At 40.8% G+C, this 72,089-nt stretch overlaps 3 protein-coding genes across 4 annotated transcripts in view; all 3 read left to right on the top strand.

The window, feature by feature from the left end:
* The window catches only part of LOC117331292, a 34,141-nt gene extending 22,937 nt beyond the window's left edge, over positions 1-11,204 (top strand). The window contains exons 5-8 of the mRNA XM_033889908.1: positions 2,338-2,446; positions 6,853-7,137; positions 8,464-8,547; positions 9,976-11,204. Of these exons, the coding sequence (XP_033745799.1) occupies positions 2,338-2,446; positions 6,853-7,137; positions 8,464-8,547; positions 9,976-10,817 (1,320 nt within the window). The 3' untranslated portion in view covers positions 10,818-11,204. The remainder of the gene's footprint in view (positions 1-2,337; positions 2,447-6,852; positions 7,138-8,463; positions 8,548-9,975) is intronic.
* Positions 11,205-11,267: 63 nt separating this feature from the next.
* LOC117331005 (mucin-2-like) lies at positions 11,268-18,245 on the top strand. Its single transcript, XM_033889598.1, has one exon. It carries the CDS (start codon positions 11,268-11,270, stop codon positions 18,243-18,245), a length of 6,978 nt encoding a protein of 2,325 aa, XP_033745489.1.
* A 4,251-nt stretch (positions 18,246-22,496) lies between these two features.
* Positions 22,497-52,349, top strand: LOC117331291. 2 transcript variants are annotated; one of them, XM_033889906.1, is made up of 12 exons: positions 22,497-22,841; positions 36,095-36,134; positions 38,024-38,194; positions 38,565-38,689; positions 39,526-39,667; positions 40,425-40,615; positions 44,885-44,932; positions 45,115-45,286; positions 48,133-48,147; positions 50,419-50,520; positions 50,845-50,961; positions 51,191-52,349. In XM_033889906.1, the coding sequence occupies exons 1-12, from the start codon at positions 22,749-22,751 to the stop codon at positions 52,321-52,323; spliced, it is 2,349 nt and encodes a 782-aa protein (XP_033745797.1). In that variant the 5' UTR covers positions 22,497-22,748; the 3' UTR covers positions 52,324-52,349. The 2 variants fall into 2 exon arrangements, with proteins under 2 accessions (XP_033745797.1, XP_033745798.1); XM_033889907.1 differs by lacking the exon at positions 48,133-48,147.
* Positions 52,350-72,089: the final 19,740 nt, after the last annotated feature.

Below are 72,089 nucleotides of genomic sequence, written 5' to 3'. Positions count from 1 at the left end.
GATAAGGGTTATCGGATAGTAGTAAATGGTCTGATGTGATTTTGTTTCGCATTTTCAATCATTTAAAACAGTAAAATATCTACGTTGTTGTACTATAGCTGTCTTATGCAAATTTGGTTTATGAAAATGGTATGCAAATTTATTAATAAGGAATGAAATGAGATGAATTCAAAGTTCGTGTAAAATAGAGGTAAAGATCATGTAATGTCGGAGAATACAGATAAGATACAGGTAATTTTGGAGAACTTTGGAGAACACAGGTAAAATCCAGGTAAGGTATAGGTGAAGACTATAATGATTGTCACAATATACCTGCCCGTAACTTATTTGTAAGAAGTGGGAGAAAGGAGACCCCCCCCCCCCCCCCCCCCCCCCCCCCCCCCCGCCGCGGTAATCCAGACGATTTTTCTTACCTTGTGGGTCAGTCACCCGTGTCGACAGATTCACAGCTCTAGCTCGTTTGTCACACCAAGTCGTCATAGCAACCGCTGCGAGGCCTTAGCCCCAGGCATTTACCCGTTCAACTCAGTTTTTGTAACGGTATTTTGCTTTCCTATACAGCGAATTAATTAATGATTATAGACTGGTCTTGCTTTTGTTTCAAACTTAAAGCAGATGATAACTATGATATCAACAAATTTTATTCCGTAGTTATTACGTGAGAACCCATAAACCAACATACATAATGTACGTAACCAAAATATGATTATTATTGATCAGATCATAAGTAATATACGGAAAGAATATCTGTAATATAGTTCACACTTAATGAAATTTAGATATATATATTTTTTAAATAGAAGGTGCTTCACACAGACATGGGCTCGTAAAGATGACGCATTAAAAGAATTTATCATATAACACAGTATCAACTGATATAAGCACATCGTTTACTTTGCGTTTTAACTTCTGTAACATAAAATACATTAATACAATGGTGTACACGCAAATTACATAAAAGATATTTACTAGTGTTAATCTGAGATTATTAGATTATTTACAATTAAAATTATTATGTTATATACGGCCCGTTACTAAAGGAAATTAGTGAGATGTTACATGTTGTATACGGCCCGTTATAATAGAGCATTATTGAAATATTACATGTTATATACGACCAGTTACTAAAGAAAATTATTGAGATGTTACATGTTGTATACGGCCCGTTATAATAGAGCATTATTGAAATATTACATGTTATATACGGCCCGTTACTAAAGAAAATTAATGAGATGTTACATGTTGTATACGGCCCGTTATAATAGAGCATTATTCAAATATTACATGTTATATACGGCCCGTTACTAAAGAAAATTAATGAGATGTTACATGTTGTATACGGCCCGTTATAATAGAGCATTATTCAAATATTACATGTGTTATACGGCCCTTTACTAAAGAAAATTAATGAGATGTTACATGTTGTATACGGCCCGTTATAATAGAGCATTATTCGAATATTACATGTTATATACGGCCCGTTACTAATGAAAATTAATGTGATGTTACATGTTGTATACGGCCCGTTATAATAGAGCATTATTCAAATATTACATGTTATATACGGCCCTTTACTAAAGAAAATTAATGAGATGTTACATGTTGTATACGGCCCGTTATAATAGAGCATTATTCGAATATTACATGTTATATACGGCCCGTTACTAAAGAAAATTAATGAGATGTTACATGTTGTATACGGCCCGTTATAATAGAGCATTATTCAAATATTACATGTTATATACGGCCCGTTACTAAAGAAAATTAATGAGATGTTACATGTTGTATACGGCCCGTTATAATAGAGCATTATTCAAATATTACATGCTATATACGGCCCGTTACTAAAGAAAATTAATGAGATGTTACATGTTGTATACGGCCTGTTATAATAGAGCATTATTCAAATATTACATTACCAGTGAAACGGAAGGGAAGTAACTCTTATATATCGGGAGGACATCCTGCCTTCGGCCGTGATTAGGAGACGCGGTAAAGTAAGCATAACTTCAAAACATAAGCTAGCCACGCTATCTAGCGTTCCACGACGGATCGCGCTGTTCCGTGGACATACACGCCTTCCGGCGGGCCACGATATCCAGTGTTCCTCGACGGGCCGCGCTGTTGCGTGGACACCCACGGTATCTGCCGATCCATCACGAATCGCGGAATAACGTGGACACTTTGCCCACGCATGTCCACTAGTGGACATTGCGTGGGCAGTCCACCGTGGGCGCGTGGAAACCGCAAAGTCCACGTAAGCTGTAGTGTAATGTGTCTAGCTATAAACAGGAAAGTTTTCCTTGTCGAAATCTGATAAACATCATCTTACTTCAGATGTCTCCGATAGATCCCAGCCATGACTATCCCGACTACGAGGACAATTGTGACTGTTTCGGATACAATTTCCAAAGCGACAAATTTTTTGTTAATTCCAATATCACAGGTAAGCCACTTTTGTGTAACTTTGTGAGTAAGGCCATACTTAAATACCTTAACGGGCATTTAGTAAAATTTGAATGCATTCTGAAATCTTAGTTTTCCTACACAATCACAGTCACATCAACATGAACATTATGAAATATGACATGCTTCTTCCACACTCTTCAATAATTAAACGACGAAGCCGCCGTTCTTTTCCGTTTCAAGCACACACAACTAGATTGTTGAACGATTGGAACAAAACCGAACTAGCAAATCTTGCAACTCCGGAAAGTCGTACGATAGCTTTAAAGTAGTTATTCATGTTAAAAGTAGTAGGATAAAACATCAATAGTTTTTTTAATCAACATTTATTTCAATAATTCATCTTTTACGTCTTTAAAAGGATTTTTGGCAAGGTTAGAAGTGGTGTAAGTCCTAATTGCGGCATAGTAGCTAGAAATAAAATCTGCAAGATTGGTGTTGTTCTGAGTAAGATATATACATATATAGTCCAGTCAGTTGTCTTCTCACGTGTTGTTGTGAGTAAGATATATACATGTATAGTCCAGTCAGTTGTCTTCCCACGTGTTGTTGTGAGTAAGATATATATATGTATAGTCCAGTCAGTTGTCTTCCCACGTGTTGTTCTGAGTAAGATATATAGTCCAGTCAGTTGTCTTCCCACGTGTTGTTGTGAGTAAGATATATACATATATAGTCCAGTCAATTGTCTTCCCACGTGTTGTTCTGAGTAAGATATATAGTCCAGCCAGTTGTCTTCCCACGTGTTGTTGTGAGTAAGATATATACATATATAGTCCAGTCAATTGTCTTCCCACGTGTTGTTGTGAGTAAGATATATACATATATAGTCCAGCCAGTTGTCTTCCCACGTGTTGTTCTGAGTAAGATATATACATGTATAGTCCAGTCACTTGTCTTCCCACGTGTTGTTCTGAGTAAGATATATAGTCCAGTCAGTTGTCATCTCGCGTGTTGTTCTGAGTAAGATATATAGTCCAGTCAGTTGTCTTCCCACGTGTTGTTCTGAGTAAGATATATAGTCCAGTCAGTTGTCTTCCCACGTGTTGTTCTGAGTAAGATATATAGTCCAGTCAGTTGTCTTCCCACATGTTGTTCTGAGTAAGATATATAGTCCAGTCAGTTGTCTTCCCACGTGTTGTTCTGAGTAAGATATATAGTCCAGTCAGTTGTCTTCCCACGTGTTGTTCTGAGTAAGATATATACATGTATAGTCCAGTCAGTTGTCATCTCGCGTGTTGTTCTGAGTAAGATATATACATGTATAGTCCAGTCAGTTGTCTTCTCACGTGTTGTTCTGAGTAAGATATATACATGTATAGTCCAGTCAGTTGTCTTCCCACGTGTTGTTCTGAGTAAGATATATAGTCCAGTCAGTTGTCGTCTCACATGTTGTTCTGAGTAAGATATATACATGTAGAGTCCAGTCAGTTGTCTTCTCACGTGTTGTTCTGAGTAAGATATATAGTCCAGTCAGTTGTCTTCCCACGTGTTGTTCTGAGTAAGATATATACAGGTATAGTCCAGTCAGTTGTCTTCCCGCGTGTTGTTGTGAGTAAGATATATAGTCCAGTCAGTTGTCTTCCCACGTGTTGTTCTGAGTAAGATATATACATGTATAGTCCAGTCAGTTGTCTTCCCACGTGTTGTTCTGAGTAAGATATATAGTCCAGTCAGTTGTCTTCCCACGTGTTGTTGTGAGTAAGATATATACATGTATAGTCCAGTCAGTTGTCTTCCCACGTGTTGTTCTGAGTAAGATATATACATGTATAGTCCAGTCAGTTGTCTTCCCACGTGTTGTTCTGAGTAAGATATATACATGTATAGTCCAGCCAGTTGTCTTCCCACGTGTTGTTCTGAGTAAGATATATACATGTATAGTCCAGTCAGTTGTCTTCCCACGTGTTGTTCTGAGTAAGATATATAGTCCAGTCAGTTGTCTTCCCACGTGTTGTTCTGAGTAAGATATATAGTCCAGTCAGTTGTCTTCCCACGTGTTGTTCTGAGTAAGATATATAGTCCAGTCAGTTGTCTTCCCACATGTTGTTCTGAGTAAGATATAAAGTCCAGTCAGTTGTCTTCCCACGTGTTGTTCTGAGTAAGATATATAGTCCAGTCAGTTGTCTTCCCACGTGTTGTTCTGAGTAAGATATATACATGTATAGTCCAGTCAGTTGTCATCTCGCGTGTTGTTCTGAGTAAGATATATACATGTATAGTCCAGTCAGTTGTCTTCTCACGTGTTGTTCTGAGTAAGATATATACATGTATAGTCCAGTCAGTTGTCTTCCCACGTGTTGTTCTGGGTAAGATATATAGTCCAGTCAGTTGTCGTCTCACATGTTGTTCTGAGTAAGATATATACATGTAGAGTCCAGTCAGTTGTCTTCTCACGTGTTGTTCTGAGTAAGATATATAGTCCAGTCAGTTGTCTTCCCACGTGTTGTTCTGAGTAAGATATATACAGGTATAGTCCAGTCAGTTGTCTTCCCGCGTGTTGTTGTGAGTAAGATATATAGTCCAGTCAGTTGTCTTCCCACGTGTTGTTCTGAGTAAGATATATACATGTATAGTCCAGTCAGTTGTCTTCCCACGTGTTGTTCTGAGTAAGATATATAGTCCAGTCAGTTGTCTTCCCACGTGTTGTTGTGAGTAAGATATATACATGTATAGTCCAGTCAGTTGTCTTCCCACGTGTTGTTCTGAGTAAGATATATACATGTATAGTCCAGTCAGTTGTCTTCCCACGTGTTGTTCTGAGTAAGATATATACATGTATAGTCCAGCCAGTTGTCTTCCCACGTGTTGTTCTGAGTAAGATATATACATGTATAGTCCAGTCAGTTGTCTTCCCACGTGTTGTTCTGAGTAAGATATATAGTCCAGTCAGTTGTCTTCACATGTGTTGTTCTGAGTAAGATATATACATATATAGTCCAGTCAATTGTCTTCCCACGTGTTGTTGTGAGTAAGATATATACATATATAGTCCAGCCAGTTGTCTTCCCACGTGTTGTTCTGAGTAAGATATATACATGTATAGTCCAGTCAGTTGTCTTCCCACGTGTTGTTCTGAGTAAGATATATAGTCCAGTCAGTTGTCTTCCCACGTGTTGTTGTGAGTAAGATATACACATATATAGTCCAGTCAGTTGTCTTCCCACGTGTTGTTCTGAGTAAGATATATAGTCCAGTCAGTTGTCTTCCCACGTGTTGTTCTGAGTAAGATATATAGTCCAATCAGTTGTCATCTCGCGTGTTGTTCTGAGTAAGATATATACATATATAGTCCAGTCAGTTGTCATCCCACGTGTTGTTGTGAGTAAGATATATACATGTATAGTCCAGTCAGTTGTCTTCCCACGTGTTCTGAGTAAGATATATACATATATAGTCCAGTCAGTTGTCATCCCACGTGTTGTTGTGAGTAAGATATATACATGTATAGTCCAGTCAGTTGTCATCCCACGTGTTGTTGTGAGTAAGATATATACATGTATAGTCCAGTCAGTTGTCATCCCACGTGTTGTTCTGAGTAAGATATATACATATATAGTCCAGTCAGTTGTCATCCCACGTGTTGTTGTGAGTAAGATATATACATGTATAGTCCAGTCAGTTGTCATCCCACGTGTTGTTCTGAGTAAGATATATACATATATAGTCCAGTCAGTTGTCTTCCCACGTGTTGTTCTGAGTAAGATATATACATGTTTAGTCCAGTCAGTTGTCTTCCCACGTGTTGTTTTGAGTAAGATATATACAAGTATACATTGTAGTCCAGTCAGTTGTCTTCTCACGTGTTGTTCTGAGTAAGATATATACATGTTAAGTCCAGTCCGTTGTCATCCCACGTGTTGTTTTGAGTAAGATATATATATGTTTAGTCCAGTCAGTTGTCTTCCCACGTGTTGTTTTGAGTAAGATATATACAAGTATACATTGTAGTCCAGTCAGTTGTCATTTCACGTGTTGTTCTGAGTAAGATATATACATGTATAGTCCAGTCAGTTGTCTTCCCACGTGTTGTTCTGAGTAAGATATATAGTCCAGTCAGTTGTCTTCCCACGTGTTGTTGTGAGTAAGATATATACATATATAGTCCAGCCAGTTGTCTTCCCACGTGTTGTTCTGAGTAAGATATATACATGTACAGTCCAGTCAGTTGTCTTCCCACGTGTTGTTCTGAGTAAGATATATACATGTATAGTCCAGTCAGTTGTCTTCCCACGTGTTGTTCTGAGTAAGATATATAGTCCAGTCAGTTGTCTTCCCACGTGTTGTTCTGAGTAAGATATATACATTGTAGTCCAGTCAGTTGTCTTATCGCGTGTTGTTCTGAGTAAGATATCTACATGTATAGTTCTGATTTCTTATAAACAGAAATTATCACTACTGGTCCGAAAACCACTACCGCTGTCAGAACCAGCAGCTACGTCGTGACCACAACTGGATCTACAGATGCATTATGGAACATCAATGAGTCAACTTCCGGTGGAACGGACCCGAATGTGGGTGTTGTACCACTGTCACTTCCCAGTGGTAAACAAGAGAGCCATACGGGAGGTGATGGACTGATAAAAACTAATGTAATCATTGTCATAACGGCATCATCGACCTGTTTACTGCTAATCTCCCTAACCATTCTGGCGAGCCTCAGAAAGAGATGTAAGTTTAACCATATGCATACATGGATTTATGTATAACTTATGAAGGTATGTTAATAGGAGAGGGAAAATGCAAGGCCAGACTGGGCGGGATACTCTACCAATCAAGCTTACTAGTCGCCTGCGTTCATCCCAGTCCAGTCCCGCTACATTCCTCCCTCCTTAAAGTCTTCGACCCCGAAGACACACAAGAGACCCCCTACTTCCTCCGTGGATATTTAGTGCGGCGCCATATGTAATAGGAGAGGAAAATGAACGACCAAACCGGACCTCCGGACACTAGCCGGATTCTTCCAATGAGCTGCAAGAGGCATGTTCAGGACGGCACGCGCTCACGTGACAATTAATCCGCGATACTGAACGGTAGTTTGCGCTCGCGTGTGCATTTAAAATGACGGCTTCCATTATATGTGTAACCCTGGTAAATACTAGCCGCAATATACCGCTCGGCTAGGGAGATCTTCTCTTTAGCTCGATCGGTTGAGCGTAAGACTAGTAAACCAGAGGTCCCGGGTTCGATCCCTAGCGGAGGCAGTGATTTAAATTAAATTAATCATGCGCTCTGTTACATTGGCGCCCATGTAGGGACTCGGGAATGATACTCATCGCTGCTTGCAAAAGCATCGCTGTTACCCCTGGAAAACTCGAGGACGAGTTCTTTCCTGGAGGGGGAGTATGTAACCCTGGTAAATACTAGCCGCAATATACCGCTCGGCTAGGGAGATCTTCTCTTTAGCTCGATCGGTTGAGCGTAAGACTAGTAAACCAGAGGTCCCGGGTTCGACCCCTAGCGGAGGCAGTGATTTAAATTCAATTTATCATGCGCTCTGTTACATATGGAAACAGTGTAAAGTAAATGGTGAGGTGTTTGCGTTATTTTTTTCAGTGAAAAATCATTTATCGTGCATAATTGTCGTCCTTTTCTACCAGTAAATCCTTCTTACCGGAATGACAGCGGCCACTGATTTCGTCGGTCACACAAAACGCGTATGATAAGCTCCCGTCATCGCTTATTAAAGTCAATTTCTCCGTGTTCAATACATTGGACGCCATCTTTTTTCTGGAGAATAGTTCTATGGTTTGGTACCGTGCGCTCTCGAACTGTACATGTTTGTTCTGAAGCGAACGCTCGCCATCCTGAACACGCCTCTATCCGCCGGCGTTCATCCCCGTCCAGTTCTGCTATATTTACTTACTTAAAGTGATAATTGATATGATAATTGTTTAGCTTTCTTTTGAATGAAAACAAGTTTACAAATGTGTCGGATTGAAAATAATATTCGGGTAATGTTACAAACCATTAACACGGACTAATCGATCATTGTAGGTAATCTCTGCCGCACATACCACACGAAGGCCGTGATCAACCATGACTCGGCGGAAGTGAAGAAGAGCGAAGAACATCAGAAAGGTATGACGTACACAACCACACATAACACCTTAAGGTAGGATTGTAATTTGATAATCGGTAGGTCAAGCAGAATAATGACAAAATCACACATAACACCTTAAGGAATGAGTGTAATTTGATGTTCGGTAGGTCAAGCAGAATACAGACGAAACCACACATAACACCTTAAGGAATGAGTGTAATTTGATGTTCGGTAGGTCAAGCAGAATACAGACGAAACCACACATAACACCTTAAGGAATGAGTGTAATTTGATGTTCGGTAGGTCAAGCAGAATACAGACGAAACCACACATAACACCTTAAGGAATGAGGTTAATTTGATGTTCGGTAGGTCAAGCAGAATACAGACGAAACCACACATAACACCTTAAGGAATGAGTGTAATTTGATGTTCGGTAGGCCAAGCAGAATACAGACGAAACCACACATAACACCTTAAGGAATGAGTGTAATTTGATGTTCGGTAGGCCAAGCAGAATACAGACGAAACCACACATAACACCTTAAGGAATGAGTGTAATTTGATGTTCGGTAGGTCAAGCAGAATACAGACGAAACCACACATAACACCTTAAGGAATGAGTGTAATTTGATGTTCGGTAGGTCAAGCAGAATACAGACGAAACCACACATAACACCTTAAGGAATGAGTGTAATTTGATGTTCGGTAGGTCAAGCAGAATACAGACGAAACCACACATAACACCTTAAGGAATGAGTGTAATTTGATGTTCGGTAGGTCAAGCAGAATACAGACGAAACCACACATAACACCTTAATGAATGAGTGTAATTTGATGTTCGGTAGGTCAAGCAGAATACAGACGAAACCACACATAACACCTTAAGGAATGAGTGTAATTTGATGTTCGGTAGGCCAAGCAGAATACAGACGAAACCACACATAACACCTTAAGGAATGAGTGTAATGTGATGTTCGGTAGGTCAAGCAGAATACAGACGAAACCACACATAACACCTTACAGAATGAGTGTAATTTGATGTTCGGTAGGTCAAGCAGAATACAGACGAAACCACACATAACACCTTAAGGAATGAGTGTAATTTGATGTTCGGTAGGTCAAGCAGAATACAGACGAAACCACACATAACACCTTAAGGAATGAGTGTAATTTGATGTTCGGTAGGTCAAGCAGAATACAGACGAAACCACACATAACACCTTAAGGAATGAGTGTAATTTGATGTTCGGTAGGTCAAGCAGAATACAGACGAAACCACACATAACACCTTCAGTGTAATATGGCCCACTTTTAGTTGCCTTGTACCTAAACATGCAGTCGGATACAACGGACCTTACTCTCGAGTGAAGCTGTATCTAATATCACACAGTAAGTCATTTGTACAGCCTACATTAAGTTAAATCAATGATTTATTAATGACAGTATATATAACTTTCTATACAGGAAAAGAGAGTGACACGACAGACAAGCTCGATTCTGGTATACATGACTGGGAATCTGCTGAAGGATTTCTGAATTCTGATGTTGCAACTTTACGAGAGAGGTGTGGCCCTACATCGTCGGTGATTGACATGTATGGATGTACTAGTTTACAGAACGACAATCATGATCGAGATCCGTCCATCTATCCAGCTCTCACTATCCTGGGCGGGACGCTAGAAAAGACTAACTTTGTCCATCCGCTTTTCTATGGAGATTCCAGTCAGTATGTCAGTCCTTGGATTCCATGTTCCAACTGTTCCGTAAATCTTCATCAATTACAAAACCACCATACCAATCAACGAGACGAACAGGCTTTATCAGACACACAAAACCACCATACCAATCAACGAGACGAACAGGCTTTATCAGACACACAAAACCACCATACCAATCGACGAGACGAACAGGCTTTATCAGACACACAGCATCTCGAACAAAGACTAGTAAGACACGAGGGTACTCCGAACGGAGTTATAGCGCAAGGTTGTCGGCAATGTGATACGAGGAGTCAGAAACACGTTGACACGGTTCAAAATGTTAATGAAAATTCGTTTGAGTTTGTCCCCCCTGACCCCATACTAAGTGAGTGTAATGATATCACTAGTCGGATTATCGAACAGGGGATGTTAGAGATCAATAGACACTATTGTCGGACTGTTCCTTCCTTGGCTGAAAATATTGTAAATGGTCCTTATATCACCGGAGCACGGGATCCTGAGACAGATAGGACTAGATGCGATAAGCTTTATATAAAAGAAGACACACTCTCGAGTGATGTCAGTATCAGTGGAATCAGTTTATAAAACTTGGTTTTGTATTGCGTAGATATTTTCTCCGTGTTTATTTTTAACTAAACATATTTTAATTAAATTTCGATCAGATCCCTTACTACAAACAGTTATGTATATATGGTATCACCACCACCAGTGTATACTATGGTGTTCCATGTTCCGTACAGGTTTAACCCTTTACGTGCACCAAGCCAAGTTCAATATGGAAGTGATGAGAATAATATAAATACTGGGAAATTATCTACTGGAGATAATGACATTAACAAACTCACGTGCTGACAGACGATATGTGGTATCCTCCAGTTGGGCGCCACTGATAATGAGATCCAACAGACGGCATAAGAGGAGCCGTTTCATGGATGGTTGTAAAACAGTTAATAAATAAGGTGATAGCAAACATTTTGAATGTATCTCGAATGTGATTTTCAGAGGTGATTCAAATGTTTCACATACAACAGCCAGATGCTAAAAGATCAATACTCAAGAACAAAAATAATAACTAAACCCCCGCACCATCACCCCTACACCATCACCCCTACACTATCACCCCCACACCATCACCCCCACACCATCACCCCTACACCATCACCCCCTACACCATCACCCCCACACCATCACCCCACACCATCACCCACACACCATCACCCCTACACCATCACCCCCACACCATCACCCCCACACCATCACCCCCACACCATCACCCCCACACCATCACCCCCACACCATCACCCCCACACCATCACCCACACACCATCACCCCACACCATCACCCACACACCATCACCCCATCAAAATCACCCCCACACCATCACCCCAAAACAATCACCACTACACCATCACCCCAAACAACACAAAGACAACAGCACCCCAAACAAGCACCACGACACAGCACCCGACACCAGACGCACAGCAGCACCCCCACACCAGCACCCCCACCAAACACCCAGCAAAAGCACCCAACACCAGCAAACCCACAACCAGCACCCCACACCAGCAACCCAAACCAGCACCCCCCACACCAGCACCCACAACCAGCACCCCAGCAAAAAGCACCCCCACACCAGGCACCCACAAAACCAGAAACCCCCACACCCAGCACCCACACACCAGCACCCACACACCAGCAACCCCCCACAAACCCGCAACCCACACCCCCAAACACCCACACACCCGCACCCACACACCAGCACCCCGACACCAGCACCCCCAAAACCAGCACCCCCACACCAGCAACCACAAAACCAGCACCCCACCCACCACCACCCCCACACAAGCCCCTACACCATCACCCCCACACCATCACCCACACACCATCACCCACACACCATCACCCCACACCATCACCCACAAACCATCACCCCCACACCATCACCCCCACACCATCACCCCCACACCAGCACCCCAGAAAAGCAACCCCAACCCCACACACCACACACCAGCACCCCAGACCAGCACCGGAGACAGCCGCCCACACCAGCACCCCAACCAGCACCCGACACCAGCACCCACAGACCCGCACCCGACACCAGCACCCCAGACCGCACCCCACCCCCAGCACGCCCAGACCAGCACCACCACACCAGCACCCCACACCAGCACCCGACCCCCAGCACCCCAACACCAGCAGCCCCACACCAGCACAAGCACACCAGCACTACCCGACAAGCAGGACCCCCGACAACAGCACCCCCCAGACCAGCACCCCACACCAGGACCCCGACACCAGCCACCCCCACACCAGCACCCCCCACACCCAGCACCCCCCACACCAGCACCCCCCACACCAGGACCCCCGACACCAGCACCCCACACCAGCACCCCGACCACCAGCACCCCCACACCAGCACCCACACCCCAGGGCCCCGCACCAGCACCCCCACGCCAGCACCCCGACACCAGCACCACCACACCAGCACCCCGACACCGGCAGCCGACACCAGCAGCCCGACACCAGCACCCAGACACCAGCAACCCCCACACCAGCACCACCACACCACACCACCACACAGCACCCCCACACCAGGCACCCCCACACCAGAACCCCGACTACTGAGCACCCCCACACCAGCACCCCGACACAAGCACCCCGTACACCAGCACCCCCACCCCAGCAACCCGTACACAAGGACCCCAGACACCAGCACCCCGGACACCAGCACGCCACACCCGGACCCCACACCAGCACCCGACACCCCGCCCCCAACACCAGCCCCCGACACCCGCACCCACACCGCACCCCCACACCAGGGAACCCAACACACCACCCCCAACCAGCCCCACAACCAGCACCCCAACACCAGCACCCCAACCAGCACCCGACACCAGCAGCCACAAAGGCCCGACACCCGCACCACGACAACAGCACCCGACACCACACGGGAGACACGAGACCCCGACACCCAACCCACACAAGCACCCGACACAGCACCCCACAGAGCACCCGACACCAGCACCCCACAACACCCACACACCACACCCCAACACCAAACCCCACACCCACCCAACACACCAGCACCCCACCCCCAGCTACCCCGACACCACACCACCACACCAGCACCCCGACACAGCACCCCCGACACCAGCCCCCCACACCAGCACCCCGACACCAGCACCCCCACCCATCACCACACACCAGCACCCCGGGCCACCAGCACGCCGACACCAGGACCCGACACCAGCACCCCGAACACCAGCACCCGACACAGCACCCCCACACCCCACCCGAACACCACACCCCGACAGAGCACCCGACACCACACCCCACACAGCAACCCAAACACCAACCCAAACACCAGCACCCAAAACAAACCCGACCCCGACACCAGCACCCGACAAACCCGCACCACCACACCACACCCCACACCAGCAAACCCGAACGAGCACCCCCACACCACACCCACACAAAGCACCCCGACACCACACCCCAAACCACCCCCACACCAACACCCCCACACCAACACACCCACAGATCAACACCACACCCCCACACCATCACCCGACACCAGCACCCCACACCAGCACCCCACACAAACACGAGACACCAGCACCCCCAAACACCCCACACCAGACCCGACACAGCACCCCACAACAGACCCAACACCAGCAAAAAGAAACCACACCCGACACCAGCACCCCAACACAAGCACCCCAAAACCAGCACCACAACACACAACCCGACACATTCACCCTACACCAACCCACACCACAACCCCCACACCAGCACCCACGACACCACACCCCCACACCACGCCCCGACACCATCACCCCCACACCACACCCCACACCCGCAGGAGACACCAGCACGCCCACACCAGCACCCCACACCCGGGACGAGACAATCACCCCCACACCATCACCCCCACACCATCACCCACACACCATCACCCCACACCAACACACCACACACCATCACCCCTACACCATCACCCCCACACCATCACCCCCACACCATCACCCCCACACACAAGCACCCCACGAACACCAGCACGCACACACCAGCAACCAGACACCAGACCCCCCACACCACACCCACACACCAGCAACCCACACACCAGCACGCTTTCACCGACCGACACCACACCCGACACCAGCACCCGACACCAGCACGCCCACCAGCACCCCCAAGACCCACAGGGACCCGACACCATCACCCCCACACCAGCACGCACACACCAGCACCCACACCCACACCACACAAACACACACCAGCACCCCGACACCAGCACCCCACACCCCACAACGGCCCGACACCACGCACCCCCAACCAGCACCCCCCCACACCATCACCCCACACCATCACCCCAACACCATCACCCCCACACCAACACCCCCACAAACCCGCACCCCACACCAACGCATCACCCATCACCCCAAAACCAGCCACCCACACCAGCACCCCCACACCAGCACCCCACACAGCACGAGGACACAGCCCCAACCAGCACCCCCACCAGCACCCGACAGCCAGGCACCCCCACACCATCACCCCACCCCACCCCCCCACCCCCACCCCCCAACCCCACACCATCACCCCACACCATCACCCCCACACCAACACCCACACACCATCACCCCCAAAACCATCACCCCACACCATCACCCCCACACCATCACCCACACACCATCACCCCCACACCATCACCCCCACACCATCACCCCACACCAACCACCCCACACCAGCACCCCGAACCCGAACGAAACACACCCACAACCCGCACCCCCCAACACAAAACACCCGCACCCCACACACACCCACACACCAGCACCAGACAACCCACCCCCCAACCATGCACCCCCACACCAGCAACCCCAAACCCCACCCAAAACCCCCCACCCCACAGCACACCACACCCAACACCCAACCACACACCAGCACCCCACACCGAACACCAGCACCACAACACCCGAAACCGAGCACACACCACACAAAAACACCCCGACACCACACCCCAAAACCAGCACCCCACACCATCACCCCTACACCATCACCACCACACCAACACCCACACCAGAAACCCCAAACCAGCACCCAACACCCAAGCACCCAAACCAGCACCCAAACCCAAAACCAGCAACCCCACCCGACAACAGACCCCACACCAGGCAACACCACACCCCGCCGCACAAACCAGCACCCCAAATAAGCACCCCAAACAGCACCCCAACAAGACCCCCAACAAAACCAGCACCCCAACAAAGCCAAAACAAAACCCGCAACACCAAAACCCAAAGCCCCCACCAACCAAAACCCCACACCAGGCACCACACAGAACCACCAGCACCCCACACCAGACCCCACCACACCCCACCGCACCCCCCCCCGCACCACAAACCCGCAAACCAGAAACCCGCCCCCCCACACCTAAACACCCACACACAGCACCCCCACACCAGTCCCCCACAGACCAGCACCCCAGACACCAGCACCCCACACCAGCACCCCCACACCAGCACCCCAACCAGGCATCCACACCAGCACCCCCACACCAGCACCCCCACACCAGCACACCCAACCAGCACCCCACACCAGCACCCCACAACCCACACACCCCGACAAGCCCCACCGCAGACCCGACACCAGCACCCCCACAACCCCGCACCAGACACCCAACACCCCACACCAGCACCCGACCCCAGACCACCAGCACCCCCCACCAGCACCCCACACCAGAAACCCCCAACCAGCACCCCAACACCAGCACCCCACACCAGCACCCCCAAACCAGCACCCCACACCAGGACCCCGAACCAGCACCCCCACCCAGCACCCCGACACCAGCACCCCAACCAGCACCCCCAAACCAGGGACCCGACACCAAGCAGCCACCCAGCCCCACCACCAGAACAACCCCCAAAAAAGACCCCCAACCCCACCACAAAAGCACCCCAAACAGACCCACACAGCACCCCGAACCACAAACCCCGAAAAGCAAACCAACACCAGGCACCCCAAAGAACCCACCAAGCACCCGACACCAGCCCACACCAGCACCACACCAGCACGAAACCAGCACCACCAACCACCCGAACAGCACCCCACACCAGCACCCCCACCACACAGCACCCCCACACCCACCACCCCCCACACCACACCCACACCACACCCAACCAGCAACCCCAGCACCAGCCACCAGAAACCACAGCCCCCACAAACCCGACCCCGACCCCACACCCCACACCAGGACCCCGAAACCCCCCAGAACAGCCCACACCAGCCCCCCACACCAGCACCCCGACACCCAGGGAAAACCCCACACCAGCACCCCCACACCAGCACCCCACACCATCACCCCCACACCATCACCCAAAACCAGCACCCCCGACACCAGCACCCCCACCCAGCACCCCGGAAAAACCAGCACCCACACACCAGCACCCCCACACCAGCACCCGACACCGAGACCAACCCGAGACACCAGCACCCAACACCAGACCACCCCGACCCCCACAGCACCCCCACCACCAGCACCCCACACCAGACCCGACAACACCCCGACACCAGCACCCCGACACCCAAGCACCCACCAGCAAACCCGCAAACCCACAAAACCAGCACCCACACCCGCACCCCAACAAGGACCCCCCCCGACACCAAGCACCACACACACCGCACCCCACACCAAACACCCGACACAGCCCCCCACACACCAGCAACCCCGGGCCCAGAACCCCAACCAGCACCCCCACACCAGCACCCACAAACCCGCAACCCCAACCACACACCCCCACACCAGCACCCCACACCAGCACCCCACACCAGGAAACCCCACACCGCACCCCGACACCAGCACCCCGACACCAGCACAACCCCACACCAGCACCCAACACCAGAACACCCACCGACACAGCACCCGACACCAGCACCCCCACACCAGCACCCACACACCAGCACCAAACACCAGCACCCACACCAGCACCCCAAACCAGCACCCGACACCAGCACCCCGACACCCACAACCACAACCAGGCAACCCGACACAGCAACACACCCCAACACCCTCCCCCACACCAGAAACCCCACACCCGCACCCCACACCAGCACGACACAGCCCGACACCAGCACCCCCACACCAGCACCCCACACCAGCACCCGACACCAGCACCCCCACACCAGCAACCGACACCAGGCACCCCCACACCACACCCCACACCAGCAGCGAACACCAACAACCCCCACACCACACCCCCAGCAGCGGGCACCAGCACCCCCCACCCCCCACCACCATCACGCCGACACCCGCACGCCCACACCCAGCACCCCACACCAGCCCGACACCACACCCCCAACCACGACACCCCCCACCACCCCCCCACACACCAGCACCCCCAAAAACCACACCCCAAAAACCGACACCCCAGCACCCCTACACCCAGACCCCACACCACACCCCCACACCACACCCCCACACCATCACCCACACCAGCACCCCACACCACACCCCACACCAGACAACCCAGCACCCCCACACCAGCACCCCCACACCAGAACCACCACACCCCACCCACACCAGCACCCAAAACCAGCACCCGACACCAGGCACCCCACCCCATCACCCGACCCCAGCACCCAAAACCAAACACCCCACACCACCCCCCCCACACCACCACCCACACACACCACCCACACCACCACCACACCCACACACACCCCACCCACACCATCACCCCCACACCATCACCCACACACCATCACCCCACACCATCACCCTACACCAGCAACACCCCACAAACACCCACACACCAGCACCACACACCAGCACCCCAACCAAACCCCAAAAAACCCACACCAGCACCCCACCAACCCGCACCACAAAACAAAACAGCGACCTAAAACCCCTCCGGAAAAAAAAGAAACAATCCACAAAAAAAAAGCACCACCAAAAACACGAAACACAACGGACAAATAAACCAAAAAAAAGAAAAAAACGCACAAAACAATGAAACCAGACAAACCACAACCCCAAAAAAGCACCAAAATCAAAAAACCCCAAATAACACCACAACAAACAAACCAAACCACACGAGAACCACACCCAAACATGACCCTAAAAGACACCAAAAAGACCAACACAACCCAAACCAAACACCCCCCCCCCCAACACCAAAAAGAGAAAATCCCACCACAAAAGCAAAAACCAGACCCAAAAAACAAGACCCAACAAGACCCCACAAGCAAAACCCCAAACACCCCCCAACAGACCAAAAACCAAAAACCCAACAAAAGCACCCCAAAACCCACAAAAACAACACACAAGCCCACAAACACACAACACAGCACCCATCAAAGAAACCCGACACCAGCCCCCAAACCAGGCACCCCCAACACATCAACCAACACAACCCACCCCAAAAAACCCCAACAACAACCCAAAACCCAGCACCCCACACACCCCACACCAACCCCACCAACCACAACACCACACCCGGACAACCAAACACCCCCAACCATACCCCACAAAGGGGCCCCACAACCCCCACACCCAACAGTAAGACACAACACAAAACACACCACACATAAAATCACCCCCAATCAAAAAGACCCCAACTACAAAAAAATACCCCACAATACCCTAAATCACCTAAACCCACACAAACCAAAATAAGATCCAATACTTTAGTTGGAATGTGGAGTTTTGTAAAGAATAGAGTATAATAAGGATATTTTGGTTTGCTAGCGTAGCATAAATAAGGATGATTTTTTGGTTTAAGGAATGAATTAGGGGAAAACGTGTGTATGATAAGGTTTGAAATAGATGATTCGCCAAAATCATTGTTAATTGGAGTAGTTCGAATCTATGGGCTAAAATAGTAGATCGATTTATCATGATTTACAGGATACAACCAACCAGGCGCATGTAATTAGCAGTGAGTAGTATTATAGGCGGGAAAGCAGTTTTTATTCGCCAATAGGCGGTCATTGTAATATAGCAGTGTAGTATCGCCATACATAGGCGGTCATTGTAATATAGCAGTAGTATCGATATCTATAGGCGGCCATTGTAATATAGCAGTGAGTATCGATATCTATAGGCGGTCATTGTAATATAGCAGTGTAGTATCGCCATACATAGGCGGTCATTGTAATATAGCAGTGAGTATCGATATCTATAGGCGGTCATTGTAATATAGCAGTGTAGTATCGCCATGCATAGGCGGTCATTGTAATATAGCAGTGTAGTATCGCCATACATAGGCGGTCATTGTAATATAGCAGTAGTATCGATATCTATAGGCGGCCATTGTAATATAGCAGTGAGTATCGATATCTATAGGCGGTCATTGTAATATAGCAGTGTAGTATCGCCATACATAGGCGGTCATTGTAATATAGCAGTAGTATCGATATCTATAGGCGGCCATTGTAATATAGCAGTGAGTATCGATATCTATAGGCGGTCATTGTAATATAGCAGTGTAGTATCGCCATACATAGGCGGCCATTGTAATATAGCAGTAGTATCGATATCTATAGGCGGTCATTGTAATATAGCAGTGTAGTATCGCCATACATAGGCGGTCATTGTAATATAGCAGTGTAGTATCGCCATACATAGGCGGCCATTGTAATATAGCAGTGTAGTATCGCCATACATAGGCGGCCATTGTAATATAGCACTGTAGTATGATATCTATAGGCGGTCATTGTAATATAGCAGTGTAGTATCGATATACATAGGCGGTCATTGTAATATAGCAGTGTAGTATCGCCATACATAGGCGGTCATTGTAATATAGCAGTAGTATCGATATCTATAGGCGGTCATTGTAATATAGCAGTGTAGTATCGCCATACATAGGCGGTCATTGTAATATAGCAGTGTAGTATCGCCATACATAGGCGGCCATTGTAATATAGCACTGTAGTATGATATACATAGGCGGCCATTGTAATATAGCAGTGTAGTATCGATATATATAGGCGGCCATTGTAATATAGCACTGTAGTATCGATATCTATAGAGAATGAACAAATCCGTTCACAAATGTAGACATTATATCATGTTTTTCCTTAATTGCCTGGCACTAATTAATTGGATAAATTTTAAATCCGATGGATTTTTCCAGTAGAACTTTTTTTTCAATAATTAACAGGGACTGGTTAATATTTTATAAATTATCCTCGGGTGAGTCATAAAAAGCTCGGGAAAAAAGAACGGCCGCGCATAATTGAAATTATTGAATGCATTATATAAACATGCCTGTAAGAGTCGAAATCTGAAACAAATGGAAAATAGCATTTTGATGTTTTTCTTACATCTAACTTAATGGTTTTATATTGTATAGTTTCCTACCCATAGCTTCACTTAGGGAAGGCCTTCCATCTGTTACATGTACTAGTGGTTAAAGGGAGATAACCCTTATAGAAATATAAAACTATTGCAACTTTTTTCTTGGAGAGAGATGTGTCGTAATATTTTACTAACAAGTATTTATTAACAATTGGTTGTTGACAAGAAGTGTGTTAGAGAATTCTAGAAAAGAGATGGTTGGAGAATGTACTTGAAAGGTTTGACATTATAGTATAAACAAAAGGAAAGACAAATTGTTATTAACAACTGGTTTACAATTGTTACGGTGACCTATATGTATATGTATATGAATTCTGTTGGATTATTAATTGTCTGATACTGAGAACTGGTTTACAACTGTTAAGGAGAGCTGTATTAATTCTGTTGGATTATTAATTGTCTGATACTGAGAACTGGTTTACAACTGTTAAGGAGAGCTGTATTAATTCTGTTGGATTATTAATTATCTGATACTGAGAACTGGTTTACAACTGTTAAGGAGAGCTGTATTAATTCTGTTGGATTATTAATTGCCTGGAAATATAAACATTCTTAATTCTGGAGAAAGGATTACTCAAGGACAGCTGTTATAAGATAAGTAGTTAACAGTGTTGATTTAATACACCAGCTTGTACACCAATTAATTTAAATTGCCTATTATCTCTGTAACTTGCTTGGTTTTGCATATATCATTAAATTGTGTTTTGAACTTAGCTGTTGGGTGTCATCTTTCTGTTATTATCACGTACATGTAACACTTGTTCGTGCGAGTCGAAGAACATCAGCCGTGAGGAGGCGGCGATTACATGGGAAATATATAAGTGCAGTGTAACGATACTGAAGTTAAGAAGTAAGCTCCGCCCTTTCTCACGGAGCAGTGTCTAAAGACTGTCACTAACCATACCTGTCCAGATTATGTAATTTTGAAATGCTAATGAACTGATGTCACACCTGTATATTGTTTTGACGTCGCAATGAAGCATGACAGAAAGGAGTAAAGAAGATACATTTACTATTTACATGAGTATGCTTACATGCAACTTGTTTTTTACGCGAATGTATCCTAGTATAGCTATAATGTTATTGCACATCTATACAAACAGCGTAGCTTTAATGCAATGTAACACAACAAATAAGCAGATATCAAGGAAAGTGAATGAGCGACTAAGAAGTACCTTGTATACTTATCTTTATTTGAAAATGAATATATTTTAAAAGATGAATACATATATATATATAAGTTAAAAAGTTTAAGGTGAACCTTACGGACGAAAAATATGCATTTAAAAAGAATAAAAAACACGACACAGCAGCTAGCGTTTTCGTCAAGCCAAGACGTGACGAAAGCGCTAATATATTATATATATATATATATATATCAAGTAGTAATAACGACAGTACAGACAAGTAAATTGTCAATATATATATATATATATATTCACATTCATAGTTAAAGCTGAGGTAGAAGGCAATGCTATAATCATTAAATCAGTGTATTAACACACCAGACTGATGCCAGGCGATGTTAACCCGCTCTCCTATTATAATTATCCTACGTGTTCATAAGTTCAATACTTCATTCAATTTGATGCCAGCTAGACAGAATTTAAAAAAAAAACGCTGGGAATACGAGGCACTTTACAAATAGTTCTGACGTACATGTATATACGAGCATGAGTCACAACAAAGGGATTGTTTATAGAATACACAAACACACAAACAAAAGTTTCGGAGTAGTAGACTAAAACAAATATCTAATCATGACTTTAACGTTTCTTGTTAAACTGCTGCTACTTGTAAATAATCTAGTTTATCAGAATAGAGTATCGTCACTCCGTGAGTGGTGACCTACTTTTGATTTATATGTGTAATATATATATACCAAGAAAGACGAATTCCTTGAATCAGGGGAGATAACCGTTACAAAGACGTTGCGATTGACCCGACATAAAAACGTGATGAAAGTTGAGAAGGTATGTTTACTTCCTTAGTGGATAGATAACATAGATGTGTGTTGTCCTGTCACTGAATTGTATTGGACGCGAGGATCGGGACGTGTGTGACATCGGACGACGGTGATCTCCAGTCCAAGTCTGGGATATCTACACCTGTCTAATTGTTACCTGTGTTTCTAACTTCCTGGATACAATCCACCATGGACGGCCTATTGTACGCGGGACTACTGTTACTCTTACAACCCACAGTCATTACAGGCTATAAACATTTCAATTGTACTTCGATCAATGCGGTAAGTATACAAACTATAACACCAAACTAAAATGTATTCACGTGCACGTGTATTTTGTTTTCAATAGATTTGTTTATACTTCCCTATCCTTTCAGTATATTATCACATCAATGTACGTTGTTACTCTGTAGGTGTTGTGGGGTTTTAACTTAAGTAGATAGTAATCATTTATGATAGGTTCCCTACTTTTGTGGATATACCTTTATAGTAAGTTGATACTCGACTTATGTAGGTATTGCAATGGCATATTTGGCTCATATTTTGACACATTATAGGGACGTGTCTTATATGATTGACACATCATAGGGACGTGTCTTATATAACTGACACATGATAGGACGTGTCTTATATGATTGACACATCATAGGGACGTGTATTTTATGTTTGACACATGATAGAAACGTATATTACATGATAGACACATCATAGGGAGGTGTCTTTTATGTTTGACACATCATAAGGACGTGTCTTATGTGATTGACACATCAAAGGGACGTGTCTTGTATAACTGACACATCATAGGGACGTGTCTCATGTGACCGACACATCATAGGGACGTGTATTTTATGTTTGACACATCATAGGGGCGTGTCTTGTATAACTGACACATATGTGTTATAGGACTGCCACACCACAGTCATGTGTCTTATAGGACTGTCACACCACAGTCATGTGTCTTATAGGATGGTTATAGGACTGCCACACCACAGTCATGTGTCTTATAGGACTGTCACACCACAGTCATGTGTCTTATAGGACTGTAACACCACAGTCATGTGTCTTATATGACTGTCACACCACAGTCATGTGTCTTATAGGACTGTCACACCACAGTCATGTGTCTTACAGGACTGTCACACCACAGTCATGTGTCTTATAGGACTGTCACACCACAGTCATGTGTCTTATAGGACTGTCACACCACAGTCATGTGTCTTATAGGGCTGTCATACCACACAGTCATGTGTTTTATAGGGCTGTCACACCACAGTCATGTGACAACATTGCACTGCTACTCTTGTAAATCCGAGGTAAAACACAATAAAATACATTGTGGTTAGATGGCTGTTTACACCTGTGTCACGAAAAAAGTGTATTGTTTCATTTAAAGTGATCGATTTTGTTTTGCTCCTTTTTCAGCTCGCTTCACATTTCAAATTTACACAGACAAAGCATTATTAGTATTATATAGATTGAAATCACGCAATAAAACTGTACTACAGTCAAAGTTAATACAGTTTAAATGTCGGTGGTATTGTTACAAATTAATATATAAATACTGTCAATGTTAATACTGTTTAAATGTCGGTGGTATTGTTACAAATTAATATATAAATACTGTCAATGTTAATACTGTTTAAATGTCGGTGGTATTGTTACAAATTAATATATAAATACTGTCAATGTTAATACTGTTTAAATGTCGGTGGTATTGTTACAAATTAATATATAAATACTTTCAATGTTAATACTGTTTAAATGTCGGTGGTATTGTTACAAATTAAATACATAAATATAATTTTTATCATTCTGAAATAATTTGATTTCATACCGAGACAATATGAGATATCTGAATGACACGTCTGTTTATTATCTCTGATTTTTGTGGTTAACATCTGTTTATTATCTCTGATTTTGGTGGTTCACATCTGTTAATTATCTCTGATTTTGGTTTCACATCTGTTTATTATCTCTGATTTTGATGGTTCACGTCTGTTTATTATCTCTGATTTTGGTGTTTCACATCTGTTAATTATCTCTTATTTTGGTTTCACATCTGTTTATTATCTCTGATTTTGGTGGTTCACATCTGTTAATTATCTCTGATTTTGTTGGTTCACATCTGTTTATTTTCTCTGATTTTGATGGTTCACATTTGTTAATTATCTCTGATTTTGATGGTTCACATCTGTTTATTATCTCTGATTTTGATGGTTCACATCTGTTAATTATCTCTGAGTTTGATGGTTCACATCTGTTAATTATCTCTGATTTTGGTGGTTCACATCTGTTTATTATCTTTGATTTTTATGGTCCACATCTGTTTATTATCTCTGATTTTTATGGTTTCCATCTGTTTATTATCTCTGATTTTGATGGTTTACATCTGTTTATTATCTCTGATTTTGATGGTTCACATCTGTTTATTATCTCTGATTTTGATGGTTCACACCTGTTTATTATCTCTGATTTTGATGGTTTCACATCTGTTTATTATCTCTGATTTTGGTTTCACATCTGTTTATTATCTCTGATTTTGGTTTCACATCTGTTAATTATCTCTGATTTTGGTTTCACATCTGTTAATTATCTCTGATTTTGATGGTTCACATATGTTAATTATCTCTGATTTTGGTTTCACATCTGTTAATTATCTCTGATTTTGGTTTCACATCTGTTTATTATCTCTGATTTTGATGTTTTACGTCTGTTAATTATCTCCGATTTTGGTTTCACGTCTGTTTATTATCTCTGATTTTGTTGGTTCACATCTGTTTATTATCTCTGATTTTGGTGGTTCACATCTGTTAATTATCTCTGATTTTGGTGGTTTCACATCTGTTTATTATCTCTGATTTTGGTGGTTCACATGTGTTTATTATCTCTGAGTTTGATTTCACATCTGTTTATTATCTCCGATTTTGGTTTCACGTCTGTTTATTATCTCTGATTTTGATGGTTCACATCTGTTTATTATCTCTGATTTTGGTGGTTCACATGTGTTTATTATCTCTGATTTTGGTTTCATATCTGTTTATTATCTTTGGTTTTCGTGGTTCACATCTGTTTATTATCTCTGAGTTTTGTGGTTCACATCTGTTAATTATCTCTGATTTTGATTTCACATCTGTTCATTATCTCTGATTTTGATGGTTCACATATGTTTATTATCTCTGATTTTGGTTTCACATCTGTTTATTATCTTTGGTTTTCGTGGTTCACATATGTTTATTATCTCTGATTTTGGTTTCACATCTGTTTATTATCTCTGATTTTGATGGTTCACATATGTTTATTATCTCTGATTTTGATGGTTCACATCTGTTTATTATCTCTGATTTTGATGGTTCACATCTGTTTATTATCTCTGATTTTGATGGTTCACATCTGTTTATTATCTTTGGTTTTCGTGGTTATGTGTCTTGTTTAAGTACTAGTACTTGGTATACCGATGATGACAGTGTACACCATTGTGTTATAAGGAAGTCTTGTGTCACCAGGCAGGAAACTGGTACTAAACTATAGTATAGGTCATCACTAGATTGTTTGGATTACTCTCTATCCACACCCTTACTTTCAGTTGTATCGAAATACGATACAAGTAATAAAAATGATCGTTAAATAAAATTTCATTTAAAAACAGATCAATTTGTCCTCTTATTGTCTGGTTAAACACGTTGTGCATGAATTGTTGTCTATTGAGTTAGCTTGAACCGATCATTAAATGTCTGCTTGATATAAAATTTGAATAGTTTGAACTGTAAAAACAAAAAACAAAAAGAAACAAAAAAACAAACAGGATTTTGTTTGTATGATCCACAACACACGTGTTGTAAATGGTTATATTTTTAGCTCACCTGGACCGAAGGTCCGGTGAGCTTATGCCATGGTGCGGCGTCCGTCGTCCGTCCGTCGTCCGTCGTCTGTCGTCCGTCGTCCGTCCGTCAACATTTGCTTCAAATCGCTACTAGTCATAAAGTTCTTATTGGATTTTGACCAAATTTGGTCAGAAACATCCTTGGCAGTAGGGGGTCAGATTTTGCATAAATGGTGACTCTGACCCCCAAGGGGCCTGAGGGGTGGTGCCCAATAGGGGAAATTGAGGCAATTCCTTTAAATCGCTACTAGTCATAAAGTTATGAATGGATTTGAACCGAATTTGGTCAGAAACATTCTTGGGGGAAGGGGAACAGATTTTGCATAAATGGTGACTCTGACCCCCAAGGGGCGTGAGGGGCGGGGCCCAATAGGGGAAATTGAGGCAATTCCTTCAAATCGCTACTTGTCATAAAGTTACGATTGGATTTGAACCCAATTTGGTCAGAAACATCCTTTGGGGATGGGGAACAAATTTTGCATAAATGGTGACTCTGACCCCCAAGGGGCCAAAGGGGCGGGGCCTTATGGGGAAATAGAGGTAATTTCTTCAAATCGCTACTAGTCATAAAGTTATGATTGGATTTGAACCCAATTTGGTCAAAAACATTCTTTGGGAAAGGGGAACAGATTTTGCATAATTTGTGACTCTGACCCCCAAGGGGCCAAAGGGGCGGGGCCCTATGGGGAAATAGAGGTAATTCCTTCAAATCGCTACTAGTCATAAAGGTATGAATGGATTTGAACCCAATTTGGTCAGAAACATCCTTGGGGGAAGGGGAACAGATTTTGCATAAATTGTGACTCTGACCCCAAAGAGGCCAAAGGGGCGGGGCCCAATAGGGGAAATAGAGGTAATGCCTTTAAATCGCTACTAGTCATAAAGTTATGAATGGATTTGAACCCAATTTGGTCAGAAACATCCTTGGCAGAAGGGGAACAGATTTTGCATAAATGGTGACTCTGACCCCCGAGGTGCCAAAGGGGCGGGGCCCAATAGGAGAAATAGAGGTAATTCCTTTAAATCCCTACTAGTTGTAAAGTTATGAATGGATTTGAACCCAATTCGGTCAGAGACATCCTTGGGGGAAAGGGAACAGATTTTGCATAAATGGTGGTTCTGACCCCCAAGGGGCCTGAGGGGCGGTGCCCAATAGGGGAAATTGAGGCAATTCCTTTAAATCGCTACTAGTCATAAAGTTATGAATGGATTTGAACCGAATTTGGTCAGAAACATTCTTGGGGGAAGGGGAACAGATTTTGCATAAATGGTGACTCTGACCCCCAAAGGGCCTGAGGGGCGGGGCCCAATAGGGGAAATTGAGGCAATTCCTTCAAATCGCTACTTGTCATAAAGTTATGATTGGATTTGAATCCAATTTGGTCAGAAACATCCATTGGTGATGGGGAACAAATTTTGCATAAATGGTGACTCTGACCCCCAAGGGGCCAAAGGGGCGGGGCCTATGGGGAAATAGAGGTAATTCCTTCAAATCGCTACTAGTCATAAAGGTTATGAATGGATTTGAACCCAATTTGGTCAGAAACATCCTTGGGGGAAGGGGAACAGATTTTGCATAAATTGTGACTCTGACCCCAAAGAGGCCAAAGGGGCGGGGCCCAATAGGGGAAATAGAGGTAATGCCTTTAAATCGCTACTAGTCATAAAGTTATGAATGGATTTGAACCCAATTTGGTCAGAAACATCCTTGGCAGAAGGGGAACAGATTTTGCATAAATGGTGACTCTGACCCCCGAGGTGCCAAAGGGGCGGGGCCCAATAGGGGAAATAGAGGTAATTCCTTTAAATCCCTACTAGTCGTAAAGTTATGAATGGATTGGAACCCAATTCGGTCAGAGACATCCTTGGGGGAAAGGGAACAGATTTTGCATAAATGGTGGTTCTGACCCCCGAGGGGCCAAAAGGGCAGGGCCCAATAAGGGAAATAGAGGTAATTCCTTTGAATCGCTACTTGCCATAAAGTTATGAATGGATTTGAATCCAATTTAGTCAGAAACATCCTCGGGGCAAGGGGAACAGATTTTGCGTAAATTGTGGCTCTGAACCCAAAGGGGCCAAAGGGGTGTGGCGCAATAGGGGAAATTGAGGCAATTCCTTTAATCGCTACTAGTCATAAAGTTATGAATGGATTTGAACCCAATTTGGTCAAAAACATTCTTTGGGAAAGGGGAACAGATTTTGCATAATTTGTGACTCTGACCCCCAAGGGGCCAAAGGGGCGGGGCCCTATGGGGAAATAGAGGTAATTCCTTCAAATCGCTACTAGTCATAAAGGTTATGAATGGATTTGAACCCAATTTGGTCAGAAACATCCTTGGCAGAAGGGGAACAGATTTTGCATAAATGGTGACTCTGACCCCAAGAGGGCCAAAGGGGCGGGGCCCAATAGGGGAAATAGAGGTAATGCCTTTAAATCACTACTAGTCATAAAGTTATGAATGGATTTGAACCCAATTCGGTCAGAGACATCCTTGGGGGAAAGGGAACAGATTTTGCATAAATGGTGGTTCTGACCCCCGAGGGGCCAAAAGGGCGGGGCCCAATAGGGGAAATAGAGGTAATTCCTTTGAATCGCTACTTGTCATAAAGTTATGAATGGATTTGAATCCAATTTAGTCAGAAACATCCTCAGGGGCAAGGGGAACAGATTTTGCGTAAATTGTGGCTCTGAACCCAAAGGGGCCAAAGGGGTGTGGCGCAATAGGGGAAATAGAGGTAATTCCTTTAAATCGCTACTAGTCATAAAGTTATGAATGGATTTGAACCCAATTTGGTCAGAAACATCCTTGGGGAAAGGGGAACAGTTTTTGCATAAATGGTGACTCTGACCCCCGAGGGGCCAAAAGGGTGGGGCCCAATAGGGGAAATCGAGGTAATTCCTTTAAATCGCTACTAGTCATAAAGTGATGAATGCATGCATGTTCTAAAAACAATTCTTGAGGTCTTTCAGACCTTAGAGAGTCTGGACTTCATTAATCTTTAAAGCAGTTCGGATTCCCACACTATAACCATATATAGCATTGTTAGAGATTTACAAAATAACAAATTGAATATGAACATTATTTTAACATTTGGTCTAATCCAACCAGGTGAGCGATACAGGCCCCATGGGCCTCTTGTTTTTCAAACTGTTTGTGTTTAGTTTGAATAAATCTCCCCATCAGGATATTTATAATGACAATGGCTTAGCCTTTGGTAATGTACATCAATATACATTCGGTATTAGGCATGGGGACTATAGTATTGTCAATGTTTATAAATGAAAAACAACTGTTCTGTTTTTGAGATTTTGTCATTTTTTTTTAATATGGCAAGTCTTGCTTTATAAATAAATTAGCATAACAAACAGGTGTGTGGGGAGAATCTGGCTGTGGCGTTAGTGTCCTGTATGTGTTATCCTGGTCAATTAATTGTCCTTTTTTATGAAATTGAAAATAAGGAGAAGATTTCTTTCTGTATGCGTGTACAAATTCTATAATTCTTAGCTACGATATTAAACTCTTCCAGAAGTACATTGTAGATATATGAACTCTTCCCCATTAGAGCTGTACTATTACTCTGAAAGTACTTACCTTGATATTACTTGCAGCTCTGTAATCTAACAGTCTGTACCCCATACATTATACTACATGTAAAATTAGCCAAAATCTGTCTGTGGTGTAAATTATAGGACTGAGTTTAATATTGAAATATAAAATCTTTTATACATGATTTACACATATACATGTAAACCTCTGTTGATCTTAAAAACAGAAACACGTTAGCACCTGTTTAAGGTAGGTTTGGGAGTCGAGTTGTTTTATAGTGGACAGCTCTTTATCAACAAGTTGAGACATCAAATCAACCTTTTAATCTGCCTAGGTATTATACAGCTGTACTGTATTAATGTCATATTGACACATTTCCATTGCTTATGACATGTACGACGTGTCATCTACCCCCGAGTCACATCAATACAACGTTTACTCTTTAGTTGAAATATCACTAGCAAGCCAATGTGTCCGATTCAAGGTTTAAGCAAGGTAAATACAAATATATATTACATAAATGTATAAACATTTAAGGATATTTCATAAGATGTTCATGATACACTTGGTCAACATTGGATGAATGACAAATTGTTTGTTCTAAAATATTCACCTGAACCAAGATATTCTGATTGTGTTTTTCCTATTGAATGCACTGCTTGTTTCCCAGTTGTATGGAGGCTTTCTGTTATAAGTAAGTCTGTGGTCAGTTGTCAGTAGCAACAGTGTAGCAGAGTTTGTGTCAGACAAAATAAAGCCTCACAAATCTCACTGAAATATTGATCATAGATAAGATTGAGAATGTGGTAACATTGAACTAAACGGCAAATTGGGTAAGACACATTTAGTCTGCCGAATTTAACTGTAACACATTCACCCTGACCTGTTAATGGTATCGTCTGCCGACTGTAACTGTAACACATTCACCCTGACCTGTTTATGGTGTCGTCCGCCGACTGTAACACATTCACCCTGACCTGTTTATGGTATCGTCCGCCGACATTAACTGTAACACATTCACCCTGACCTGTTTATGGTATCGTCCGCCGACTGTAACTGTAACACATTCACCCTGACCTGTTTATGGTATCGTCCGCCGACATTAACTGTAACACATTCACACTGACCTGTTAATGGTATCGTCCGCCGACATTAACTGTAACACATTCACCTTGACCTGTTAATGGTATCGTCCGCCGACATTAACTGTAACACATTCACACTGACCTGTTAATGGTATCGTCCGCCGACATTAACTGTAACACATTCACCCTGACCTGTTTATGGTATCGTCCGCCGACTTTAACTGAAACACATTCACCCTGACCTGTTAATGGTATCGTCCGCCGACTGTAACTGTACCACATTCACCCTGACCTGTTTATGGTATCGTCCGCCGACTGTAACTGTAACACATTCAACCTGACCTGTTAATGGTATCGTCTGCCGACTGTAACTGTAACACATTCACCCTGACCTGTTTATGGTGTCGTCCGCCGACTGTAACACATTCACCCTGACCTGTTTATGGTATCGTCCGCCGACATTAACTGTAACACATTCACCCTGACCTGTTTATGGTATCGTCCGCCGACATTAACTGTAACACATTCACACTGACCTGTTAATGGTATCGTCCGCCGACATTAACTGAAACACATTCACCCTGACCTGTTAATGGTATCGTCCGCCGACTGTAACTGTAACACATTCACCCTGACCTGTTTATGGTATCGTCCGCCGACGTTAACTGTAACACATTCACCCTGACCTGTTAATGGTATCGTCCGCCGACATTAACTGTAACACATTCACCCTGACCTGTTTATGGTATCGTCCGCCGACGTTAACTGTAACACATTCACCCTGACCTGTTAATGGTATCGTCCGCCGACATTAACTGAAACACATTCACCCTGACCTGTTAATGGTATCGTCCGCCGACTGTAACTGTAACACATTCACCCTGACCTGTTTATGGTATCGTCCGCCGACGTTAACTGTAACACATTCACCCTGACCTGTTAATGGTATCGTCCGCCGACATTAACTGTAACACATTCACCCTGACCTGTTTATGGTATCGTCCGCCGACGTTAACTGTAACACATTCACCCTGACCTGTTAATGGTATCGTCCGCCGACGTTAACTGAAACACATTCACCCTGACCTGTTAATGGTATCGTCCGCCGACATTAACTGTAACACATTCACCCTGACCTGTTTATGGTATCGTCCGCCGACGTTAACTGTAACACATTCACAATGACCTGTTAATGGTATCGTCCGCCGACATTAACTGAAACACATTCACCCTGACCTGTTAATGGTATCGTCCGCCGACTGTAACTGTAACACATTCACCCTGACCTGTTTATGGTATCGTCCGCCGACATTAACTGTAACACATTCACCTTGACCTGTTTATGGTATCGTCCGCCGACTTTAACTGAAACACATTCACCCTGACCTGTTAATGGTATCGTCCGCCGACTGTAACTGTACCACATTCACCCTGACCTGTTTATGGTATCGTCCGCCGACTGTAACTGTAACACATTCAACCTGACCTGTTTATGGTATCGTCTGCCGAATTTAACTAACACATTCACCCTGACCTGTTAATGGTATCGTCTGCCGACTGTAACTGTAACACATTCACCCTGACCTGTTTATGGTATCGTCCGCCGACTGTAACACATTCACCCTGACCTGTTTATGGTATCGTCCGCCGACTGTAGCACATTCACCCTGACTTGTTTATGGTATCGTCCGCTTACTCTAACACGTATAGTGTATTCCTTTGTACTGCTTTCGGCGTTCATTATCATATGTAGTCTGGTGCCGTTAATTATATATAACTTGGCGTCTTTCTTAAAAATTCTGAGCGGTACATTGTGAAATAAAGATTATATTTTGACAATGTGTTTACCTTCCATGTGACCTGCAGGCCTAACACTATTTATTAAGGGTTTACGATCGTATTGTATGTGCTATGTAGTTTATCTGTTAGATGTAATTACTTTTTGATAACATATGTTTTAAAGAAGAAAAAGGTGCTATGAGGAATTAAAACAAGTTGTTTGATTAATTGAGATGTGTTTTTAAAGAATTGTAATCAATGGTATTAACGGAATAAAACTACAAGAAAAAGTCCGTTAACAACGCCTTTCTGAATGACTTTACCATAAACGCCTTTCTGAATGACTTTACCATAAACGCCTTTCTGAATGACTTTACCATAAACGCCTTTCTGAATGACTTTACCATACACGCCTTTCTGAATGACATTACCATAAACGCCTTTCTGAATGACTTTACCATAAACGCCTTTCTGAATGACTTTACCATATTTCTGAATGACTTTACCATAAACGCCTTTCTGAATGACTTTACCATCAACGCCTTTCTGAATGACTTTACCATCAACGCCTTTCTGAATGACTTTACCATAAACGCCTTTCTGAATGACTTTACCATCAACGCCTTTCTAAATGACATTACCATAAACGCCTTTCTGAATGACTTTACCATAAACGCCTTTCTGAATGACTTTACCATATTTCTGAATGACTTTACCATAAACGCCTTTCTGAATGACTTTACCATACACGCCTTTCTGAATGACTTTACCATAAACGCCTTTCTGAATGACTTTACCATCAACGCCTTTCTAAATAACTTTACCATCAACGCCTTTCTGAATGACTTTACCATGGACGCCTTTCTGAATGACTTTACCATAAACGCCTTTCTGAATGACTTTACCATAAACGCCTTTCTGAATGACTTTACCATAAACGCCTTTCTGAATGACTTTACCATACACGCCTTTCTGAATGACTTTACCATAAACGCCTTTCTGAATGACTTTACCATAAACGCCTTTCTGAATGACTTTACCATATTTCTGAATGACTTTACCATAAACGCCTTTCTGAATGACTTTACCATAAACGCCTTTCTGAATGACTTTACCATGGACGCCTTTCTGAATGACTTTACCATATTTCTTGACGTTTTCCCGACACTTACGCAAAGGGAAAATTTATGCTAAACACGATAAGGCCATACATTGTGTATATGTATTCGAATGCGAATATCTCTCTCACACGTATATTTTCGTAATATATGTGGTATTTATGGCGAGTACATGTGAAAAAGAAAAAGAAATCACGGAAGTAACCTCCACGCGCAAAGTTTACTTATTCCAAACCCGAAATCAAACACCCGCGGAAGACACATGTATCAATTACACCGCCACAAACCTCAACACACTCATTAAAGCTGACAAAACATGTGTCGAACACTTAGGTCCCCACCGAAACTAGGGCAGCACACGACCCTGACAACACTGCTGTACGGTCTACAGATTTCTGTTGAAAGTTAAGACTTGTTTATGCAATGTTTATTGTGATGTTTATTGTGATGTTAATTTTATCCAGTCCAATCACTACGTCACATGCAATATTGAATAACCTTGCTGTGTGCCACATTTTTAAAAGGTTTAAAGACTTGAGTGAGCGGGCCGTTTATCAAAATAATTTCTATACTTCCTTAGTCTATGTCAAATCCTTATCAGATCAAACACTGGCCGAGTCTCTCTGTAGTGTACACTCTTCATCAAACACTGGTCTAGTATCTATGTAGTGTTCACTCTATATCAAACACTGGCCTAGTCTCTGTGTAGTGTTTCACTCTTTATCAAACACTGGTCTAGTCTCTGTGTAGTGTTTCACTCTTTATCAAACACTGACCTAGTCTCTGTGTAGTGTTTCACTCTTTATCAAACACTGGCTTAGTCTCTGTGTAGTGTTCACTCTTTATCAAACACTGACCTAGTCTCTGTGTAGTGTTTACTCTTTATCAAACACTGGCCTAGTCTCTGTGTAGTGTTCACTCTTTATCAAACACTGGTCTAGTCTCTGTGTAGTGTATACTCTTCATCAAACACTGGCCTAGTCTCTGTGTAGTGTACACTCTTTATCAAACACTGGCTTAGTCTCTGTGTAGTGTTCACTCTTTATCAAACACTGACCTAGTCTCTGTGTAGTGTTTACTCTTTATCAAACACTGGCCTAGTCTCTGTGTAGTGTTTACTCTTTATCAAACACTGGTCTAGTCTCTGTGTAGTGTTTCACTCTTTATCCAACACTGGCCTAGTCTCTGTGTAGTGTACACTCTTTATCAAACACTGGTCTAGTCTCTGTGTAGTGTTTACTCTTTATCAAACACTGGCCTAGTCTCTGTGTAGTGTTTCACTCTTTATCAAACACTGGCCTAGTCTCTGTGTAGTGTTCACTCTTTATCAAACACTGGCCTAGTCTCTGTGTAGTGTACACTCTTTGTCAAACACTGGCCTAGTCTCTGTGTAGTGTTCACTCTTTATCAAACACTGGCCTAGTCTCTGTGTAGTGTTTCACTCTTTATCAAACACTGACCTAGTCTCTGTGTAGTGTTTACTCTTTATCAAACACTGGCCTAGTCTCTGTGTAGTGTTCACTCTTTATCAAACACTGGTCTAGTCTCTGTGTAGTGTATACTCTTCATCAAACACTGGCCTAGTCTCTGTGTAGTGTTTCACTCTTTATCAAACACTGGCCTAGTCTCTGTGTAGTGTTCACTCTTTATCAAACACTGGCCTAGTCTCTGTGTAGTGTTTCACTCTTTATCAAACACTGGCCTTGTCTCTGTGTAGTGTACACTCTTTATCAAACACTGACCTAGTCTCTGTGTAGTGTTTCACTCTTTATCAAACACTGGCCTAGTCTCTGTGTAGTGTTCACTCTTTATCAAACACTGGCCTAGTCTCTTTGTGTGAGTATTATAGTTATACTGTTTCTGTCAGACAATTTGATACTTTTTACTCCGTAGGTATTAGTTTTACTGTTTCTTCTTACATATTGAGTATTAGTTATACTGTTTCTGTCCGGCAATTTGATATTTTTTACTGCGTAGGTATTAGTTTTACTGTCCTGTCCGACAATTTGATATTTTTTACTGCATAGGTAGTAGTTTTACTGTTTCTGACCGACATTTTGATACTTTATACTCGGTAGGTATTAATTTTACTGTTTCTGACCGACAATTTTTTTTTATTTTTCAGCCACATATTGGATGTGACGTATTTCATGGGAGTGGTAACGGTAGGTCAATCTTGAATACTAAAAAGTATATTTAAGATACATGCATGTATAGCTCCCGACTTCTGAAATTTCACAATCATACCACGCGGATACAGATATTTAGTGACTAGAACACAGATCGGATGTTTAAAGTTGATGGAATTTGATCATGGGTGTGTAAAATGAAGAGTATGATTTAACACATGGAAACTAGAGATAAGTTTGTTTGTATGTACTACAAGTGGCCTGTCTTGTCCTGGTTAATATGGGTAATAAATCACGTATATATTGGCCGTACACTTTGTACAGGTTAGGGAGTAAGCGGGCTGGAGTTAGCAGCGGATTCGTTATTCGTTACTGGGGATTCGAATAATGAGTCCACTGCCAACAGCTGATTGGGGATTTGAATAAAGAATCCGCTGCCAATATTGAATCCGCTGCCAATATTGAATCCGCTGCCAGATTAGGGATTCAGTTTCTTATTTTCAATTGGGATCTTTCTTATAGAATGTGAATCCACTGCAGCAGCGGATTATGGATTGAGTTTCTTATGTTCAATTGGGAGTTTTCTTATAATATGTGATTGGAGATTCGAATATCGAATCCGCTGCAGGCATCGAAGTTGGGGTTAATTTCTTTATATTTTATTTAAATCTTCCTTATAAGTTTTGAGTGGGGATTCAAATTACGAAAATAGTTGATATATTTGTCGAATAACGAACTCGTTGGCAATTAAATGTAACTAAATATATACCACAATGTAGGGGGGACAACTTCCTCATGGTTTCTGGACGTTTCCCAAAATTCACTAGACATTTTGAGACTGCAGCATTACCATTAACATAACCAGGATATGTATCTTTTATAAGATACTCCAAACGTCTTCGTGAACTACAGATATATTTACAAATGATTAATCAGTGTCGACCCGTAGTTGCGAGACAAAAGTCACGTGCTTTTTTCATTGAATGGCGAGAATAGTTAAACATTCCAAACAGATAGATGCCATCCACATATTACAGCATATTTAAAGCATTCTCCCCCGTTTTGTGGTTTAATAATCATATATGATAAGAACGATACCAATTTAACACATGTACATGTTTATAGCTGAATCCTCAATCCACCACTGGCAGCGGGCTCGTTAATCGAATCTCCAATCATGTTTTATAAGAAAATACCAATTGAACATCACAAACTGAATCCCTAATCCGACGCTGCAGTGGTGGATTCGTTATTTGAATTCCAAAATAAAAATCTGAATAATAAAAAATACTAATTGAATATGAAGAAGTGAAGCTGCTGAGCGGATTGAGCGGATTCGTTAGTCGAATCCCCGATAACGAATAACAAACCCACCCAGGAAGTACCACAGGCGCTTGCATAGAAAATGTTATTTTCATTTTTTTTTTGACAGTGGTATGTGTAATCTGTTAAGCTTAACATATTACACATACCACTGTCATATCAAAAAAAATTGAAAGTCATATTTTCTATGCAAGCGCCTGTGGGAAGTACATGTATGATGGCACCGTTCGAGGTTCACTCTAAATATTGTCAGTGTATTTCTCCATAAATGATACCGACACCATACACCCAATCATTATCATCTCGTAGTTGTTACATAATTAACAAATTATTTGAATTTCCATGTTTTTAAATAATTTCAATCCCTAGAAAATGTATTTAGATTATTTATTTCAGTATTTAAATCAAAAGTCTGTTGTTTGTGTGAGACCTAGTAGATTTGTGAGATTGTAAATGATAAAGAAATAGCTGTAAGTCTGTAGGGAGGTATGTCCCTTCTAAATATGAAGGGGAGGTATATATAATAATATCATGTTTTAGAAGCGTCCTTGTACAGATGAGTTTCTCTCATTGTTTACACTGGTGATAATCTTTGGTTGTAGATTGTCGTCCAGACATCCTGAAGACAGATTTCTCTAACCTGTACTCTGACGGATTAGAGTACCCAGAGAAGCCGTATGATTTTAACGTGAACATCAGTTACCTATACTACTCGGGGCACTCCAACGCCTCCTACCCAGCATTTAATATCTCCATTCGGCCGCCTATGACAAGTACGTATTGTTATACCGGATTGATCAACTAACTCCAACTTATCGGAAAGAAATAAAAAAACATTATGTTTTATTATTTAAGTGATAACGAATCTGCCGAAATGTCTTAAGTCACGTTTTGATTACAGTTGACCACAGACAAATTTCTCTGTGTATGATCCATTCTATAATCAATCAAATACAGTTTTGGTTGTGGTTTAAAATGACATCGTACAGCCAAAATTGTCCAAACCACTAACATTTTATTTACAAGTATCTTGGCAATTTTAATCGGACTATCATTACATCCAAATTTATTTAGTATCATTTGCTTTGTTTTGTTTTATTTTTCGATTTCTTATTTACCATTTTGTTTGTTCTCATTGTTTAGGTAGTTACAAAGATGTAAGAGGATTTGAAATTACATACATGGAACTAATTGCTGGAAATACAGATGTTAAATGTATCATCTTCAATCTGACTGGTCAGATCACGAAAGACGACAAAGAGAATCAGGTAAGGTTACCGGGTTGAACAGTAGTACCGAGGGAATGTGGGGTCACCAAGGTGTACTGTAGTACCGAGGGAATGTGAGGTCACCAATGTGTACTGCAATACCGAGGGATTGTGAGGTCACCAAGGTGTACTGTAGTACCGAGGGAATGTGAGGTCACCAATGTGTACTGTAGTACCGAGGGAATGTGGGGTCACCAAGGTGTACTGTAATACCGAGGGAATGTGAGGTCACCAAGGTGTACTGTAGTACCGAGGGAATGTGAGGTCACCAAGGTGTACTGTAGTACCGAGGGAATGTGAGGTCACCAATGTGTACTGTAGTACCGAGGGAATGTGGGGTCACCAAGGTGTACTGTAATACCGAGGGAATGTGAGGTCACCAAGGTGTACTGTAGTACCGAGGGAATGTGAGGTCACCAAGGTGTACTGTAGTACCGAGGGAATGTGAAGTCACCAAGGTGTACTGTAGTACCGAGGGAATGTGGGGTCACCAAGGTGTACTGTAGTGCCGAGGGAATGTGGGGTCACCAAGGTGTGCTGTAGTACCGAGGGAGGTCACCAAGGTGTGCTGTAGTACCGAGGGAGGTCACCAAGGTGTGCTGTAGTACCGAGGGAGGTCACCAAGGTGTGCTGTAATACCGAGGGAATGTGGGGTCACCAAGGTGTACTGTAGTACCAAGGTGTGCTGTAGTACCGAGGGAGGTCACCAAGGTGTACTGTAGTACCGAGGGAATGTGGGGTCACCTAGGTGTCCAAAGTAGTGTGTTGTCGGTTAAGAAAATGAGCTTTATACATGTGATTGTATTTCCTATAAATATGCAATTTTTTTATACTAGGTGACCTTCCGAGCTGAATCGGTTGGTCCTGTCCCGAACAGAGCAGATTTCCTCCTAATGGCCTACAGTTTACCAAAGCCAGCCGCTCATTACGATAAGGACATGTCTGTTGGTGTGTCGGTCCACACCGGTCCGCCGTTTAGTAAGTAATGATTCTCAAAATTGTTGTTAGTATTATGACTTCAATAGTTTTCATTGTAATGTAACTGTAACTTAGATTTATGTGGCAGTTGTCGTCAATTAAGCCTAAGACGCTCATTCCGCATGAACACCAGGGCCTATTTCCCTTCAACATTCTCCTTGTAAATGTATATGTGTTGTTACCCTGAGAGGGGTGGGGATGAAGCTGGTGGGACTCTTAGTTGTATGTATTATAACCTTTCGTTGTATGTATTATAACCTTTCGTTGTATGTATTATAACCTTTCGTTGTATGTAGTACAACCTTTCGTTGTATGTATTATAACCTTTCGTTGTATGTAGTACAACCTTTCGTTGTATGTATTATAACCTTTCGTTGTATGTAGTACAACCTTTCGTTGTATGTAGTACAACCTTTCCTCACATAGCAATACCTACTAACAAACTATTGAAGAATACTAATGGCGTAACAGAGATTCATGTTATCGCTTAAGAAATATTCAAGGTCACAGCTAGGGTCTATTTGATTATAAACTCTCAAAGGACTCGGTCTTATGAAGATTTAAAAGAGGCAATGGGTCACTGTGGATTGGTATGTTTCTAGACAGTAGTGCTAGGTAAAAGTAATGCAAGAAAAAAAAATACTGACACAATATTCCCTTGGTGCCAAGGAAAATTAAAATATTGGTCAAGTTATCAGTATTCCTTGTTTGTAGTACAAATTAGACTGCTTCATACAATGTGAATTTTCTTTTACAGATACAACCTATCCATCCGCAGATTCCTGGACAACTTCTATAACATACAGAAACTTTTCTCAGCAAATCTACTTCTCTTTCCGGAGCCCGCCTCTACGCTTCAACTTCCAGTACTTCATTGTCAACTTGCATAGAGTGCCTGATGACATAGAAACAACTGGTCCCGTAGTCGAACGTAAAAATATATCTGAGGTAAGAGAGATAATTCCTAAATGTATGTAAACGTTCGTATCAAACCTATAGCAAACCTACATGTATGTAAACGTTCGTATCAAACCTATAGCAAACCTTTAGCAAACCTACATGTATGTAAACGTTCGTATCAAACCTATAGCAAACCTTTAGCAAACCTACATGTATGTAAACGTTCGTATCAAACTATAGCAAACCTACATGTATGTAAACGTTCGTATCAAACCAATACCAAACCTACATGTATGTGAACCTATACCAAACCTACATGTATGTGAACCTATACCAAACCTACATGTATGTGAATCTATACCAAACCTACATGTATGTGAATCTATACCAAACCTACATGTATGTGAACCTATACCAAACCTACATGTATGTGAACCAATACCAAACCTACATGTATGTGAATCTATACCAAACCTACATGTATGTGAACCAATACCAAACCTACATGTATGTGAATCTATACCAAACCTACATGTATGTGAACCAATACCAAACCTACATGTATGTGAATCTATACCAAACCTACATGTATGTGAACCTATACCAAACCTACATGTACGTGAACCAATACCAAACCTACATGTATGTGAATCTATACCAAACCTACATGTATGTGAACCTATATCAAACCTACATGTATGTGAATCTATATCAAACCTACATGTATGTGAACCTATACCAAACCTACATGTATGTGAACCTATACCAAACCTACATGTATGTGAATCTATACCAAACCTACATGTATGTGAACCTATACCAAACCTACATGTATGTGAACCTATACCAAACCTACATGTATGTGAATCTATACCAAATTCAGAAAGCGAAAACGAGCAGCTGAAAAAATGTGGCAAGATGAAAAATTTGAAGAGATTCGGGAAGCTGCTGAATTGGAAATAGGTCTTTTTTATAGAACAGTGAAAAAACACAGAAAATCTAATTCTGTAAATAATAAGTTAACATACAATGGACAAAATGCTACATCAGCAGGTGACATTTGCAATTTATGGGGTGTATACTTCTCAGATCTTTACTCTGAGACAATGCGTCCAAATTTTGACCAATATTTTTATAGTTCTGTCAATGACGAAATAGCAAATCTGACCGAAAAAGAAAAAATAAATGATAAATTATCTACGGATAGCTTTAACGTTACAATGACTGAGATTAAAAACATATTAAAAGTAGCTAAAAGGAAAAAGGCACCTGGCCCTGATTTTATAACAAATGAGCACATGATTTTTGCTGGAAATGGTATGTTACAATGCCTAGAGGATCTCTTTAATGCTATTTTTGAATGTGAATATGTTCCAATTTCATTCAAACAAGGCACGATTATACCGCTATATAAGGGGAAAAACAAAGACAAATCAGACCCTGCTAATTACAGAGCTATAACATTAACATCAGCAATAGGCAAACTTTTTGAAAAAATATTACTTGTTCGAATAGAAGATAGAATTCTTGAACAGAAAATAACATTTCCCCATCCATGTCAATTTGGTTTTCGTAAAGAACATGGTTCTATTCCAGCAATTTATGTAGTTAAAGAGTTAATTAATTACTACAATGGCAGAAATTCTAATGTGTATTGCTGTTTCTTAGACAACGAGAAAGCATTTGATAGAATCTGGCAGAATGGTCTTTTCTATAAGTTGTATTATGATTTAAATATAAAAGGTAAATTGTGGAATTTAGTACATAATACATACAATGGAGCTTCATGTGAAGTGAGGTATACTTCTTTTCTAAGTGAAAAGGTCCATATAAGACAAGGTGGCGGTCAAGGGAGGGTAATGTCATCATGGATGTTTTCTGTATATATAGACCAATTGATGTATTCCCTAGAAAAAAGTAAAAGTGGTCTTATTATTGGAGACACACATATTTCCTCTGTACTGTTAGCAGATGACACTACCTTACTTTCATCATCTGTACGTAACATACAGTGTCTTCTTCAATTCGTAGAAAATTATGCTAACAAATGGCGATTGACTTATAATGGAAACAAAAGTTCACTTATTGTTTTCAGATGTACCAATACAAAAACACCATCTCCTAAATTGACATTGAATTTTTGTAATAGTATAGTTTTTGAAAAAGATTCAACGATATATGCTGGTACATTATTGTCAGCGAAGCATGACGGAAGTAACACTGTTAATTTGGCATCCAAAAAATTGAAGAAAAAATTACATTCTTTATATGATGTTGGCATGAAGCCTTCAGGAATGCTACCAACCTCAGCCAAATGTATTTGGGAACGTGTTATATTACCTGCTGCATTGTACTCATGTGAAACATGGAATAACTTATCCACAAAACTCAGTGAAACACTAGAAATAACACAAAGATATTTCGTGAGGTTTATTCTAGAGTTTCATTCAACTTCCCCAGTAGACGCTACAGTTTCTTCACTTGGACTCTGGTCAGTCCAGGGGAAAATAGATAAAAACAAAATGTTATTTTTCGAAAGATTAAGTAATGCCAAATATGACTATACCCACAAGAAAATTTTTAATTACCTTCTTGGATGTATTATTAATGGACATACAGATTGTTCAAATTCAATTACTTTTAATCTGATGAATATTGTTATCAAATATCAGCTTATTTTTTTTATAGAACAATTTATCAAAGATGGATACTTTCCATCAAAACTGCCATGGAAAAATATTGTTAATAATGCTATCTTTAAGCATGAGGAAGAGACGTGGAAAAACAAAGTTAAAAATAGATTAGACCTTGAACGATTTTGTTTAATTCATACAGAGTTAAAAGAACATCGTCTTATTGCACTGCTGTCAAATCATACCGATCTTAGAAAACAATTAACATATCTTCTTAAACTTGGATGCATGCCTATTACACCAGGCGTTTGTCGTCTATGTGGAATGGCTTCTGCTGATATCATAAAACATTTAATGATGAATTGTTGGAAACTACTTGAAAAAAGAAACGCAATTTTTTACATGATAGTTGACATTCTACCTGTCACTGAATCAGTTCAACTTTTTAATCAAAATGATAATGAAATACTGGCTTTTTTATTTGGCGGATTAAATGATGTAACACAAAGTATAAATTGTGAAGATTGGCGCAATATTATGTTAAATATTGCAAAAATGATAGAGCCGATGAGGATGAAAATGAGGAAAAATGTTCAAACTTGTAAATATACCTTCAATTAACTTGAAAAAATAACTATGAAGGAGGTCATGTGATTGTATATTATATGATTTAACTACTTTTCTATGGACATGTTTTTGTATTAGTCACGTGATGCATATATCATTTGTACATATTTTTTGTGTTGTATAGTGTTTGTATGAAAAATTAATCTTCATGTAATTGGAGGAAATAAAGATTATTCATTCATGTATGTGAATCTATACCAAACCTACATGTATGTGAACCTATACCAAACCTACATGTATGTGAATCTATACCAAACCTACATGTATGTGAACCTATACCAAACCTACATGTATGTGAACCTATACCAAACCTACATGTTTGTGAACCAATACCAAACCTACATGTATGTGAACCTATACCAAACCTACATGTATGTGAACCTATACCAAACCTACATGTTTGTGAACCTATAGGAAACCTACATGTATGTGAATCTATAGGAAACCTACATGTATGTGAATCTATACCAAACCTACATGTATGTGAACCTATACCAAACCTACATGTATGTGAACCTATACCAAACCTACATGTATGTGAACCTATACCAAACCTACATGTATGTGAACCTATACCAAACCTACATGTATGTGAACCTATACCAAACCTACATGTATGTGAATCTATACCAAACCTACATGTATGTGAACCTATAGGAAACCTACATGTTTGTGAACCTATACCAAACCTACATGTATGTGAATCTATACCAAACCTACATGTATGTGAACCTATAGGAAACCTACATGTTTGTGAACCTATACCAAACCTACATGTTTGTGAACCTATACCAAACCTATATACAGCATACGTATGTGATTTTCATATTTCAATGACATTTATCTTCTTGGCTGTGTCCTGAAACACATATCTTATCTGTGTTTTGTAATTTTCTGTTGTTTCCGAAACTAAACCATGACTTACTTTGTCGCCTTACATTTTCATTCAGACAGGGTCCCAATATATGTAATGCTATACTGTATTATACTATTATGTTGAGAGAATACTGCCAGTATTTTGTGTAAGCCGTAAAAACAATCTATTTCTATGTTTTAGTATTCTGGAGTGTTCACAGATCTATCGCCGGGATGGTACCGACTTAAGGTAAGCTATAACTATGAAGATGTGAACGATTTAGTTTGAATTTTACGTGGTTTGGAGGCACATTGTTGAAAATAATTTAAGTCTAATATTTTGATTTTACCAAATGCTGATTACTATTGATGAAACTAAATGGATACTGACCAGCTTAAATTTGCAAAGATATTTTCCCGATTTCATTGTAGGTTTATCCCGACGATCTATATTTCCAAGATATGAAAAAATGTCTGTGTAAGGATAGTTACAATGACTGTTCTACCTGTACGAGGACTATAACGGGTGCCATGTATATACACGAGCCTCCCAGCTCAACACCTAGCCCCCGTACCCCCACTACACAGGAACCCTCGGCCTTACGTAAGTACAATGTACCCAGCCCCCGTACCCCCACTACACAGGAACCCTCGGCCTTACGTAAGTACAATGTATATACACGAGCCCCCCAGCTCAACACCCAGCCCCGTACCCCCACTACACAGGAACCCTCGGCCTTACGTAAGTACAATGTACCCAGCCCCCGTACCCCCACTACACAGGAACCCTCCACCTTACGTAAGTACAATGTACCCAGCCCCGTACCCCCACTACACAGGAACTCTCAACCTTACGTAAGTACAATGTACCCAGCCCCCGTACCCCCACTACACAAGAACCCTCCACCTTACGTAAGTACAATGTACCCAGCCCCCGTACCCCCACTACACAGGAACCCTCCACCTTACGTAAGTACAATGTAGCCCCCGTACCCCCACTACACAGGAACTCTCCACCTTACGTAAGTACAATGTACCCAGCCCCCGTACCCCCCACTACACAGGAACTCTCCACCTTACGTAAGTACAATGTACCCAGCCCCCGTACCCCCACTACACAGGAACCCTCCACCTTACGTAAGTACAATGTACCCAGCCCCCGTACCCCCACTACACAGGAACCCTCCACCTTACGTAAATACAATGTAGCCCCCGTACCTCCCACTACACAGGAACCCTCCACCTTACGTAAGTATATCCTTTATAGTGGAGTGATGTCAACAGCAATGTATATACGATAGGGTCATGCTAGCATGTGTGTGTAAATTCACAACAAACGCGTCAATTCTTTTTGCATGCGACACATATATACATATAGGTATAACTATGTCGGCAGCGTCCACACAGAGGATTCCGTGCTAAAGTTAGGAAATTCGTTTCCATGCTATTTATAACTCAAGTTCTCTATGGACACAATATGCAGACCTTTCTTACCAAAAGTACATGCTTGGAATTTTTTTTAGATCCAAAGGTCAAGGTCATGGTCGCTCTTACGGATACTAAGATAGAACATATTCGTTTTCTTGTCATAACTCCAGTTCCCTTTGGTCGATCAAACTCAAACTTAATGCAGATCTTCCTTACCACAAGTGCTTGCATGATATTGTTTGATTTTTTCCACTGGTCTAAAGGTCAAAGGACAAGGTCACAGTAACTATAACCACACAATTTGTATCTAAGTATAGACAAATCGTTTCCCTGTGATAACTCAAGTTACTTTTGGCCAATCAAACTAAATTTTCATGCAAGTTTTCAGCATAGCCGTATAATATTCGTTTGGTCCGGATATGACGCGACAGATGGCGTTACTGGTCAAGATGAAGTATGTGATTGGTCAATATAGCGGTAAATGCAAAATGCAGTATGCAGTTAAAAACGAAACAAAGTTAAGATTGAATGCAAGCTGAATAAGTGGATGTATCTTTTCAAATGACACACTGATAAGATTATATTTCTGATTCCAAGTCTTACATGTATTATCACCCAAAATTATTCAAACTGATATAATTTTGTTATCCGTGCTGAAAAAAAATATTTCGTTAATTTTTTTTCACCCGCAGTTTTACGTTATTACCACTATCATTAAAACTATGCCGTTTATCTTTTTGAAAGATATATCTTGTTTCGCCTGTTTTTAACTAGTCAAATGTCAAGATACAGTAATTGTTTCTATCAATAGATAATCTGTTTGAGTGCAGTAACTTTTGTAATCACCAAACATTTTGCGCAGAAGACACTTCCACTTCCGTGGAACGTTCCTGTCATAAGTTTTCTGCGAATTTCGGTTCACATTTTTCTTTTATAGATTTGCCGAGTTTCGCAATGTATACAGTACATAAATACATGTATTTTAACAAGACCTAATTAGACTTCCCAATTTGTTAACGGGGTGTGGTTATATCTTTGATAGTGCACGCTCACTTTGATTATTATTTTTTGCTCTTACCCAAAGGAAAAATATTTACCTTGTGTAATGCTTACTGCCAGGTATTGTCAATTGAAATCTAAGTACTCATTCATTATAGAGTTATTACAGCCGCAAACTATCAGGAAATAACACATTTATTTTAGAATTCATACTCAAGTGTTCTTATTTCTGAGGTAGGGCTGACACCCAAGATGGCCGCCATGACTGCCATTTAGAAAAAAATATTACTAAAAAACTTTTCTCTGGTTCTGCTGGTGCCATGCACCAAGCATTGGTGGGGTGTTTGGGAGGGAAGCCAATAAACTTTATGTATTTTTTTGTGATTTTGCACATATTGTTTTTTGAGATAAACTAGTGATATTCCGCTCAGGTTTATCTAAAACGATCCTGAGATAGTCATGAAAAGGTGCTGTTATCGTGTCGTTTCTATACCGAAGCTAGCCCTGCCCACCTTTTGAACAACACATTTAAACATCTCTAGTTCCACTAGGATGTTTAACTTAAAATTGCCATTTATCATCGATGTTCGATTTCCTGAGTAAATGCTGTAAATGTCTGGATTTATTCGAACCCTAATATGGCCGCAATGACTGCCATTTTAAAAATCACATTTCAAAAACTCCTCAATGTGATTTAGTAGAAATGGAAATGAGATGGTCTTGATCAAGTGTTGTTATTATAAGATTATTCTTTAGCTCTAAATTTAGGTTAAGAAACCAAACAAGAACGATCCCAAGATGGCCCTGACCATGTGTTGTAAGTTTTTGGGACAGCATACAGTATTACACAATTGTCCTTTGTCTTTATAGTCTATTAACCGTTAAAGTCTGTCTTTATAGTCTATTAACCGTTAAAGTCAATTGGCCTCTAGTTAGGAGGTGTATATTAACGAACTGACTTCAGATGACAATATATATATCAAACGCACCATGGTAATTTGACCTTTTTGTACTTTGTTATAGGTACGACTTCCAATGGTAAATTACTATCAGGCAGCAACCTTTCTTTTCCTTCCGCTCCCATAATATCCTAGTTGTTGTATATATCTTTTCAATAAAACACTTTTTACTACCAAGATCTTTTCCTTCTTTTCTTTTCGTTCTTTGCATGTGGAATATTTGGGCAGTTTCTCTCCCTGGAGACTGACAAACTCTATAAAGCTCCTCATTACCTTTGTTTTACTTTGCTTACTGCTACTATTGTCTATAATGTGCCCTTTGCCTTTATTCTTAAGTTTTTATTCAAATATATATCTTACTATCAACAAAGATACTCATGATGCAATGCCAACACTGATATCGAAATAAGAAGTTTTACTGTTTTAGAATAAATACAGAGGATATGTTTATAATAGTATATGAACATGTCTTTAAATTGATCAATGAATACCAAAACATGGAGACAGATAGAAAATGTACAAGAATAAGACTCGAACAAGTTAAACTTCATATCTAAAGAGAAAATATCATGAACTCCGGACTTATTAGTTTGTTTTGGTCAACAGGGACATTGATGACGTCACCCTTCCCATTAGTCCCTCGGTATCAAGTAACACACGCGTGTCTTTAGTTTTAACTGTAATATGAAAGCACTTCAAAGATAACGGACATACTCTACTCTGAAAGCGAAGGGACATTGTTCTTTGTTCAGAAAAAAATAATTTCATTATCATCGAAATGTTTTAACTAGTGGGTTTGGAATCGACAATTTATAGCGACTACTTTGAGACGTAACGGGTAATAGTAATGTCTTCTAAAAGTACCTATATCGATAGCATAATTCCCATGCTGGCAAATTCTTCTTTTAAAACATTGCTGGACCACTGTTACTGTATTTTGCCCAGTATCATCTGTAATTTTATGAATTCTCCAAGCAAGTTTTCAAAGGTCGCCAGAAATAATTTTAGACGAATCTTAAGACGAATATAGTGTAACCGGAAGGCATGTGGTAAGGTATATATCTACATGTATGACTGCGTTGTCTCGGACCAGTGAACATTGACATTGTAATATTTGTTTGACCTGATCTTCAAGAAAACTATGTACAGGCTATGTGCGGTGTGCCAGGAATCACATATACTGTTCCTCTCGCTGTACTCAGTATAGGGTATTAATATTGTGGTAAATTGTCTGAAGAATTGGACGGTCGTCGACTGTTTTAAATGATTAGGAAGGTTTGGAAAACTGGCTCTCTCGACGGATCATTGCAGAACAAGTTGTCGTAAATGTGTCCTTTTTTTTCTCCACTAACAAATATGAACTCCCACACAAGGCACGCTTAATATCACAGACAGTTAGAGATCCGTTTCATAGTGGGATACGACTCAACCAGCATGTCCAAAATCACAGACGTCTACTGAGGAAAGCACAAACATCCTTCATGTCGATAAAAATAATCATTACGGGGATAAATATTGTGATATTTCATTCGCCCAGTTGTTTTCCCAGGGACAAAATAAATCGATAAGAGATCAAATATTACAATCGATTGTCTCGGTGAATGATACACATACGTATTCTACCTGATTATAATAACTGGACACGATCAATGTTTTATTTATTAAGGTATTATTATTGTATGTTTTTTTCACACGTGAAAAACTTACTCTACTAACAATGTCAATAATGGTAACACTCATTTTAATTATAAAGAAGGTAAAAACAAATAGAAAATTGTAAGAGAAACGACTACCTCATAATTCTATATATGATATTGTGTATGGCGGTATAACATTGAATATACAGGCCAGTTATTGTCGAACACTCAAACTTAGCGGAATAAGATATAAAAGGATTTTTCTTTTTTTAGTTTCCGCTTTTTTCTTTATTACATGTACATACCGATGTTCTGCTAAAGGAACGACGATATTGATTTGTTATCGGTTAATTTATAGACATCCATAATCTATGTACGACTGACATTCCATTACAACAATAAACTATTCTTCTTCGCTTCTATTTACTGTAAATGGCATTTCCGTAAAAATCAGGCTAAATTATTTAGTATGTAATAAAGTATTATATGACGAGGACAATTTGATTAATACCAAATTATTGAAGTTTAGTGATTGTTTAATTTCATATTTCTATGGCTACCTTACAATATTATTATTCAATGAATAGAAATTAAGTGATTGTTTTATGTCGGGTTTCCATAGTAACCTTACCATGATATCATTCCAGGACTAAAAGTTGAGTGATTGTTTAATGTGGTGTTTCCATGGTAACCTTACCATATTATCATTCCAGGACTAGAAGACACGACAGGCAAGGTTGTAGGAAGCGTGGTTGGCTCGTTTCTTGGTATAATTCTCATCGCAATCATCGCCTTTTTCTGCTTCATGTACAGAAGTAGGTAACATATTAAAATGGCCTTCTCATGTAAGGGGCTATCCATATTCCTGTTTAACAATAAAAGTAAAATAAAAGAGAATAAGTTGACAATATACATTGTATAACACGTCTGATTAACAGGGTAGAAGATCAGATTACATCCGAACAGAATGAATATCTTATTAATGGATTGCCTATTAAAGTTAATTAAAAGGCGAAATATTCGTAAATTAAGAGAAGCTCATATAAGTGTTATGCATTTTTAGTTTGTGGACATTGACAAATATAAACTTTTGAATAAGGAAATGATCTGCTATAAACAACGCTTCTTGGTCTTTACAGGGAAACAAGGAAAAAAACAAGACCCTGAACCAGGAAAATATTTACCAGGACAGGAAAAAGGTCAAATAAATACGAATTACGTCAATGACGAGAAAACTGCAACCACAGGTAACCAAGGTAACCAGTCGATTTATTTTCTATATCAACTTCTTTGTTGCATCGATGTTTTTCATCCAAATCGCAAACTTTTATCTAAAACACTCATGATAGCTATTGAATTTTAAGATTTGGAATCTACCAAACTACTGATTTTTAAAGGTAACGATAGTCAAGGAACATTTGGAGTTTGTAACTGAGAGGAAACGAGATATTGTCTTGATTTAATACGCATTGTATCCACATACAGGTCTAGGGCTGTTGAAGAGACAGAAAGTGTTTCTTGTGAACACCGAAGACCATCCCAAACATCTAGGCGTGCTGAAATCATTCACCACTTTCCTGGAGAAAGAATGCCTTTGTGATGTGACCTTCGCCCCTGATTCTAAAATAGGTGACAAGTCGCAATGGATAGCACGCTCCATGGACCTGGCGAATTTCATTCTGGTGGTGCACTCTTCCGCCGCATACCTTCAGTATAAATCCTGGAAGGAGAATAAAGGAGAACTGTGCTATCAACCACTTACCAAGGCGGGGGATATTTTTGTACCAGCACTCCAGCAAATCACAGAACGTTTGAGCAGAGGCAAGGATGTGGAGAAGTTGATCTCTCTTCAGTTTCCTTATACGACTGACAGATTTGTCATCAAAAACCTGTTTCGTGGTACAGTGTTTAATATCCCTACCCACTTAGACGAGTTCCTGTGCCACATACACGGTCTGAAACCTTCACAAGGTAGGTTGGAGGAATTGAAGTTGCCTGTACGCGTCAGCATCAGATTGAGGCCTTCAGGTATGAACCTTATCGACGCGATTAACGAAGCTAAAGAATATGAGAGTATGCACAAGATAAGGCTAAGTTCCAGCTCGGAAGAATTCGATTCTGGTCTTTGTGTGGACGAACCTGGTCAAATGGAGTTTCTCTATAACGGTGCTGATTGTAACAGCAATGAATTGATAGCCCATACGTATGATAACACTAATAATCCAAACCGTCATTATGACTATGCTTTCCAAGAAGGAACGGCCCCGAATCAGTTATCTCCAGAACCACAAACAACACAATCATACGAGTATGTAGACATGCAGATCAATACTCCACAGAGAAAGTTATTCCCAAAGAAATTCGAACAAAAAGAGATGTGGTGTGCACCAGACTCGCTTTCGGAGGACATTTCTGCTTACTTGGAGTTTGACGGAGACAACTCCTTATACCAGCCCCATCCTCCCAGTTACCTAGGCGAGGAGGACGTCCAGAGCAAACAGCTCCGAGACGAGATATACGACATTAACCAACGCTACATGACAAAGCATGGCCTTCAGCTTCTAGAGAGCAGTCCAGAGGTCGAGGAGTGTCAGAGTCTCGGTGGTATGAGTGTATAACATCCAGAGGTCGAGGAATGTCAGAGTCTCGGTGGTATGAGTGTATAACATCTAAAGGTCGAGGAGTGTCAGAGTCTCGGTGGTATGAGTGTATAACATCTAGAGGTCGAGGAATGTCAGAGTCTCGGTGGTATGAGTGTATAACATACAGAGGTCGAGGAATGTCAGAGTCTCGTTGGTATGAGTGTATAACACCCAGAGGTCGAGGAGTGTCAGAGTCTCGGTGGTATGAGTGTATAACATACAGAGGTCGAGGAATGTCAGAGTCTCGGTGGTATGAGTGTATAACACCCAGAGGTCGAGGAGTGTCAGAGTCTCGGTGGTATGAGTGTATAACATACAGAGGTCGAGGAATGTCAGAGTCTCGGTGGTATGAGTGTATAACATACAGAGGTCGAGGAATGTCAGAGTCTCGGTGGTATGAGTGTATAACATACAGAGGTCGAGGAATGTCAGAGTCTCGGTGGTATGAGTGTATAACACCCAGAGGTCGAGGAATGTCAGAGTCTCGGTGGTATGAGTGTATAACACCCAGAGGTCGAGGAATGTCAGAGTCTCGGTGGTATGAGTGTATAACATACAGAGGTCGAGGAATGTCAGAGTCTCGGTGGTATGAGTGTATAACACCCAGAGGTCGAGGAGTGTCAGAGTCTCGGTGGTATGAGTGTATAACATCTAAAGGTCGAGGAGTGTCAGAGTCTCGGTGGTATGAGTGTATAACATACAGAGGTCGAGGAATGTCAGAGTCTCGGTGGTATGAGTGTATAACATCTAAAGGTCGAGGAATGTCAGAGTCTCGGTGGTATGAGTGTATAACATACAGAGGTCGAGGAATGTCAGAGTCTCGGTGGTATGAGTGTATAACATACAGAGGTCGAGGAATGTCAGAGTCTCGGTGGTATGAGTGTATAACACCCAGAGGTCGAGGAGTGTCAGAGTCTCGGTGGTATGAGTGTATAACATCTAAAGGTCGAGGAGTGTCAGAGTCTCGGTGGTATGAGTGTATAACATACAGAGGTCGAGGAGTGTCAGAGTCTCGGTGGTATGAGTGTATAACATACAGAGGTCGAGGAATGTCAGAGTCTCGGTGGTATGAGTGTATAACACCCAGAGGTCGAGGAGTGTCAGAGTCTCGGTGGTATGAGTGTATAACATACAGAGGTCGAGGAGTGTCAGAGTCTCGGTGGTATGAGTGTATAACATCCAGAGGTCGAGGAATGTCAGAGTCTCGGTGGTATGAGTGTATAACATACAGAGGTCGAGGAATGTCAGAGTCTCGGTGGTATGAGTGTATAACATACAGAGGTCGAGGAGTGTCAGAGTCTCGGTGGTATGAGTGTATAACATACAGAGGTCGAGGAGTGTCAGAGTCTCGGTGGTATGAGTGTATAACATACAGAGGTCGAGGAATGTCAGAGTCTCGGTGGTATGAGTGTATAACACCCAGAGGTCGAGGAGTGTCAGAGTCTCGGTGGTATGAGTGTATAACATACAGAGGTCGAGGAGTGTCAGAGTCTCGGTGGTATGAGTGTATAACATCCAGAGGTCGAGGAATGTCAGAGTCTCGGTGGTATGAGTGTATAACATACAGAGGTCGAGGAGTGTCAGAGTCTCGGTGGTATGAGTGTATAACATCCAGAGGTCGAGGAGTGTCAGAGTCTCGGTGGTATGAGTGTATAACATCCAGAGGTCGAGGAATGTCAGAGTCTCGGTGGTATGAGTGTATAACATACAGAGGTCGAGGAGCGTCAGAGTCTCGGTGGTATGAGTGTATAACATACAGAGGTCGAGGAATGTCAGGGTCTCGGTGGTATGAGTGTATAACATACAGAGGTCGAGGAGTGTCAGAGTCTCGGTGGTATGAGTGTATAACATCTAGAGGTCGAGGAGTGTCAGAGTCTCGGTGGTATGAGTGTATAACATACAGAGGTCGAGGAGTGTCAGAGTCTCGGTGGTATGAGTGTATAACATACAGAGGTCGAGGAATGTCAGAGTCTCGGTGGTATGAGTGTATAACATACAGAGGTCGAGGAATGTCAGAGTCTCGGTGGTATGAGTGTATAACATCCAGAGGTCGAGGAGTGTCAGAGTCTCGGTGGTATGAGTGTATAACATCCAGAGGTCGAGGAGTGTCAGAGTCTCGGTGGTATGAGTGTATAACATCTAGAGGTCGAGGAGTGTCAGAGTCTCGGTGGTATGAGTGTATAACATACAGAGGTCGAGGAATGTCAGAGTCTCGGTGGTATGAGTGTATAACATCTAGAGGTCGAGGAATGTCAGAGTCTCGGTGGTATGAGTGTATAACATACAGAGGTCGAGGAATGTCAGAGTCTCGGTGGTATGAGTGTATAACATACAGAGGTCGAGGAGTGTCAGAGTCTCGGTGGTATGAGTGTATAACATACAGAGGTCGAGGAATGTCAGGGTCTCGGTGGTATGAGTGTATAACATCCAGTGGTCGAGGAATGTCAGAGTCTCGGTGGTATGGGTGTATAACATCTAAAGGTCGAGGAATGTCAGGGTCTCGGTGGTATGAGTGTATAACATCCAGTGGTCGAGGAATGTCAGAGTCTCGGTGGTATGGGTGTATAACATCTAAAGGTCGAGGAATGTCAGAGTCTCGGTGGTATGAGTGTATAACATCCAGAGGTCGAGGAGTGTCAGAGTCTCGGTGGTATGAGTGTATAACATCTAGAGGTCGAGGAGTGTCAGAGTCTCGGTGGTATGAGTGTATAACATCCAGAGGTCGAGGAATGTCAGAGTCTCGGTGGTATGAGTGTATAACATACAGAGGTCGAGGAGTGTCAGAGTCTCGGTGGTATGAGTGTATAACATACAGAGGTCGAGGAGTGTCAGAGTCTCGGTGGTATGGGTGTATAACATCTAAAGGTCGAGGAATGTCAGAGTCTCGGTGGTATGAGTGTATAACATCCAGAGGTCGAGGAGTGTCAGAGTCTCGGTGGTATGAGTGTATAACATACAGAGGTCGAGGAGTGTCAGAGTCTCGGTGGTATGAGTGTATAACATACAGAGGTCGAGGAATGTCAGGGTCTCGGTGGTATGAGTGTATAACATCCAGTGGTCGAGGAATGTCAGAGTCTCGGTGGTATGAGTGTATAACATACAGAGGTCGAGGAGTGTCAGAGTCTCGGTGGTATGAGTGTATAACACCCAGAGGTCGAGGAGTGTCAGAGTCTCGGTGGTATGAGTGTATAACATCTAAAGGTCGAGGAGTGTCAGAGTCTCGGTGGTATGAGTGTATAAAATACAGAGGTCGAGGAGTGTCAGAGTCTCGGTGGTATGAGTGTATAACATACAGAGGTCGAGGAATGTCAGAGTCTCGGTGGTATGAGTGTATAACACCCAGAGGTCGAGGAGTGTCAGAGTCTCGGTGGTATGAGTGTATAACATACAGAGGTCGAGGAGTGTCAGAGTCTCGGTGGTATGAGTGTATAACATCCAGAGGTCGAGGAATGTCAGAGTCTCGGTGGTATGAGTGTATAACATACAGAGGTCGAGGAATGTCAGAGTCTCGGTGGTATGAGTGTATAACATACAGAGGTCGAGGAATGTCAGAGTCTCGGTGGTATGAGTGTATAACATACAGAGGTCGAGGAGTGTCAGAGTCTCGGTGGTATGAGTGTATAACATACAGAGGTCGAGGAGTGTCAGAGTCTCGGTGGTATGAGTGTATAACATACAGAGGTCGAGGAATGTCAGAGTCTCGGTGGTATGAGTGTATAACACCCAGAGGTCGAGGAGTGTCAGAGTCTCGGTGGTATGAGTGTATAACATCCAGAGGTCGAGGAGTGTCAGAGTCTCGGTGGTATGAGTGTATAACACCCAGAGGTCGAGGAGTGTCAGAGTCTCGGTGGTATGAGTGTATAACACCCAGAGGTCGAGGAATGTCAGAGTCTCGGTGGTATGAGTGTATAACACCCAGAGGTCGAGGAATGTCAGAGTCTCGGTGGTATGAGTGTATAACATCTAGAGGTCGAGGAATGTCAGAGTCTCGGTGGTATGAGTGTATAACATACAGAGGTCGAGGAGTGTCAGAGTCTCGGTGGTATGAGTGTATAACATCCAGAGGTCGAGGAATGTCAGAGTCTCGGTGGTATGAGTGTATAACATACAGAGGTCGAGGAGTGTCAGAGTCTCGGTGGTATGAGTGTATAACATCCAGAGGTCGAGGAGTGTCAGAGTCTCGGTGGTATGAGTGTATAACATCCAGAGGTCGAGGAATGTCAGAGTCTCGGTGGTATGAGTGTATAACATACAGAGGTCGAGGAGTGTCAGAGTCTCGGTGGTATGAGTGTATAACATACAGAGGTCGAGGAATGTCAGGGTCTCGGTGGTATGAGTGTATAACATCCAGTGGTCGAGGAATGTCAGAGTCTCGGTGGTATGGGTGTATAACATCTAAAGGTCGAGGAATGTCAGGGTCTCGGTGGTATGAGTGTATAACATCCAGAGGTCGAGGAATGTCAGAGTCTCGGTGGTATGAGTGTATAACATACAGAGGTCGAGGAGTGTCAGAGTCTCGGTGGTATGAGTGTATAACATCCAGAGGTCGAGGAGTGTCAGAGTCTCGGTGGTATGAGTGTATAACATCCAGAGGTCGAGGAATGTCAGAGTCTCGGTGGTATGAGTGTATAACATACAGAGGTCGAGGAATGTCAGAGTCTCGGTGGTATGAGTGTATAACATACAGAGGTCGAGGAGTGTCAGAGTCTCGGTGGTATGAGTGTATAACATACAGAGGTCGAGGAATGTCAGGGTCTCGGTGGTATGAGTGTATAACATCCAGTGGTCGAGGAATGTCAGAGTCTCGGTGGTATGGGTGTATAACATCTAAAGGTCGAGGAATGTCAGGGTCTCGGTGGTATGAGTGTATAACATCCAGTGGTCGAGGAATGTCAGAGTCTCGGTGGTATGGGTGTATAACATCTAAAGGTCGAGGAATGTCAGAGTCTCGGTGGTATGAGTGTATAACATCCAGAGGTCGAGGAGTGTCAGAGTCTCGGTGGTATGAGTGTATAACATCTAGAGGTCGAGGAATGTCAGAGTCTCGGTGGTATGAGTGTATAACATACAGAGGTCGAGGAGTGTCAGAGTCTCGGTGGTATGGGTGTATAACATCTAAAGGTCGAGGAATGTCAGAGTCTCGGTGGTATGAGTGTATAACATCCAGAGGTCGAGGAGTGTCAGAGTCTCGGTGGTATGAGTGTATAACATCTAGAGGTCGAGGAATGTCAGAGTCTCGGTGGTATGAGTGTATAACACCCAGAGGTCGAGGAGTGTCAGAGTCTCGGTGGTATGAGTGTATAACATCTAGAGGTCGAGGAATGTCAGAGTCTCGGTGGTATGAGTGTATAACAAGACGATATCTTGTCAAAAATATGTTTTAACAACTGTTAAAACTTCAACGTCGTTTTAAATTACTGATCAACATCGGTACGACTATGGTCTATGTATTGTAGGTGTGTGAACGTATGTACAGATTGTAGTCCGTATAAACGCTTGGTATGATATTTTAACTACATGGTCATAAGGAGGAGTGTACTAACCCGAACTTACGAGACACATTTCTGTAGAAATCCGTGTATTACACTGGCAACAACTTACGTAGTGTAGGTCAGTTTTATATTCACCGATACGTGCGTTTTTGTTATTTACATAACATTCCAGTAATCAAACGAATTCCGTAATTTGTGATATTTGATACGCGTGTATCTTCGATGCTTCCTTTATGATTCCAGCGATATTGTTTAACCTAAAAGTTATAATACTTATGGTGTTGAATTAAGTACATTAACCTAGTAATTTCATATTCTTGCTTTTGATTCTTCTAGAAAAGATATTGAAACTTTTAAGAATAATTTCGTTAAAATGTGCAAATATCATTATAATACATCAAATAAATAATGTGAATCATTCCATTACAAATTCCATTCCATGATCTATGCTGTATAATTTGGAAAGTATTCATGTAAAGTATATAGATCTACGACAGAAATAAAAGAATGGTTCGTTGACTCAGTAGGTGTTATTAAGTTCAAATAATATCTTGATAGAAATCCACAATATTATTAACCTTTACACAGATAATAAGAGATAGTGTGTTGATGTTGTCTCTATCATGACGGGGAACAGTGTTGTCTATCATGACGGGGAACAGTGTTGTCTCTATCATGACGGGGAACAGTGTTGTCTATCATGACGGGGAACAGTGTTGTCTCTATCATGACGGGGAACATTGTTGTCTTTATCATGACGGGGAACATTGTTGTCTTTATCATGACGGGGAACATTGTTGTCTCTATCATGACGGGGAACATTGTTGTCTATCATGACGGGGAACATTGTTGTCTTTATCATGACGGGGAACATTGTTGTCTCTAACATGACGGGGAACATTGTTGTCTATCATGACGGGGAACATTGTTGTCTCTATCATGACGGGGAACATTGTTGTCTATCATGACGGGGAACATTGTTGTCTATATCATGACGGGGAACATTGTTGTCTATCATGACGGGGAACAGTGTTGTCGCTATCATGACGGAACAATTTTGTGTCTATCATGACGGAATAGTGGTGGGGTATATTATGATTGTTATATACATTGTATGGTCATTGTGACAATGCGGAAGGTCATATGACTTTAAGTGTTAGTGTGTCTGATTCCCTGAAGAACATGATGATCTGATAATGATACATTACTCTAATTAAGATAATTTGTATATTATATAAATCGGTGCTTTGATTGTTGTGTATGTTAACTTTTGGGATTTTCTTAATGACAATGTTGATTGTTTTTCTAATGTTGTTTCATTATAACACGTGACATTAAAACGTGTGAATTGCCTGTTTTTTGACCTTAACAGTTCTGGAATGGCTGCGATCCAATGAGTATAGCCAGTCGTCATTATCCGAATGGCTTCTATCCAATGAGTATAGCCAGTCGTCATTATCCGAATGGCTTCTATCCAATGAGTATAGCCAGTCGTCATTATCCGAATGGCTTCTATCCAATGAGTATAGCCAGTCGTCATTATCCGATTGGTTACGATCCAATGAGTATAGCCAGTCGTCATTATCCGAATGGCTACGATCCAATGAGTATAGCCAGTCATCATTATGACGTAATTAGGTTCCAGCGTCCTCTATTCAAGAAGTATGTGCGAGCCTTTGTTATTTGCATGGCGTTCACTCTGTACAGCGTTTAAATGATGATTATTTGTTATTTTGTATAACCTTTACCTTATATTCTGTACATTATATTTTGACCAGGGCAGCCAATGATAACGTTCCTAGTATTCCAGCAGCTGTCTTCACTTGATGTAACATTTTATCGTGTATTATCAAATTGAAGTTTTCATTTATTTGCATTACATATTTTTTCAATAATTGTAGATAATGTATATGAATATATGTTACATAATGTATATCTCTCCAACATTCAGGTACAATTTTAGAACAGGATTTTATAACCTCATATCGTCGTGCAATAAACATGTAACGCCCGTTTTGATGATCAGTATGCAAATGCAGATAAATGTTTTCGTCGATTTTGAGATGCTTTAAGCAATAATTAGATAAAACAGTAATCTTAATTTTTCATTTTGGTTATTTTTACCAATGAAATATCGAAAAATTATTCATTTTTATACAAGTGATATTTTTCACTAGTTTTAATTTGACCAATCAGACCACTGTTTACAAACGACAATGGGGAAATTAATATATCATGTTGTGCTTTCTTATGCAATAAACAGAATATTTAAAAGTATCTTTAGTAATACCGAATCTATTTCCCGGGCATGGCTAATTTTGATATTTCAATATTTCAATTTTGAATGTCAAAATACTAGCCACACTAATGAGATATATTTGGTATCACTGAAGACACTGTTAGATATCATCCCTTTATTTATTTAAAGAAAGAATTAATGTAGTTCTTTGAAATTTTTATGATTCAGTTTGTTTTTTGCGCCATCCGGACTGTGGAGAGCCATGTATCGACCTATTATAAGACTATATCTTTTTGCATTTTAATACTAAAATTGGTTAGAGTTAATTGTATACGTGTAAAACCTCATTTGATGGATTTTTTTCTTGATTTTAAAAAATGTTATCAATGGTAGCTCATGGGGACAAACCTAATCAAAATCCTGAAATCTTTGTTACTTGGAGAAAATATGAAAATCATATTTATATGGGATATAACACCATTCGAAAACAAAATAATGATATACATGTACATGTATAGAGCATTGTTGAGTTGCAAGTATGATTGTCATCAATTATGTCAAAATATTATCACATTGATTGTAATCAACGTCTCGCCAAAGGCTTATCTTCATTCTTCAAATGAGCATGATGGGCCATTTATGTATAGAGTAGTAAATGTCCTTTCTATATATAATAGTGTATGTCGTGTCTGTATAGAATAGTGTATGTCGTGTCTGTATAGAGTAGTGTATGTCGTGTCTGTATAGAATAGTGTATGTCGTGTCTGTATAGAGTAGTGTATGTCGTGTCTATATAGAGTAGTGTATGTCGTGTCTGTATAGAATAGTGTATGTCGTGTCTGTATAGAGTAGTGTATGTCGTGTCTGTATAGAGTAGTGTATGTCGTGTCTATATAGAGTAGTGTATGTCGTATCTGTATAGAATAGTGTATGTCGTGTCTGTATAGAGTAGTGTATGCCGTATCTGTATAGAGTAGTGTATGTCGTGTCTATATAGAGTAGTGTATGTCGTGTCTGTATAGAGTAGTGTATGTCGTGTCTATATAGAGTAGTGTGTGTCGTGTCTATATAGAGTAGTGTATGTCGTGTCTGTATAGAGTAGTGTATGTCGTGTCTATATAGAGTAGTGTATGTCGTGTCTATATAGAGTAGTGTATGTCGTGTCTATATAGAGTAGTATATGTCGTGTCTATATAGAGTAGTGTATGTCGTGTCTGTATAGAGTAGTGTATGTCGTGTCTATATAGAGTAGTGTATGTCGTGTCTATATAGAGTAGTGTATGTCGTGTCTGTATAGAGTAGTGTATGTCGTATCTATATAGAGTAGTGTATGTCGTATCTGTATAGAGTAGTGTATGTCGTGTCTATATAGAGTAGTGTATGTCGTGTCTGTATAGAGTAGTGTATGTCGTGTCTATATAGAGTAGTGTATGTCATGTATGTATAGAATAGTGTATGTCGTATCTGTATAGAGAAGTGTATGTCGTGTCTATATAGAGTAGTATATGTCGTGTCTATATAGAGTAGTGTATGTCGTGTCTGTATAGAGTAGTGTATGTCGTGTCTATATAGAGTAGTGTATGTCATGTATGTATAGAATAGTGTATGTCGTATCTATATAGAATATTGTATGTCGTATCTGTAAAGAATTGCTAAAAAAACCTTTGTTATTGCCTTACTATCTGCATTGAATATTGTTTATTTTTAAGGATATGAGATACTTTAGGAATCTCTGTGCTAGATTGTGTTCATCATGTGTGTACAAATAGATGTATGTATATAAGAACATTCGATATTGATGATGATAAGATATGACAACTGATAAATTGCCATCTGAGCCCCTCTTCTTTATTTTTGTTACAACCACAATTGAAAAAAAAACTTCATCCTTTGAAATGTTTTTTTTTTCATTATTTTATTTTATTTGGCTATCCTATTTTGATTTTGTCTCCTTATACAGAAATATTGTGCCTATTTTTCCATTTAATTTTCTTTTACGTTCCTTAGAATATATAATTCATTTAAGAACCTATTTTGAGAATTATTTCGCTGTTAGTTGAACTGTTTGTTAATATAAAATGACGCCAGTTTTATCACCTTAGTTTTTAAAATCCGAACTTCACCTTGAAAACTTATTTGAAGTATGTATCTTCTGTATAGATAAACGTATTCTGATAGTTTTATTTGATTATAAATTGAAATCTTAACATGTTTTTATTGTAAATATATCTTGTGATGATATTGTGACAAAGACGGTTGTTTAATTGTTTACATTACAGTATATCATAGGATATAGATATTTTTGTTATCGATGTTTTTGGACCAGTAACATTTTCAGTATTGTATAAGAAATCCAGATAGTTAACATAATAAGACTGTATACACATATTTCTTCCCGAATGTCAACATCTGTAACAAGTAAAATAGCGGGTTCATTGAACGGAACTTCATCTGCCGCTGATTGAGCCCGAGATACATATGACTGGTTGGGGGTGTTAATTTGTTAGTACATGTTTTATGCTTTTGTCCATTAACTGTAAGACATCAAGGTTTTTGATTTTCGTTTGATTAACACAGGTAGTATGTAGATTTGATTTTCGTTTGATTAACACAGGTAGTATGTAGAATATTCTCTTGTCCTCTCGTCCGTCAAGGCCCCAGAAGTGGTGTACAATTCGGAACATGTAGAAATCGAAAGTGAAAGTTACCATACTTTCATAACGTTATACTTGCATTCATGCAGCAGGTAATATGAGAAATGTCCTCAATAAATGTACAGTAATAATTTGTTAACCATGGCACTGCTTTACAATTTATATTTAACCTCTCAATTATTTTCGCTAGTATATTTTTCATTACTATTTTTTTTTTTACCATTTATAGTTTGTACGCTTGATTTTTTTAAAGATAAATATGGATCTCGAAATCCTCATTGTTTATTATATGTAATGCAATCTTTCATATTATTTTTTGGTACATTTAGGATCGTAAATGAGTTTTCATTTGATATGAGATTTAATGAAACTTCTTTCAAGTTTGGATTTTTGCTCGCCAAGGTTCGCCAAAATAAAAACAAAAACAAAAAAACAAACAAATTAAGACTCCTTTCATAAAATCCCATAAGAAATAAAACTCATTTGCAATCCTTTAGTTTCATTATGTTTTCTTATACAGCAATGATAGATGAAGACTTGGCATATTGTTTTTGAACGTATTATTAAAACTTACTTTAATTGTAAGCCAATATCCTTTGTTGTCTTTGCGCAAATATGAAATGTGTTTGCTTTACCCCAAAGTCAGAGATCACCTGCTATATTAAAATTATTGTGTTGTTGGAAAATGTCATTAATTTAATGTAAAATTTATGAATATCTAATCATTAATCTTAGTGTTATGAAAAGACGTACCTAAAAAGAGGTTTGTTTTTCTGACATTAGCTAATGTATGATATATCATTTATTGAGTTTCAATTAACGCGTGATCTAAAAAACATCTCGTTATATTCTATTTTCAGTAAGACTGGATATAAAATCAAAAAGTGTCTGTGATACAATATGCCATGTTATATATTCAATTTACTACATGCAAACAATTTGCAGACCCATATTGATCAGTTGTGCTTTTTGCATATAAAATTATACAAACTGTAAATGGATGTTCGATTTATTATTCCAGATAATGTCAATATTTACATCAATCCTGATCATTGAAGAATCACTGATATTCGGCCAATTCTTCCCCTTGTTAACAGAGTTACCCCCCATGTATCGTCCATACACATGTATATATAGTGGTTAGAACTACAGACAATTATTATGTATTAATGAGATATGTTATGTTCGTGTGCAACGCTCGGTTATTTAGTACGACTGCAGATACCACAGCAACACTGTTTAAAATGTATGATTACACCAGCGAAACTAATTACTGTCTTATATAGGAGGTTTACGGTCGTATATAGGAGGTTTACTGTCATATATAGGTTTACTGTTGTATATAGGAGGTTTACTGTCGTATATAGGAGGTTAACTGTCGTATATTGGAGGTTTACTGTGTATATAGGAGGTTTACTGTTGTATATAGGAGGTTTACTGTGTATATAGGAGGTTTACGGTCGTATATAGGAGGTTTACTGTCATATATAGGTTTACTGTTGTATATAGGAGGTTTACTGTCGTATATAGGAGGTTAACTGTCGTATATTGGAGGTTTACTGTGTATATAGGAGGTTTACTGTTGTATATAGGAGGTTTACTGTCGTATATAGGAGGTTTACTGTCATATATAGGAGGTTTACTGTCGTATATAGGTTTACTGTCGTATATAGGAGGTTTACTGTCGTATATAGGAGGTTTACATTCATATATAGGAGGTTTACTGTCGTATATAGGAGGTTTACTGTCGTATATAGGAGGTTTACTGTCCTATATAGGAGGTTTACTGTCGTATATAGGAGGTTTACTGTTGTATATAGGAAGTTTACTGTGTATATAGGAGGTTTACTGTGTATGTAGGAGGTTTACTGTGTATATAGGAGGTTTACTGTCGTATATAGGAGGTTTACTGTCGTATATAGGAGGTTTACTGTCGTATATAGGAGGTTTGCTGTTTATATAGGTTTACTGTCATATATAGGAGGTTTACTGTCGTATATAGGAGGTTTACTGTGTATATAGGAGGTTTACTGTCGTATATAGGAGGTTTACTGTGTATGTAGGAGGTTTACTGTGTATATAGGAGGCTTACTGTCGTATATAGGAGGTTTACTGTCGTATATAGGAGGTTTACTGTCGTATATATGAGGTTTACTGTCGTATATAGGAGGTTTATTGTATATATAGGAGGTTTACTGTCGTATATAGGAGGTTTACTGTCGTATATAGGAGGTTTACTGTCGTATATAGGAGGTTTACTGTCGTATATAGGAGGTTTACTGTCGTATATAGGAGGTTTACTGTCGTATATAGGAGGTTTACTGTGGTATATAGGAGGTGTACTGTCGTATATAGGAGGTTTACTGTCATATATATGTGTACTGTCGTATATAGGAGGTTTACTGTCGTATATAGGAGGTTTACTGTCATATATAGGTTTACTGTTGTATATAGGAGGTTTACTGTCGTATATAGGTTTACTGTCGTATATAGGAGGTTTACTGTCGTATATAGGAGGTTTACATTCATATATAGGAGGTTTACTGTCGTATATAGGAGGTTTACTGTCGTATATAGGAGGTTTACTGTCCTATATAGGAGGTTTACTGTCGTATATAGGAGGTTTACTGTTGTATATAGGAAGTTTACTGTGTATATAGGAGGTTTACTGTGTATGTAGGAGGTTTACTGTGTATATAGGAGGTTTACTGTCGTATATAGGAGGTTTACTGTCGTATATAGGAGGTTTACTGTCGTATATAGGAGGTTTGCTGTTTATATAGGTTTACTGTCATATATAGGAGGTTTACTGTCGTATATAGGAGGTTTACTGTGTATATAGGAGGTTTACTGTCGTATATAGGAGGTTTACTGTGTATGTAGGAGGTTTACTGTGTATATAGGAGGCTTACTGTCGTATATAGGAGGTTTACTGTCGTATATAGGAGGTTTACTGTCGTATATATGAGGTTTACTGTCGTATATAGGAGGTTTATTGTATATAGGAGGTTTACTGTCGTATATAGGAGGTTTACTGTCGTATATAGGAGGTTTAGTGCGTATATAGGAGGTTACTGTCGTATATAGGGGTTTACTGTCGTATATAGGAGGTTTACTGTCGGTATAGGGGTTTTTACTGTATGGGAGGTTTCTGTTTAGAGGTTTTTCGTATATAGGAGGTTTGTGTATATAGGAGGTTTACGTCGTATATAGGGGTTTAATTATAGGGTTTTCGTAATAGGAGGTTTTTTGTATAGGGGTTACTAGTATATATGGTTATTTAGGAGGTTTATTTAGGTTTACTGTGTATATAGGAGGTTTACTGTCTATAGGAGGTTTTCTGTTATAGGAGGTTTACGTGTATAAGGAGTTTACTGTATATAGGTTTCTCTATATAGGAGGTTTACTGTTATATGGGGTTTTGTGTATAAGGAGGTTTACTGTGTTATATAGGGGTATTCTGATATAGGAGGATGTTATGGATTAGGGTTTATGTCGTTAGGAGGTTTAGTTATATTGTTTACTGTCGTATATAGGTTTACTGTCGTATATAGGAGGTTTACTGTCGTATATAGGAGGTTTACTGTCGTATATAGGAGGTTTACTGTCGTATATAGGAGGTTTACTGTCGTATATAGGAGGTTTACTGTCGTATATAGGAGGTTTACTGTCGTATATAGGAGGTTTACTGTCATATATAGGAGGTTTACTGTTGTATATAGGAGGTTTACTGTCGTATATAGGAGGTTTACTGTCGTATATAGGAGGTTTACCCTCGTATATAGGAGGTTTACTGTTGTATATAGGAGGTTTACTGTCGTATATAGGAGATTTACTGTTGTATATAGGAGATTTACTGTGTATATAGGAGGTTTACTGTCGTATATAGGAGGTTTACATTCATATATAGTAGGTTTACTGTCGTATATAGGAGGTTTACTGTCGTATATAGGAGGTTTACATTCATATATAGTAGGTTTACTGTCGTATATAGGAGGTTTACTGTCGTATATAGGAGGTTTACAGTCCTATATAGGAGGTTCAATGTCGTATATAGGAGGTTTACTGTGTATATAGGAGGTTTACTGTCGTATATAGGAGGTTTACTGTGTATATAGGAGGTTTACTGTCGTATATTGGAGGTTTACTGTCGTATATAGGAGGTTTACTGTCATATATAGGAGGTTTACTGTCGTATATAGGAGGTTTACTGTCGTATATAGGAGGTTTACTGTCGTATATAGGTTTACTGTCGTATATAGGAGGTTTACATGTCATATATAGGAGGTTAATGTCGTATATAGGAGGTTACTGTCGTATATAGGAGGTTTTACTGTCGTATATAGGAGGTTTACTGTTGTATATAGGAGGTTTACTGTCGTATATTAGGAAGGTTTACTGTCGTATATAGGAGGTTTACTGTCGTATATAGGAGGTTTACTGTCGTATATAGGAGGTTTACTGTCGTATATAGGAGGTTTACTGTGTATATAGGAGGTTTACTGTCGTATATAGGAGGTTTACTGTCGTATATATAGGAGGTTTACTGTCGTATATAGGATTTACTGTCTGTATATAGGAGGTTTACTGTCGTATATAGAGGTTTTACTGTCGATATTAGGAGGGTTTACTGTCGTATATAGGAGGTTTACTGTCTTATATAGGAGGTTTACTGTCGTATATAGAGGTTTACTGTTGTATATAGGAGGTTTACTGTCTATATTAGGAGGTTTACTGTCGTTATATAGGAGGTTTTACTGTGTATATAGGAGGTTTACTGTCGTATATAGGAGGTTTACTGTCGTATATAGGAGGTTTACTGTCGTATATAGGAGGTTACTGTGTATATAGGAGGTTTACTGTCGTATATAGAGGTTACTTACTGTGTATATAGGAGGTTTACTGTGGTATATAGGAGGTTTACTGTCGTATATAGGAGGTTTACTGTCGTATTAGGAGGTTTACTGTCGTATATAGGAGGCTTACTGTCGTATATAGGAGGTTTACTGTCGTATATAGGAGGTTTAACTGTCGTATAGTATGAGGTTTACTGTCGTATAGTAGGAGGTTTACGGTGTATATATAGGAGGTTTACTGGTCGTATATAGGAGTCTACTGTCGTATATAGGAGGTTTACCTGTCGTATATAGGAGGTTGACAGTGTATATATTAGAGGTTTACTGTCGTATATATGAGGTTTACTGTCCGTATATAGGAGGTTTACTGCGTTATATAGGAGGTTTACTGTCGCTATATAGGAGGTGTACTGCTGTCATAGATAGGAGGTTTATTGTCGTATATAGAGAGGTTACTTACTGTCGTATATAGGAGGTTTACTGTCGTATATAGTGAGGCTTTTACTAGTCGTATATATGAGGTTTACTGTCGTATATAGGAGGTTTACTGTCGTATATAGGAGGTTTACTGCTGTCGTGATATAGGAGGTTATACTGTCGTATACTAGGAGGTTTACTGTCGTATATAGGAGGTTTTACTGTCGTGTATATAGGAGGTGTATCTGCTGTATATCGGAGGTTTACTGTCGGGATCCTAGAGGTTTACTGTCGTATATAGGAGGGTTTACTGTCGTATATAGGAGGTTTACTGTCGTATATAGGAGGTTTACTGTCGTATATAGGAGGTTTACTGTCGTATATAGAGGTTTACTGTCGTATATAGGAGGTTTACTGTCGTATATAGGAGGTTTACTGTCAGTATATAGGAGGTTTACTGTCGTATATAGGAGGTTTACTGTCGTATATAGGAGGTTTACTGTCGTATATAGGAGGTGTACTGTCGTATATAGGAGGTTTACTGTCGTATATAGGAGGTTTACTGTCGTATATAGGAGGTTTACTGTCGTATATAGGAGGTTTACTGTCGTATATAGGAGGTTTACTGTCGTATAGGAGGTTTACTGTCGTATATAGGAGGTTTACTGTCGTATATAGGAGGTTTACTGTCGTATATAGGAGGTTTACTGTCGTATATAGGAGGTTTACTGTCGTAATATAGGAGGTTTACTGTCGTATATAAGGAGGTTTACTGTCGTATATTGTCTATATAGGAGGTTTACTGTCGTATATAGGAGGTTTACTGTCGTATATAGGAGGTTTACTGTCGTATATAGGAGGTTTACTGTCGTATATAGGAGGTTTACTGTCGTATATAGGAGGTTTACTGTCGTATATAGGAGGTTTACTGTCGTATATAGGAGGTGTACTGTCGTATATAGGAGGTTTACTGTCGTATATAGGAGGTTTACTGTCGTATATAGGAGGTTTACTGTCGTATATAGGAGGTTTACTGTCGTATATAGGAGGTTTACTGTCGTATATAGGAGGTTTACTGTCGTATATAGGAGGTTTACTGTCGTATATAGGAGGTTTACTGTCGTATATAGGAGGTTTACTGTCGTATATAGGAGGTTTACTGTCGTATATAGGAGGTTTACTGTCGTATATAGGAGGTTTACTGTCGTATATAGGAGGTTTACTGTCGTATATAGGAGGTTTACTGTCGTATATAGGAGGTTTACTGTCGTATATAGGAGGTTTACTGTCGTATATAGGAGGTTTACTGTCGTATATAGGAGGTTTACTGTCGTATATAGGAGGTTTACTGTCGTATATAGGAGGTTTACTGTCGTATATAGGAGGTTTACTGTCGTATATAGGAGGTTTACTGTCGTATATAGGAGGTTTACTGTCGTATATAGGAGGTTTACTGTCGTATATAGGAGGTTTACTGTCGTATATAGGAGGTTTACTGTCGTATATAGGAGGTTTACTGTCGTATATAGGAGGTTTACTGTCGTATATAGGAGGTTTACTGTCGTATATAGGAGGTTTACTGTCGTATATAGGAGGTTTACTGTCGTATATAGGAGGTTTACTGTCATATATAGGAGGTTTACTGTCGTATATAGGAGGTTTACTGTCGTATATAGGAGGTTTACTGTCGTATATAGGAGGTTTACTGTCGTATATAGGAGGTTTACTGTCGTATATAGGAGGTTTACTGTCGTATATAGGAGGTTACTGTCGTATATAGGAGGTTTACTGTCGTATATAGGAGGTTTACTGTCGTATATAGGAGGTTTACTGTCGTATATAGGAGGTTTACTGTTGTATATAGGAGGTTTACTGTCGTATATAGGAGGTTTACTGTCGTATATAGGAGGTTTACTGTCGTATATAGGAGGTTTACTGTCGTATATAGGAGGTTTACTGTCGTATATAGGAGGTTTACTGTCGTATATAGGAGGTTTACTGTCGTATATAGGAGGTTTACTGTCGTATATAGGAGGTTTACTGTCGTATATAGGAGGTTTACTGTCGTATATAGGAGGTTTACTGTCGTATATAGGAGGTTTACTGTCGTATATAGGAGGTTTACTGTCGTATATAGGAGGTTTACTGTCGTATATAGGAGGTTTACTGTCGTATATAGGAGGTTTACTGTCGTATATAGGAGGTTTACTGTCGTATATAGGAGGTTTACTGTCGTATATAGGAGGTTTACTGTCGTATATAGGAGGTTTACTGTCGTATATAGGTTTAATGTCGTATATAGGAGGTTTACTGTCGTATATAGGAGGTTTACTGTCGTATATAGGAGGTTTACTGTCGTATATAGGAGGTTTACTGTGGTATATAGGAGGTTTACTGTCGTATATAGGAGGTTTACTGTCGTATATAGGAGGTTTACTGTCGTATATAGGAGGTTTACTGTCGTGTATAGGAGGTTACTGTCGTATATAGGAGGTTACTGTCGTATCTAGGAGGTTTACTGTCGTATATAGGAGGTTTACTGTCGTATATAGGAGGTTTACTGTCGTATATAGGAGGTTTACTGTCGTATATAGGAGGTTTTACTGTCGTATATAGGAGGTTTACTGTCGTATATAGGAGGTTTACTGTCGTATATAGGAGGTTTACTGTCGTATATAGGAGGTTTACTGTCGTATATAGGAGGTTTACTGTCGTATATCGGAGGTTTACTGTCGTGTATAGAGGTTTACTGTCGTATATAGGGGTTACTGTCGTATATAGGAGGTTTACTGTCGTATATAGGAGGTTTACTGTCGTATATAGGAGGTTTACTGTCGTATATAGGAGGTTTACTGTCGTATATAGGAGGTTTTACTGTCGTATATAGGAGGTTTACTGTCGTATATAGGAGGTTTACTGTCGTATATAGGAGGTTTACTGTCGTATATAGGAGGTTTACTGTCGTATATAGGAGGTTTACTGTCGTATATAGGAGGTTTACTGTCGTATATAGGAGGTGTACTGTCGTATATAGGAGGTTTACTGTCGTATATAGGAGGTTTACTGTCGTATATAGGAGTTTACTGTCGTATATAGGAGGTTTACTGTCCGTATATAGGAGGTTTACTGTCGTATATAGGAGGTTTACTGTCGTATATAGGAGGTTTACTGTCGTATATAGGAGGTTTACTGTCGTATATAGGAGGTTTACTGTCGTATATAGGAGGTTTACTGTCGATATAGGAGGTTTACTGTCGTATATAGGAGGTTTACTGTCGTATATAGGAGGTTTATGTCGTATATAGGAGGTTTACTGTCGTATATAGGAGGTTTACTGTCGTATATAGGAGGTTTTACTGTCGTATATAGGAGGTTTACTGTCGTATATAGGAGGTTACTGTCGTATATAGGAGGTTTACTGTCGTATATAGGAGGTTTACTGTCGTATATAGGAGGTTTACTGTCGTATATAGGAGGTTTACTGTCGTATATAGGAGGTGTACTGTCGTATATAGGAGGTTTACTGTCGCATAGGAGGTTTACTGTCATATATATATGAGGTTTACTGTCGTATATAGGAGGTTTACTCTCCTATATATGAGGTTTACTCTCGTATATTGGAGGTTTACTCTCGTATATAGGAGGTTTACTGTCGTATATAGGTTTACTGTCGTATATAGGAGGTTTACTGTCGTATATAGGAGGTTTACTGTCAGTATCTAGGAGGTTTTTACTGTCGTATATAGGAGGTTTACTGTCGTATATAGGAGGTTTACTGTCGTATATAGGAGTTTTACTGCGTATTATATAGGAGGTTTACTGTCGTATATAGGAGGTTTACTGTCGTATATAGGGGTTTACTGTCGTATATAGGAGGTTTACTGTCGTATATAGGAGGTTTACTGTCGTATATAGTGAGGTTTACTGTCGTATATAGAGGTTTACTGTCATATATCGGAGGTTTTACTGTCGTTATATAGGAGGTTTACTGTCGTATATAGGAGGTTTTACTGTGTATATAGGAGGTTTACTGTCGTATATAGGAGGTTTACTGTCGTATATAGGAGGTTTACTGTCGTATATA

The sequence above is a fragment of the Pecten maximus genome, chromosome 7 (genome assembly GCF_902652985.1).
Source record: "Pecten maximus chromosome 7, xPecMax1.1, whole genome shotgun sequence".
In the NCBI taxonomy this organism is placed as follows: Eukaryota; Metazoa; Mollusca; class Bivalvia; order Pectinida; family Pectinidae; genus Pecten; species Pecten maximus.
Note: the sequence above shows the minus strand (reverse complement) of the source record. Positions and strands in the feature narration are given on the sequence as shown.

What these genes read in the sequence shown, in the direction of transcription:
- LOC117331291 (XM_033889906.1), top strand. Translation starts at nt 22,749, where the DNA reads ATGGACGGCCTATTGTACGCGGGACTACTGTTACTCTTACAACCCACA. An exon ending in CCACACCGGTCCGCCGTTTA is followed by an intron (nt 39,668 to 40,424) that starts GTAAGTAATGAT and finishes TTTCTTTTACAG; the next exon opens with ATACAACCTATCCATCCGCA. An exon ending in TGCAACCACAGGTAACCAAG is followed by an intron (nt 50,962 to 51,190) that starts GTAACCAGTCGA and finishes ATCCACATACAG; the next exon opens with GTCTAGGGCTGTTGAAGAGA.
- LOC117331005 (XM_033889598.1), top strand. Translation starts at nt 11,268, where the DNA reads ATGCTAAAAGATCAATACTCAAGAACAAAAATAATAACTAAACCCCCG.